This window comes from Oncorhynchus tshawytscha, linkage group LG17, assembly GCF_018296145.1.
Source record: "Oncorhynchus tshawytscha isolate Ot180627B linkage group LG17, Otsh_v2.0, whole genome shotgun sequence".
Taxonomy (NCBI): domain Eukaryota; kingdom Metazoa; phylum Chordata; class Actinopteri; order Salmoniformes; family Salmonidae; genus Oncorhynchus; species Oncorhynchus tshawytscha.
This window is the reverse complement of record NC_056445.1, coordinates 18,415,693-18,487,018: the sequence shown is the minus strand read 5'-3', so window position 1 is coordinate 18,487,018 and position 71,326 is coordinate 18,415,693. Positions and strand designations below refer to the sequence as shown.

General features: G+C 42.6%; 4 protein-coding genes and 1 pseudogene across 6 annotated transcripts in view; 3 read left to right on the top strand and 2 right to left on the bottom strand.

Annotated features, from left to right (window-relative positions):
• Positions 1-9,065, bottom strand: part of LOC112216987 (dual specificity tyrosine-phosphorylation-regulated kinase 4) — an 11,793-nt gene extending 2,728 nt beyond the window's left edge. Inside the window, exons 1-11 of one of the 3 annotated variants that reach the window (XM_042300337.1) lie at positions 8,653-9,065; positions 7,852-7,898; positions 7,528-7,596; positions 7,073-7,215; positions 2,651-2,740; positions 1,582-1,755; positions 1,304-1,418; positions 945-1,108; positions 683-819; positions 418-558; positions 79-217 (exon numbers count right to left, since the gene is read on the bottom strand). In XM_042300337.1, coding sequence (XP_042156271.1) covers positions 79-217; positions 418-558; positions 683-819; positions 945-1,108; positions 1,304-1,418; positions 1,582-1,755; positions 2,651-2,740; positions 7,073-7,075 — 963 coding nt within the window. In that variant the 5' untranslated portion in view covers positions 7,076-7,215; positions 7,528-7,596; positions 7,852-7,898; positions 8,653-9,065. Of the gene's footprint in view, positions 1-78; positions 218-417; positions 559-682; positions 820-944; positions 1,109-1,303; positions 1,419-1,581; positions 1,756-2,650; positions 2,741-3,487; positions 7,009-7,072; positions 7,216-7,527; positions 7,597-7,851; positions 7,899-8,652 lie in introns of those variants that run through there. The other 2 variants (XM_042300338.1, XM_024377172.2) reach the window with 2 other exon arrangements.
• Positions 9,066-9,200: 135 nt separating this feature from the next.
• On the bottom strand, positions 9,201-12,438 carry LOC112216988 (RAD51-associated protein 1). The gene is made up of 9 exons (XM_042300339.1): positions 12,152-12,438; positions 11,811-11,857; positions 11,541-11,685; positions 10,693-10,799; positions 10,403-10,495; positions 10,118-10,255; positions 9,846-10,010; positions 9,588-9,740; positions 9,201-9,442 (listed from the first exon to the last, which is right to left on the bottom strand). The coding sequence occupies exons 1-9, from the start codon at positions 12,247-12,249 to the stop codon at positions 9,315-9,317; spliced, it is 1,074 nt and encodes a 357-aa protein (XP_042156273.1). The 5' UTR covers positions 12,250-12,438; the 3' UTR covers positions 9,201-9,314.
• Positions 12,439-40,899: 28,461 nt separating this feature from the next.
• LOC112216986 (fibroblast growth factor 4B-like) lies at positions 40,900-49,659 on the top strand. The gene is made up of 3 exons (XM_024377170.2): positions 40,900-41,658; positions 42,166-42,269; positions 44,862-49,659. The coding sequence occupies exons 1-3, from the start codon at positions 41,319-41,321 to the stop codon at positions 45,039-45,041; spliced, it is 624 nt and encodes a 207-aa protein (XP_024232938.2). The 5' UTR covers positions 40,900-41,318; the 3' UTR covers positions 45,042-49,659.
• Positions 49,660-51,115: 1,456 nt separating this feature from the next.
• Positions 51,116-54,971, top strand: LOC112216985 (fibroblast growth factor 23-like). The gene is made up of 3 exons (XM_024377169.2): positions 51,116-51,406; positions 51,512-51,615; positions 51,933-54,971. Exons 1-3 carry the CDS (start codon positions 51,172-51,174, stop codon positions 52,377-52,379), a joined length of 786 nt encoding a protein of 261 aa, XP_024232937.1. The 5' UTR covers positions 51,116-51,171; the 3' UTR covers positions 52,380-54,971.
• A 10,491-nt stretch (positions 54,972-65,462) lies between these two features.
• On the top strand, positions 65,463-70,044 carry LOC112217191 (annotated as a pseudogene).
• The last annotated feature ends 1,282 nt before the right edge of the window (positions 70,045-71,326 follow it).

The window sequence follows — 71,326 nt, the reverse complement described above, 5'->3', positions numbered from 1 at the left end:
TGTTTGCAAATATGCTTCACTTTTCATTATGTAATGTTAAGGTGGTTAGGGGTTAAAGGTCATGGCTAGGGGTCATACCGGTTTTAGGTCACAGTGGATGATCTTCTCTTTGTGCAGCATCTGCAGGCACTTGAGGAGGGAGTAGGCAAAGCGGCGCACCAGGATCTGGCTGAAGCCCTGGAAGTTGTTCTTCTTAAGGAGTTCGTACAGGTTCACTCTGCACGGTCAAAGATAAGCTAACATCCTTTAGATTTAAATGACCAAATAATCTTAATACTACATGTTTACCTCCTGTGTATGAAATATAGCAGAAGTATTCTCTCCTGAACTAAATCAACAAATAACAAAAGGGTATTATTGTATTTCTGAATATGATCTTATCTTTGGCCCTACAGTGTCAGTGTCCATCAATCCTACCCCAGGAGCTCGAAGGAGATGCAGAGATGGTTCCGGAAGTAGAAGTGCTCCTTCATGTGAATGACGTTGTGTTGGTTGTCTCTGTCCTTCCTTCTCAACGCATCCAGGATCTTCAACTCCACCATGGCCTGGTGGTGGAACCTGCAGCCAATCATAACAGAAAAGCAGTGTTATAACATGTGTCATAGCATGTTATTAGTGAAAGGTTGGTATTGGACAACCCAGCTGTACTACGATATGCTAGCTAGCTGGTGGCGTTAGTCACCTTTTCTTGTTGCGAATGACCTTGATGGCGACAAGTTCAGTGGTCTTGTGATCCAGGCACTTCAGGACCTGTCCGAAGGATCCTTTCCCGATCACCTCCAGCACCTCAAACCGGAAGCCTATGTGGTCATGCGCGACCTGCAGAGAAAAGGGCATAATTTACTTTAAGGCAATACTTTTAAAAGTTCACTCTATATGGCACTAAAACTGGTTCTGAAATTCACAGTTTCTTTACTGCCATCTTTGTGCCCATTTTATGTTACCTTCAGATACCCTCCGCTCTCATCGTCGTAGCCAGAGTTGTGTGGCAGGCTGGGGGAACCCTTCATCTTCTTGGCATCCAGGCCCAGGTACCAGACCTCAGAGTAGTCCATGATCTCCTCCTGCTCATGCTCCGTCAGACGATCTTTGAACGCCTTCAGGACCTCTGTATAGGAGGGAAAGGAAATTCCTGTCAGCAAATCCCAGTTTGCATTTGTTTCTTCCTGATAAAATAAGATCAAGGGACAGAAAACTCTTTCTCCTTTAGAATTGCCAATACTAAACGCCAACACCAGCAACTTCCATCAACGCTTCCCCACTCTCCAACGCAGGCCTAGTCCTACCCTTAGCCCACACACACCTGCAGGAGACATGGGCAGATTGTGTCCCTCAATATTCCTCTCCTGCTCCTGATTGTTCTTCCTGTTGATGGACTCTGGCAGACTCTCCACTGTGGAGCTCTGTAATCTGTCTTCCTGTCAATTACAAAACATACAGGAAATTAACTAGTTGCAGAGGTTTTGCATGAAAACAATTTAACACTGTTATAATTTCTCAGTGGAATGTTTCATTGCTTCACTATACTAGGCTCTAAGTACATAATACCAAGAGATTAGCCTAATTGTAACAAGGACTCACCTGGAAGCTTTCCTGGTGCCTGGTTCCTGAAAGCTGCCTATCACAAGTGTTTTGCAGCCCCTTGCTGGTGATGTGGGGCAGGATGCTTTCGGACTGGTGATGGTACTTGGCATTGTTTACAACCAAGGGCTTAGCATCCAGCTTAGGCAGAGTGCCTTTGCCCGAGCCACAGTTCTACAGCCAGAACAAGAGAGAGAGGGAGGCAGAGAGAGAAGGACCCATATTTAGAGGGTCATCTAGGTTAAATCAAACAGACAATACAGGTGTTGTTACATAACGAGGTTTGAGGCACTGGGTGTTTCTAGTATTCCTGCCGATTCAGTAATGAGGCAAGTGGCCTGTGGTGCCCAGAAAGGGCATAGAGTTACGTGCCAGGGCGAGAGTGAAGCAGGGTCTAAAGCCTTGGAGGTCTGCTTTTCGACAGAAGCTTTCACTGCAGCCCGACTCGGAGTCTCTCTCTCTCCATGTATTTTTCCTTCACTCTCTCTTGTTTATAGGCTGCTAGTCTTTCTCGGTACTCTATGCAACACATCCTCTCGAAAGCTGCCCAAAAGGCTAAGCTATACGAGGGCATCACCTCTGACTGAATAGAGCTGTGCTGCAGTTACAGTAGTATGGCTCTCGTGGCCTTATTGATTTGAACTGAAACAGCGCTGCCAAATCGAGAGGAGAATTTCTATTTATAGAATGCACTGTTTAATCTCCAGGGCTTTACTGCAGTATCTGCAAGATAAATTATTCATAAAAAGCTATATATAGCAACATGGTACCGAAGACAGTTACCTCTGCACGTTTTCACACTCTGTTATTATGAACATTGAATTGTTTGGGATAAGGAAAATTACTGTTAATCTTAAAACTCAGGATCCACAATTCACAACTGGTGATAACTACCTTGCTCCATCTTTTCATAGGTGCTGGCTGGGCAGTTGCATCATACAGTATTCCCCCACAGCTCACACTAGTCACAGTACTCCCACACAACGACCAGATCATGACACAGTCATCGTATTCCCCCGCACACCCACAAACAAGAGCAAAATACTGGAGGACCAGGGAGTAGGTTTACCTGCTGCTGCTGGTAGGCCCGGCTGGACCCAAGGCGTGTGCATTCAGGCTGGAGTTTGTGTTGCTGGGAGTAGGTGTCGGGCCTCCCTGCCTGTGGGGATTGGACGAAAAAAGGATGTCATATAATATGAGCTAGCTGAAGATGAACACACTCGTGCACACACCTACACATAGGCACACATTATTTTGCTTGGCCCCAGCACTCACACGTGCACACATGCACACACACACCAACTGCATATAGAAAATCTATGAAGGCCAACGTTGTAATTAAATTACAATGTATTTTTAGAACTAGCGATGATTCTCACATGTGGTTCATATGCAGCTGTAGTCAATACTGCATAAATGCATGGGGGGGGGGGTATTCCACTATGGCTACAGTAGACACATTAAGCCCGTTTTTGAATACTGCAATATAAAAATGTGCAGTAGCCCAAATATATTGTGAATCCAGTGCTGACACCAGCTAGGTGTCAGCCATGACGAACAGATCATATTAACCCAGTAGACCCCAGGAAGCTAATGATCCATTCCTGAGCACACCAAGCTGTAGATCATGGGGATTAAAGTGGGTTAGTCCATCTGAAGGTCAGTGGAACCATGAGACCATGGGAGTAATTATGTCAACACATTGACATCTGATTCTGAAATCCGCTGGAAAGTGTTTTCAGACCTAATTACTGTCTGTCCAGTACAGTCTGTACAGTACACTTAAAGAGTGCAGAGAGGTTCCAAATACAGTACTGTGAAATAAAACCAAATGCAAAAAAGCTAATGTTGAATTTGTATCCAATAAGCTACACAAAACAAAGCAATAGCATTCTTTATACCTCACCTTGATATGAATTTCTGGAAACATTGCTTTATAACCCGGGTGAATTCCAATTATCATCGATAAATCACTCCTACTTGGTCCAGGTGAGCGCACAGCTTGAAAACATTCCCAGGCTCAATTTTATTCCCGAGTAAACGCAGAAACCAATATTCCGCTTCGCATCAAAACGACGTTGGGGCCCGGTGGAAATTGCAGAGTAGTGCTGCTGAATAGTAATGAACGGACTGTAATATTGGAAAAAGCTTTGTCAGCCGAAGATTATGGCGAGTGTGCACGCTGTTGTTAGCCTGACGCGCATATCGTCGGAGAGCCACCTGTTAGGGTATTCTACGGTCACAGTTTATTTCACATCGACAAGCGACACCGTGGACTCCCGATATAGATTACTTGTCAATTCATTCAACTGTCCAACTCCGCAGACTCCTCAGTCATAACTTTCCAAGCATGAGAATCAACATTGCGCGTAAACCCGTTATGTTGCTGGTAGCCTATAGAACCATGTACAGTATTTGCCAAATCCTCCAGCAAAACAAAATCCATCGATAGTTTGTGACCAAGCTCAAACAACAACAAATCGCCTCTCTCTAGCCCCTGTATGACACCACTTTTTCTTAAGTCCCCAAATCCTTGGGTTCAGTCTTCGCGGTATTTTATCTCATCGTGCAGGCCTACTGTAGAGAATGGGATGCACCCACACTGGTTCAATGCTCACGTGTCAGACTCACTGTCCGGGAACTGAAAGTCAGAGAAACACTGCTGAGTAGCAACCACACATCTGAGGTTATTGATTACTACTTCACTTTAGTCTCCCACGAAGGTACCATCGAAATAACCACATTAAACATCGAATATTTAATGATTCACAACAACTTTACATTTGTAAAGATATTTAGTTCAACAAATGCAATTGTCAAAAACAGTACTAAATCATCAAATGCTTAATCATTGGATCAGTTTTTAAATCACACACACAGCTATGTCTTACTATACTTGTAAGGACTTTTTTGGGGACCAACAATTGATTGCCATTTAAAATCATATTTTTCCTAACCCTAAACCTTAGCCTAAAACAGCCTTTTTATAAGTGAGGACCGGCATGCCCTCACTTCTCAAAATTGTACTGTAAAAAACGAATGCACACACACACACACACACACACACACACACACACACACACACACACCTTATAATTGAAAGGAAATTACACATCAAGGCAAACCGTGTGCTAGCTCATCCAGAGTGGAGAATCCTTTGAGATGTGGAGGAGAGCCATCTCCACCTTCATATGATTCATCCTACATACCCCAAGCGTGAAGTGGGTGGTACAGTATGTTCTACTGAAGCCTACGTCGGCACGGTCAGCCATCTCGGGGTAGACACGACTACATAACTGGTCGTTTCATAACACGTTTTTATCAGTGCTGACAGAAAATACCTGTTTTCTTTTCATTGCTACCCAGTGTATTTCTCTCACCTTTGATATACCATCCATATATGTTTTTTTTTGCCATTACACAAGCTGCAGTCTCCATGGTGATATGATTTCCAGCTTCAGTCCATAATATTGAAGATGCGCATACAGTCACAACCAGTCCTCACTAGTAAGCCTCCAGCCTTTATCTGTTCATGGCTATAGGCTAAAGTGTTTTCTTAATGCAGTGTAGCAGTTATACCCAATAGTACAGTTGAGGTAATTGGGCAAAGGGTCATTGTCCACACTATTTTTTGGCTTATAACACTAGATCAACTGGGAAAAATTGCACAAAGGTAAAACATAGCCCTTTTTATTTTCTAATGGAAACAAAGGTGTGTTTTTCCTGCAGCATGATGGAGTGCACCAGTAGACCTGTGTTGTTGTAGGTGGGTGTTTATTCTCTAACTTTAGTAGTAGGAGGTATCTAAGGCTAAGGAGTATGGAGGGACCACCCACTGGTCTAATCCAGATCAGGCTAAATGCCATTAGTAGCCTGCCCTAGACTGACTGCCACAGAGGAAAACCACTCTGGAAGGAGCCGAGCTAGGAGCATAAGCACTGTGGTGGACATCAATAGCAACACAACTCTGAGAGCACACAAGGCAGTGTTAACTATAGCAATATAACTAAAACACAGTGGCCAAGCCTACATCTTTATTGTTAAGACCTCCACACACACACAAACCAAATGCCCTTCATGCAGTATGAATTTCTATGATCGAATCCAAGGTAAATCCAACAATAACAAATAGCATTCAATAACAACCACCTCTTCACTGCTGATCCAAATAAAGACAAAACAGGCATTAGTAATCAGCCCTGTTTAGAGTCTTACCTTGTCATCTTCATGTCCCAGAACAGGCCGGGGACAGACAGGCTTGGCCTGTGTAGCTGGCCTTTCCCAAGGACTCATACTATAACACAGATTGTATCTGCTTCTATCTGCATACAGAGTCAGATAGACAAAATATTGTCTTGAGTAGACTAATATGGTGCTGCTGGCTTTACCCTAAACAGTGCTGTCTGTCAGGGGTCAGAACCAGTCTAACCTTGCTGGTCAGAGTGAACTCTATCCTTTTGACTGAGCAGTGGTGGTGACACAACTGTCCCAGACAGGCAGGCAGGCAGACAGACACCTCAGGCAGGCGGTGGCTGAGGAACGGGAAGTGAATGACAGAGTGGGCTACCTTTCAGGTTCTTTCCTCTGGGAATGTGTGGGTTATTTGACTTAGCTACAAGGGGTCAGAGAATGCACATACTTGCTTTTCTTTGTGCTGCAAGAGAGATTTAACTCCACAACATACAATGGGGGGGGGGGGCACTTTAAAGAATAAAATGTAGCCTTCAGGATTAGAAGATGCTTCATTTCCAATTTCCAACTAAATACTTAGACCAGGAAAACACCGGACACACACCACAGACAAGTCAACAGAAATGTCCATCGTCATGTATAAAATGACTGCTCAGTGGACTGTCTATATAGCATGTATAACATGTTGTAGAGCACCCAACGCCTTTGGCTTATCACTCCCCATAAACCCTGAACACGGTGTAAGCGACCTGTCTGCATTGTCTGCCACTCTGAACCATCTGTCGGCACATCCGCCATGTGGTGGGGTGGGGTGAGCTGCACTGTCTGTTCCCCTGTCCGCTGTCCATGGTGCTGGAGATGAGACAGGCAGTCTGGCTCAATGTCAGCCAGGTAAGCCAAGACAGGTTTACGTCACCTCCTCCACCCCCTGCCGAGGGCAATGGGCTAGTGCTCTAACAGGCCATTTTCAGCTGCCACTGTTTGCAACCACATATGGGAACAATGTACAGTCATGAGCATTTTACCTGAAACAAAATGTATAATGTGGTGTTTATTTTGAGTCCAATAGGAACCAATGAAAGCAAGCTTTAAATCAAGCAATGCTCATGTTTTTTTCTTCACTTTCATCATCAGCCCCAGTTGAGTTCTGATAGTATGTTCCAGAGTTTGTGGCAGATCGTGCTGCAGCCAGCAGTCCTAAATAGACATTTGATCAGAGAAGTCTGTATAACAACATATCTAGTAGCATGGAGATGTTTCCTTAGTGCATGGCGTGTAGAGGGAATTCATAATCTCTCACCATTTCATATTCCTGGCTTTGATTCCACCACTGGATCAGGGAGTCTCCCACTCTTCTTTTCTTGGTGGCTTTTTTTCATTCCACACTTCCTATCCTGTCCTCCAGTGGTCCAGCTATTTGTATCCCAAATCCCAGGTAGCCTACTGCAGATCACAGTCACAGAGGATACTGACTACTGTTTCAATTATTTGGAACTGCAGCATTGCATAGAATTCAGCCTGTGCAGAGACTGTGCTACTCAGATATCAATATATGGTCTTTTTTTAATTGCCAGAGGATTGAAATGTAACTAGGGTAAGCTTACCTTCTTCCTGTGGTAGGCCTAGTTGGATCCAAGGCTGAAGTTTTGTTAGGCAAATCTGACTGTTGGATTGTGGGCTGATCTCAGGTGGTCAAGACATAATCTAAGTGTCTGCTAAATGTCTATATTATACATATCAAGTGGAATACAGTACCTTTTCAACAATGGGAGAAGTTGGTTCCTGTTTTCGATAAGTCTCTTCAATTTATATTTAATTTCTTTCCTATTGAAACAGAAAGGTCATCAACTTGAGAGGTTTAAAGAGTCTGAAGATTTTTGACATCCAGGGCTTTTTTTTTGTAAAAATAGTGGAATTGTCTTTTGTGAGCAAGTTTTTAAAATCATATTTGTCTGTTATCCCTGACTGAAATGAAAAAAATAGAAAATGCACTCGAAAATTAGGCAAATTCACAGTTATTTTTTAATTTTTATTGTTAAACAAAATCGTAAATGGAAGTCATACAACTAATTCACTTACTTTCGCTCATTGGATGGATTTACTTCGCTCATGTTCGGTGTTTGCTGCTGCAAGGTAACATAGTAAACGAAATATTGAACTCAGTCAAACGCAATGGTCAAACTGACTATGCATACATACGCGTCATGTCATTATGATTTCGTAATGGAGATACATTCGGACTGACGGCGGCGCGCTGTTGACTGATCAGCGCTAAAAGTGAAATTAACACGTAAAACAACGCATTATGTAACGCTAAAAATCATGATAATGTTTAGTGATTCACTTTCCATTTCTGGTTTTGGGAGAAATGAGCATTATCATTCACTCAAAAAACAACTGTCCACAATGTTCCATACCACAGGGGAGATGTTGCACAAACTCATTTGGGCCTATACAGGCGATACTGGAAACATGCTCACTACATAAAAACGTATAGTTTATATTGAATCTTTAATGTTTTATATTTACACATTATACAAAGCTTTCGCTGAACAAAATCCACAAAACTTTAAACACAAATAGAATACATACGTTGCCTATTCTACTGGATGTTAGTAAAATCAGGGTAAAACGTTATATAAAGGGCCATTCTGTAGTTGCTACATCCATTAGTTTACTTTTAAAATAAGCTGTTTTACTCCAATGTTTGTGACAGAAACAATAAATCAACTAAATGCAAACAAACACTACCGACTGGGCAGCCTTCAGTTCAACTTCTCGTTTTTATTTACATTTGCGCGAATTTAACATAAAATTAACAACAAATGTCATGTCGTTTTAGGTTAAAAGTTGGGTGAAGAAAATATATAATGCCCTTACCTTGACTTTTTGTAAATCCTATCCGTTTTCACGTTGATTCAACTTCATCACATATTTTTTGGGTTGAAATGGCGTGGAAACAAAGTTGATTCAACCAGTTTTTGCCCATTGGGTATATAGCCTCAAAACATGGTTAAAACTAGTTTTGATATCACGGGTGGTCAGTCCTTACATCCACAGCTTTGTCTATGAATTTCAGAGTTGTTACATTTCTCCAGCCTCATCCCTCAGCTTTTTACCAAAACGGGGGCGGGGTCTCCGCTTTGTTGTTGATTCAACTGATTGCCACTTTAACAATGATAATTTTGCATTTTAAGATAATTATATCCAGCAGAGTGCCATTTAATTGACATGTTGGAGTGAAAACTAAAAACAGACAGAAGACAAACTCTCTTTGAAATAATAAAACACACAAAAGGGTTTGAAATCTGAAGGCTTTGTTGTAGGCCAAAAAACAGTATAAGTTGGGAATTGTCCTTTGTTAAGTCAAATGGTCCAAAAGATGAGCTGTTATAAAAAGGAGAGCATGTACGACCCCAGACTAATAGTAATTTACAGTACAATTTTAATGCCTCTTATAAAATAGACAGATCTAGAGGATTACAAAAGAAATCCTGAAAGTGAATTGTCAATTACAGAGCCCCTCTAATAGATAGGTGGGGTCAGTGACTAGCAACACTGGGGTGAAGGGGTTTGACCCGCACCATGCGAGACAGTCCAAGTCTTAGACCCTGCCCTGGAGACTTCACTGGGGCACTCTGTGATGAGCCGGGACTTCTTCCAACGTGACCTGATGACAAGTTGTATGATAAAAATAATGGGTGAACTGGGTCTTAAAATGCCTGAATACAAGGCACAACCTTGTTAACAAACATGCAGTCCTACACCTGCTTATGAGATTACGATGACCTCCTTGACCTTTCAGTCAGTCTTACCTGGAGGATTCCACTTGGGTATTCTGCCCCCCACTGGACTGCCAGAGACTGCAGGTCTGGAGACAGGAGAAGTGCCAGGAGACCTCTTGGGCACGGAGGCTGGCTTGGCAGTTGGACTTCTACCTAAGGTGGGAGTTTTTAGACTGGGAGTCCCTGTAAGGAACAGAAGGACAATTTGATTGAAACTCTGCAGGCTGGGAGCATAAAAAGATTGAGTTATTAGAATGGCAGTTCATAGTTCCTAAAGCTATTAAGTACCTGTCAAATGTGGTTTGGTTTTTGATGGTTTTGAAGGCTGTTTAGCTTTTGGTTGCTCCTTCTTGGCTGTCTTCTCTTCTGTCTTCTTTTTCTTTGGTTTCTTTACTGTGAACTCATCATCATCACTTTCAGCTGGATCACTGAAATCAACATCACTCTCTGAATCTGAATAGAAAGGAATATTCAGTATACAGTACGCAACAAATGTGTGTCATGAAATACCTGGAATGTAGAAAAACAAAGAGCCTATGCTTTTGGGTTGCTATGACAACCTGGTGTCCCTTTGGGATTGTAGTCCTCATCGTCATCCTTCAGCATGCTCCTTTGCTGCTCTGTAGCCTTGGAAGCTGCCTTCCTCTGTCTGGAGGGGGTGCAAGGGGATCCCCGATCATTCGTGATCTGGTCAAGGCCTAAGGGAGGAGAGGATCTAATCACAAAGGGATCACTAGTGACTGTGAGATGCAAAGGCATTTGATTGAATAATATTAAATAGATTTGGCAGTGGTGGGCATGTGTAGCATCACCACCCATGCATTTGAGATATCAAAAATAAATACCTAAAAGGTTGATGTCCACACTGGAGTTGGAAAGGCGTAATGATGGATCCAGATTTTCACCATCTCTTTGTGGTTGATTCTTGACATATTTTTCTAAAAATACATAGAATAAAACAAAATTCAATTGCAAATCATTTTTGGCAGTGAGTGAGAAATGTGAGTCATCCATTCTCTACTGTATGTATGTGCATATTGTGATAAAACTACCATGGAGCCAAACCACTCCAAATTGCTGTTGAACAGCAATGTTTCAAACACCAGTTGTTAAGAATCAACAATCAAATGCAAACCTGGATTATAAGAACATTTTTCCTCATTTATCTCGGTGGTTTTAAGCAACGACAGAGTAAGAGCTGCTTCCAAATCTCTGTCATACAGCTTCTCATCCAATGGTTTCCTGAAAAACACAGGTACAATTCTGATGTTAGCATATTTTACATTAAAGGCCTTCTCAAAGGGACATGTGACAAAAGTGTGACAAAGCTAACATGTAACACGTGATATGTGTAGTGTAGTTGAATTCTGGTCATCCTGACCTGCAGTGCTGAAGTCTCACCGACAATACTGATCAACATAGAGCAGATTGATCACAAGGTTACATTCAGAGAGACTTTGACTCTATCACCATGACACATCAAAACACCCCTACTGCCACTGGCCTCAGAGACCTTGCCAATGATTCACCACACCTTGTGACTTTTTGTGATTTGATGCATGGCAGATCACAAGCAACGCATCTGGCTAAAAGACTCATTTGAGTTTGAGCACTGATTTATGGAGTTCTTCTCTGGGCCAGTGGTCAGCATGATGTCATTACATACACCATCTAGACACAGTGTCCCTAATACTGCCTGCAACTGGCTATTTGTTATTGTTTATCTCTCACTATGCAGAATAAGGTGAAGGGGCACTGACTGAGGGCAACAAAGACATTCAGAGTGGCTGTGTTCTGAATGCATGCTTCTGTTTGCATAGCTGCTGTCACACACTACAAAACTGTTAAGAATGTTTCATACCTTTTGTCTCCACAACATATATATTGAGGAACAAAGAAACAACAAGTAATTCTATTGAATATATGTGTTGTTTTATAAACGTTTAAGGGTTCTTTCTGCTTGTTTCTGATTCCACTTCCTACCTGTTCTTGTGGCCTATGGGTTGTGAGCTAGTCTCTTGACTGGAGGCCTTGTTTGAAGATTTCTTGCTCTTCTCCTGCGCTGGCTCTTTCACACTCTCCTTGGCTTTTTTGCTGGGTGGTGCTTTCACAGAGGCAAAATCATCATCTGTTTCACATGATCAGAAACAGTGGGACACATGATTACATACAAACCATAAAAGGAGAAGGGAATTGCAACACCAACTGGCTATTTACACCATAAATTAATGAAATACATTGGATTTAACATACCATCAGCCAAGTCCTGGAAATCTGAATAATTTACAAGCTTTGTCTTCCTGTCAACAAACACAACACACACACACACACACACACACACACACACACACACACACACACACACACACACACACACACACACACACACACACACACACACACACACACACACACACACACACCTTATAAGTGACGAGATTTGCAAGATCAAGTAACGTTAGTCTCTCTAGACAGACGGGTTGCCTCCCACAATGTACCAATGTCGGTCTGGGATTCGTACTAACGTTACGTTAGCAAGTTACTGTAGCTAATTAAGCTTAGCTAATAAAAAAAGGTAAGCTTTGGTTACAAACCTCGATGGTCGCTCCATATCAGTTTTCTTTTCTTTAGCGATGGTTAAAATTATATTATTGCTCAAATGTTTTAATGATCGTATCATAAAAGTAGCCATAAAACATACTATGCAGATTTATTTCAACAGTGGTCTCTGGCCCACGAAAACAAACTTTCAATCATCCCGCCCGAAAATGTGATTACAAATCTCACGATTTAGATTCGTTGATTCGTCGTTTCTTGTTTTTCACGTGTGTGTGAGACAAAGGGACATTTTCAAATTCTATAGTATCGTTGCGTCCTCTCTCCTCTCTTCGTCTCCTTCTCAAAATCCAATGGAGAAGAATGTCAGAGGGGTGGGACCTCTGGCTTTCTCCTCCAATGTGTTGTGAGAAGGAGACGAGATCTTCCCAAAGATATTTATAACTAACCCTCCTTGTTCCATCTGTGTGATGGTGAGAAGAGGCGAATCTACTGAGAAGAAATACAACTTTCACCAATCTATAAACACAGGTCTAGGATCAGATTATACCAAAGTATAGTTTTTATTTTACCTTTAGTCAACTAGGCAAGTCATTAAGAACAAATTCTTATTTTCAATGACGGCCTCGGAACAGTGGGTTAACTGCCTTGTTCAAGGGCAGAACGACATATTTTTTTCCCCTTGTCAACTCGGAATTTAATCCTGCAACCTTTCGGTTACTAGTCCAACGCTCTAACCACTAGGCTACCTGCTGCCAATAAAAGTTTAATCAACAATCAGTAATCAATTAACAATTCGAGGGTTTTTGTTTTGTACAGAAATCGTTTTCTGCTTTACTTTTATTGATTTGTAAATTATGTCATTGAAGTTGTAGAAGTAGCAAGTGTTATGTGTGGCCTCTATTTCAGGGCTAAAAATCGCTGAAATTAGATTAGCTCATTTAGATTTTGTTGTGTGAATTAACAATATCAACTTCATTAATTTAATTAGAGTTGTACAGGTTTAGCTACATAAATTGACATTTTAAGCAAGTGCAATATAAAAGCAATAGTGTAAAGTACTTAAGTAAAAATATTTTAAAGTACTACTTAAGTATTTTTTTTTAGGGTATCTTTACTTAACTTTAGATTTTTTTTGACAACTTCTACTTCACTTACATTCCTAAAGAAAATACTGTACTTTTTACTCCATACATTTTCCCTGACACCCAAAAGTACTCGTTACATGTTGAATGCTTAGCAGGACACGAAAATTGTCGAATTCATGCACTTATCAAGAGAAAATCCCTGGTCATCCCTACTGCCTCTGACCTGGCGGACTCACTAAACGGGAATGCTTTTGCTTTTTTTTGTAATTATTATTCATTTAATTTATTTTTAAGGGGTGCTTTGTTTGAAAATTATGTCAGTGCTTAAACCATGTACATTTTAAAAAAAATAAACATTGTGCCATCTGGTTTTATTAATACGAAATGATTTATACTTTCACTTTTGATACTTAAATATATTTTAGCAATTGCATTTACTTTCGATACTTAAGTATATTTAAACCAAATACTTGTAGACTTTTACTCAAGTAGTATTTTACTGGGTGACTTTCACTTATAATTGATTTATTTTTTATAAAGTTATCTTTCCTTTTACTCAAGTACGACAATTTACATTGGCTGATGTAAAAAGGGCTTCATAAATACATTTGATTGATTGATTGATTGATTGATTGGGTACTTTCTCCACCACGGTATAAAAGGTTAGTGCTGGCTGTGCTGGCGGAAATATTTGAGGGGGTGATTGGTAAAGTTGCCATACCGACCGGCAGATGGCACTATTTATTTATTTTATGTCGTTTATCATGTGTGTCCAACTGGAATGTCCATTCAGGATGCAAGAGTGTCGATGTCCTTCTTAACTAGCTTTAATGGCGAGCCGCCAGAAAATAACAGGAAAAAATATGCGTATTGTGGTAATAAAAAATACACGCCATTCCGTTTAGCCAAGGGTAAACAACAGACTGCTGCAACAGGATTGGCTGAACATCAGGAAGTACAGTAGCATTAGCCACTCTAGCATGGTGGTGGAACATTGTTGTATTATCAAGACATTAAGCATATTTTTCCTGCTTTTTCCTGGCAGCTTTCCATTCAAGCTCTGTGTCAATCTAAGTGACATAAAAAATAAAAATAAATCCCAGTCAAAATTAGTCAGTTTAAACTAGAGATTTACATTTTTTTGCATGGTCTGCGTCTCATGACGGCTTTCCGCAATTGCGGTGGAAGGAGGCCGACCATGAGTGTTAGACCATGAGACATCATGAAAATCGTTCTTCTCACAAAAACGTTAGTATTGTTCGAACGGTTTGGGCTACAAACTAATGTCACCACTTTATGGAAAGATGAGACTCACTCACACTGCCCTTTCCCACCCGGACAAAAGGAAAACCTACAGTGTATTCGGAAAGTATTCAGACCCCTTGACTTTTTCCACATTTTGTTACGTTACAGCCGTAACTTTAAGCGTCAGCTGTCAGAGCAGTTTACCGACCTCTGCAGCTGTATACAGTCCATCTGTAAATAGCCCATTCAACCAACTACCTACCTCAGCCCCATATTTGTTTTTGTTTTTCTGCTCTTTTGCACAGCAGTATTTCTACTTGCACATCCTCGTCTGCACATATATCACTGCAGTGTAAATTGCTAAATTGTAATTACCTCGCCACTATTGGATTATTTATTGCCTTACCTCCTTACATCATTTGCACACACTGTATACAGGTTTTTCTATTATGTTATTGACTGTACGTTTGTTTATCCCATGTGTAACTCTGTTGCTTTTGTCTCACTGCTATGCTTTATCTTGGACAGATCATAGTTGTGAATGAGAACTTGTTCTCAACTGGCCTACCTGGTTAAATAAAGGTGAAATAAAAAATATTTTTTTTAAATATTCTAAAATTGAAAAAAATAATAATAATGTCCTCATCAATCTACACACAATTCCCCATAATGACAAAGTGAAAACTGGTTTTTAGACATTTAAAATTTAAAAAAAAATCTTATTTACAAAGTGTAACGGTCAAAAGTTTGGACACACCTACTCATTCCAGGGTTTTCATTTATTTTGACTATTTTCTACATTGTAGAATAATGGTGAAGACATCAAAACGATGAAATAACACATATGGAAACATATAGTAACCAAAAAAGTTTTAAACAAATCTAAATCTAATTTATATATGAGATTGTTCAAAGTAGCTTCCCTTTGCCTTTGTCACGCCCTGACCTTAGTTATCTTTGTTTTCTTTATTATTTTGGTTGTCTAGTTTTTTTTTTGTATATCTATGGGGTTTTGGTATTGTCTAGGTAAATGTAGGTCTATGGTGGCCTGAATTCCCAATCAGCTGGTTCTCAATCAGAGACAGCTGTTCATCGTTGTCTCTGATTGGGGATCCTATTTAGGTTGCCATTTTCGTTTTGTGTGTTATTGTCTATGTGTAGTTGTATGTCAGCACTCGTGTTATTAGCTTCATGTTCGTGTTGTTATTTTGTTAGTATGTTTAGTGTTCTTCATTTTAATAAAGAAGAATGTATTCATCTCACACTGTGCCTTGGTCTCATCATTATGACGAACGTGACAGTCTTGATGACAGCTTTGCACGCTCTTGGCATTCTCTCAACCAGCTTCACCTGGAATACTTTTCCAACAGTCTTGAAGGAGTTCCCACACATGCTGAGCACTTGTTGGCTGCTTTTCCCTGGGGTTCAACTCATCCCAAACCATCTCAATTGGGTTTAGGTCAAGTGATTGGGTTTGTATAGAGAAGATTGCCAGATTTGGTAAGCTAAGGACACTGGGACTAAACACCTCCCTCTGCAACTGGATCCTGGATTTCCTGATGGGCCACCCCCAGGTGTTATGGGTAGGCAACAACACATCTGTCACGCTGATCCTCAACACAAGGGCCCCTCAGGGTTGTGTGCTTAGTCCCCTCTTGTACTCCGTGTTCACTCACGACTGTGTGGCCTAGCACGACTCCAGCACCATCACTAAGTTTGCTGACGGCGCAACAGTGGTAGGCCTGATATCCTACAACGATGAGACAGCCTATAGGGAGGAGGTCAGAGACCTGGCAGTGTTGTGCCAGGACAACAACCTCTCCCTCAACGTGAGCAAGACAACGCAGCTGATCATGGACTACAGGAAAAGGAGGGCAGAATACGCCCCCATTCACATCGACTGGGCTGTAGTGGAGCAGGTCGAGAGTTTCAAGTTCCTTGGTGTCCATATCACCAACAAACTATCATGGTCCAAACACATCAAGACAGTCGTGAAGAGGGCATGACAATTGCCTTTTCCCCCTCAGGAGACTGAACAGATTTGGCATTGGTCCCCAGATCTTCAAAAAGTCCTACAGTTGCACCATTGAGAGCATCCTAACCGGTTACATCACCGCCTGGTGAGCATCCCCCCCTGTTTTTACACTGCTGCTACTCGCTGTTTATTATCTATGCATAGTCACTTTACCCCTACCTACATGTACAATATACCTTGACTAACCTGTACCCCCGCACATTGACTCCGTACTTCTACCCCCGTATATAGTCTTGTTATTTTATTATGTTACTTTCTATTTTATTTTTTACTTTAGTTTATTTAGTAAATATTTTCTTGACTCTTGAACTGTACTGTTGGTTAAGGGCTTGTAAGTAAGCATTTCACAGTAAGGTCTATAACTGTTGTATTCAGCGCACGTGACAAATACAATTTGATTTGATTGGATTTTAACCCATACAAATGAATGGAAGTATCGATGTGGTAAATGTGTCCAAAAAAACTGAAATATTTCCTCAGCTTTCTTATATCTCCTAGATATAGGACAGGCACTTCAAAAAATATTATTCCTGAATTATTTTACTGTCTATATATATATATATATATATATATATATATCCAAAGGGGTCCTAAAATGTAAAAAATAAAACAGCAAAATGCTCCATGGTAGGACCATCTTAAAAAATGTAATACGTTAGCTTACTTACTACCCCTCCATGTTTGAACTGTTGTGAAATAATTTGAATTTGTACAATTTATTTTGCATATGTTGAAGGACTGACACTAGAGGGAGATCCTGCATCATGATCATCATTCATAACATGCACATCATAGGAGGCTGGTGGGAGGAGCTATAGGAGAACGGGCTCATTGTAATTGCTGGAATGTAAGAAATGGAACTGTATCAAAAACATCAAACATATGGAAATCCCATGTTGGACTCTGTTCCTTTTATTCCATTCCAGACATTACAATTAGCCTGTTCTCCCATAGCTCATCCCACCAGCCCCCACTAATGCACACCAGGGTCTAGTGTGAGAAGACATAGGTATTTTCTTTACATTTAGAGTTACATTTGTCACATGACCAGAGCAGTACGTTGTGTACTGATACCTTCGATCACTGTTGCTGGCTGGCCCAGACTTAAGTGACCTCCACAATTCCACAGAAGCCAATGATCCAGCAGGTGGCACTATGTGACTTGTCTTACTGGATAAGTTTCAGATGGCCTGGTGACCTGGTGAGTGACATGAACGTGACACGTCCCCAGCCCGCCCACACGCCGGCTGGAAGCAATCACAACTCACTCATTTTCTCTTATAACGAGACTTCTGAACAAGCACCACTTTGGAGGGTTGTCATTTTCTAGTTTGTGGGTGGGTGGCAGACAGTCGGGTGTGGTTTGTCACGCAGTGGACCTTTCTAGTGATGGTCCATATCCCTGGACCTAGACTTAGGACTGAATGCTTTTACAGCCAGGCTAAAGGGCTTGCGGTCACATTCCTCTACTCCTACAACACTGCCTACATTTCAGACTAAAATAGGTAAAGGTGTTTCAATAGCATACAGAATATAAAACATTGATAGTTGGTGTCATATGCCACAGACCAGACAGTCTGAGGCTAGAGAGACAAGACTATACTAAACTGATCTAGGACATACGCATCAGAAATTTGCATTGGCACTTATCCATATAGACTTCTAGCTCTTTTTAACTCGGTACAGGAAAGGGGAAATAGCACACTCCCTGACCACTATATGTACCCAAACAAAGTCAATCATAATATTTTGGGCAGTAAGAGTAAACATCACTGTTGTTTCTGCTAAGGCAGACAGCTAATGGGTTTTACAAATAAATACACTATATTGCACTACATTTACCATTTAATCAATAACTGGAGGTTATGGGTATTAAACACAATGAATTACAGTTTAATTAAAGAGGGAATGTCTAATGAATAGATTTCCAGTGTAATTACCCATTCAGAACATTCTGTGACAATGTAATTACGTGCTAAGTGCTGGAGCAACCACCATGTAAATCATCTACTAGGGGTAGGGGATTTGCTGACAAATTCAACAAATAATTCACTCATTCAGTCTTAGGACTGAACGTTTATCCTACTTGGCACGGCAGCAGTGCGGTCATCTGTATGCTACTTACTGTGAACATGTACTATAAAAGATTGGAATTTGACCATTTTTCTCTCTTTAAACCACTACCATAACTCCTATCATTATGCATAAGTCTAATGACTGACAGTTTTAGTGGATCTCCTAGTATAGACAGGCTGTCCTTATATGGATGTTTCGCAGCATTTGTTGTTGTTATTTACGTTCTTTACATTGGAGTACATTTTATAAAATCACCTAAAAAACATATATTTAAATATATAGGTCTGTTGCTAGATATTGATGCTGTTACTGGTCACAGTCTCATTGAACCCTACATTACATTGGTTTGGTTTGGCCACACAGATTTTCATTGTTTGACTTGTCTCCTTTAATAGAGGCTCAGACAACAGGAAGATGCTTTCACAGGGACACTACCTGCGGTTATCTTCCGCATGCATCCAGTGCTTGTATTTTTTTGTATTCACATTATGAATATTCTTGGAAATCACAAGTTTAAGGCATTTCAACTTTTTTAAAGTTAAGTTTTGCTAAATCATTTGCAAAAGGATGCTTGTCCAAAAGGATGCTTGTTTTTTTACGGAGGCACAACCCTGATGATGGCACAGCAATCACACCAATATATTGGATTGAATATTGAAATTGTTGAATTTATTTGATTGTTTACCAATTAATTCAGTACTACTAGACCAGATAGTGTAATTTGTACTCTATAGGTGGCGCTGTATATATGCACACTCAACCCTCTGCTAAATATGGATTGTCTGGCTCATAAGTGTTTCGGATATCCGCCGGTACTGAGGTTGTGTCAGCGTGGTGTTGTTGTAACTCAGAAATGGCCTTAGGTCTGATGTCTTTGGGCACCAAACAGTTCTGACCACAGCAGCCACCGCTCCAGCCCTCAGGCGGACCAAAGTGGGCCAGACCAGTCACTCGATCAGTGTGTTCCGGAGTTTGTTGTCTAAGACTCCTCTTCATAAGTGTACGCTTTCAGTTACTTTATTTATGCACTCACCAGGCAGCCACAATGCTAATTGCTGGGGGGATGTGAGGCGGTAGAAAAACAATCACAAAGGGACTCACCACAGACTCAATTTCATCAGTGCTTCTCTGAGTGAGGTAGGCATATTCCGGTCCCAGAACTGAGCTGGCCTTGTGTGTAAATATCTGTGATATAGCCTAGCCAACACGGTGAAACATTGTATCCAAATTGTAAATGTTTTGTACAGGAAGTATATTGAAAATATTAAAATTCAGTTGCAGCTGTTTAGTACATCATCAATGGCATATTATTCTGTAACCTTTGTGCAGAACTCAGTCCTCAAATACTCCAGAAATAGAATATAACAAAAATATAGAGTTTTATATTTGATGATGGAGCACTATCAGAATAGTGCATATGAATAAATAGAAATTATGTTGTATCATTCATATGCTGAATCATTTTTGGGGAGGAATGTAGGAACTTGAGTTCTGGGGAAGGGGATGTGGGGTGTTGTTGCCAGTGTCAGCCCCTGGGTCAGGCATCTGCAGTATGATTACAAGTGCTGACAGACTCAGGGGATATAAACAGCATCTGAAGGGCCTCGCAGCATTCAGTGCTGCCAGTCTTACACTCTGACACCATTCAAAATAGCATCTTTAAAACAGCATAGTTTTCTACACTCCGGCGTGGCACTTGAAGGGCACCCGGGATCAGCCTCATTAGGACGACTTCTCCCCCAGAGGAAGTGTCTGGCTGAAAGACATTAGGACTACCTCGCCCCCAAGGGAAGTGTCTGGCTGAAAGACACAAGCACTAACAATCCCATCGCAATAACCAGTGTTCCTATGTAGGAGTCAACTGTATGTAACTATGTAACTGGCCGTATGACAAATGCTTATGAACATTTAACTAGAGAAAATTACATACAAGTCCTATTGTATTACTTTCTAAATAACCTTGTCCCCACCCAGGCTAATTCTTACTGTAGAGAGAGCCGGCTGGCGGACGAGACAACTTGCAAACTGATTTCATATTCTTTGTACAATATGTGTGTTTTGTTTCTCGTTAAAATCTGTAAATGACTCTATAAACACAGTTTTTCTGTGATTCATGTAGCGATAGGTGTATTGCGTGCGTGTTCACTGTGCAGCTGTCTGTATCAGACCTCCCTGTCATCCTTACCCTCACACCCTCCTTCTCTGTGCTGACGTAGAGAGACAAGCCCAGCTTTCAGACCAATCAGAGTCCCCACAAACCCACATACACAGCACTCGTCGCTTCCGGTGTAATCAAGGCATTTGGTCGCTGCACATGGGATGACTCCAGTCCCACCCTTCTCAATTAATTATTCACAATCCATTTCATTTGTAAAATTTCTACAACTTCTCCATGTAATAGCAAATGGAAGAGATAAATTAACACAAATTAGTTATCTTTAGGGAGGGAACAACAGTTACAGCAATAAAACTGCCGTATTAAAAAGATTTAGGGCTAATGTAGCTCCCTCTTGTAGATGCTCCTGGGCAGTTATTTCCTGTTTGCTATTCCACTGAGACTCACTGCCTGCAATGCAGGGGCTGACACATTGTCCTATCACTAAAACAATGCATGATGCATTGGCTTGATAAAGTTAATCTGCTTATGTTCATGCTCCAATTAAGGAAAGGTTGTCTGTGAAAACAATGCAGATGTACAATTCTTAAACAATTATTTTTTATGTCCTTTAAAAATAAAAAAGACAGTTGATGCTGAGTCAAGCCATGTGCTGGTGGTGGCCCAATGAATGCTGCAATGCAGTGAATTATTATCTGTTGGACAGGGTGTGTTGTCTTTCCACCTGTTCCACACCAGATGGCGATGTTCACAACAGTGACTCACGCAGCCCAGAATGGAAACTAATTTCATAGTGCTACGCCAAGCCTTTTTCATCAATGTCAAGCATTGCCCTTTGACTGTGATCCAACAGTGCTTCCTAACAAATATGCTTACTACCATTTAAAAAAACAAAAATCCAATGAGTTCTATCTGGACAACAAGGTGGAGAATGAATTTGACTACTTGTTGTAATATGGGGACTTTCAAGAGCTTGAACTGAAGTTTAAGAATGTCACCAAAAGAAACACAGATTTTTATCCAATAAATTAGCTTTCCGAACTAAAACTAAAATGGTAAAACACTGTTAGATTTAGATAAAGACCAAGGCCCGTATCCACAATGCCTCTCAGCGTAGGAGTGCGGAGAGCTTCAAGTTCCTTGGTGTACACATCACCAATAAACTAACATGGTCTATGCACACCAAGACAGTCATGAAGAGGGCACAACAAAACCTATTCCCACTCAGGAGACTGAAAAGATTTGGCATGGGTCCTCAGATCCTCAAAAGGTTCTACAGCTGCACCATCGAGAGCATGACTGGTTGCATCACTGCCTGGTTTGGCAACTGCTCAGCCTCCGACCGCAAGGCTCTACAGAGGGTAGTGCGTACGGCCCAGTACATCACTGGGGCCAAGCTTCCTGCCATCCAGGACCTCTATACCAGGCGGTGTCAGAGGAAGGCCTTAAAAATGATCAAAGACTCCAGCCACCCTAGTCATAGACTGTTCTCTCTGCTACCGCACGAAAAGCGGTACCGGAGCACCAAGTCTAGGTCCAAGAGGCTTCTGAACAGCTTCTACCCCCAATCCATAAGACTCCTGAACAGGTAATCAAATGGCTACCCAGACTATCTACATTAACCCCCCCCCCTCTTTTACACCACTGCTACATAGTTGTTGTCATCTATGCATAGTCACTTTAATAACTCTACCTACATGTACATACTACCTCAACTATCTGGTGCCTCCGCACATTGACTCTGTACCGGTACTCCACTGTATATAGTCTCGCTATTGTTATTTTACTGCTGCTCTTTAATTATTTGTTACTTTTATTTCTTATTCTTATTCATATTATTATTTTTTTAACTGCATTGTTGGTTAGGGGCTCGTAAGTAAGCATTTCACTGTAAGGTCTACCTGTTGTATTCGGCGCATGTGACTAATACAATTTGATTTGATCTAGGAATAATTTAGCCTTTTAGATCACAATAAATACAATTGCAAAGACAGGTGAGGACTTGATCCTAGATCAGCACTCTTACTCTAAGACGCTTTGTGGATGTGGGCCTTGATTAGCATTATTGAACATTTGAGACGTTTTCCTTGATTACAGTCAACTTTAATTCAGTTCATTACAGTTATCCCCTCAGTTTTGTTTGATAAGTTCAGTGAATGCGGACATCCTGTCTGTTCTGTAAAGACCGTGATAGACAGAGATTATATCAACTTTGGTCTGCTGGCACAATGACAGAATCGGTGTATCGATGACTCACAACTACAGGGTGTGCCATCCCTGAGCGTCTCCATCAGCAGGATCACCTTTATGGATGCCTATTACATCACAAATCACTCTGCGGAGGCTAGGTGGTCACACCCTCACACCGCGCTCAAAGCCGGTGGCACAGTTTACGTTGTGTGAGGGTGAGAATGTGCGAAGCGGTGAGTGAATATGTCACAGAATTCCGTACATTCCCGGGATAGGTCTGGGGGAGTCTGGCTCGGTGTTGGGTTCCTGGGGGTAAGGAAAGAGGAGCCAGGGGAATAGGGTGCTGACTCAGCAGCTGACACCTCTGATCTCTCTCTCTCTCTCCCTCTCTCCGTCCTCCACCCTTAACTAAATACTAAGCCACACTTTTAAAAAATGATCTAGCTGTTTCAACTAAATATTATTAAGTAACTGGGTTCCACAGCCTTTTTTTTTGTTTACCCAACTTTTCGGGCAAAATATTACCTGAACTTAACATTTTAGTTGGCTCAAACTTAGCTCCAACATGAGAAAAACAAAGGCAAAAAAATGAACAAAACATCCAATGGTGTGTTAGCTCAAATTGTCTCATAATATGAAAATCACACAGTGCTTTTAACATATAATTTTTATCAACTTTCATATTTAAACACTGTGACATGATTACATTGGGTATGTTAACTCATACAGTAAGGAGGCTGAAGAAATTCGGCTTGTCACCAAAAGCACTCACAAACTTCTACAGATGCACAATCGAGAGCATCCTGGCGGGCTGTATCACCGCCTGGTACGGCAACTGCTCCGCCCACAACCATAAGGCTCTCCAGAGGGTAGTGAGGTCTGCACAACACATCACCGGGGGCAAACTACCTGCCCTCCAGGACACCTACACCACCCGATGTTACAGGAAGGCCATAAAGATCATCAAGGACATCAACCACCCGAGTCACTGCCTGTTCACCCCGCTATCATCCAGAAGGCGAGGTCAGTACAGGTGCATCAAAGCTGGGACCGAGAGACTGAAAAACAGCTTCTATCTCAAGGCCATCAGACTGTTAAACAGCCACCACTAACATTGAGTGGCTGCTGCCAACACACTGACACTGACACTGACTCAACTCCAGCCACTTTAATAATGGGAATTGATGGGAAATGATGTAAATATATCACTAGCCACTTTAAACAATGCTACCTTATATAATGTTACTTACCCTACATTATTCATCTCATATGCATACGTATATACTGTACTCCATGTCATCGACTGCATCCTTATGTAATACATGTATCACTAGCCACTTTAACTATGCCACTTTGTTTACATACTCATCTCATATGTATATACTGTACTCGATACCATCTACTGTATCTTGCCTATGCTGCTCTGTACCATCACTCATTCATATATCCTTATGTACATATTCTTTATCCCCTTACACTGTGTATAAGACAGTAGTTTTGAAATTGTTAGTTAGATTACTTGTTGGTTATTACTGCATTGTTGGAACTAGAAGCACAAGCATTTCGCTACACTCGCATTAACATCTGCTAACCATGTGTATGTGACAAATAAAATTTGATTTGATTTGATTTGGATTTGATTTAATTCATATTCAACATTATCTCACCTAGGATTTTAGCTCACAACCTCTTGGTAATCGTTCTGCTACTCCACCATGTCTATGTCAATAACTGGTTTCACCTGTATTTCTACACGTTGCACTTTAAAGTACATTTCAGCTATGTTAAAAGTACACTCAAGAAAAACAATTTTATTTATCTTAGAGATTAAGGAGTAACAGTAAAACAGAGTAATATGCCCCACCAACATTAGACGAAAAAAAAAACTTTTAGCATGCTTATAGGGAAGGCCACTCAACATGCTCGGCACTGATTGATGATTGGCTGAAATACATTTATAATAAGAAGATTATGTGAGCTGTTTCGGAGGGACTTCAGTATTGGAGGGACTTTGGAGTTTCGGAGGGACTTTGGTATCATTGAGCATAACATATTGCTGAAATAACTTAGGTGTTATGGATTAACATATTCTGCCTTATCATAGATGGGCAGATACCTATCCAATAGAACACAGAGGATTTTCTTTAATGGAAGACTCTCTAATGCAGATTCGGTTGAGTGTGATGTACCACAGGGCAGCCAGCTTGGACCTTATTGTTTTTTGTGTTTACTAATGACCTTCCACTGACCTTGAATAAAGCCTGTATGTCCCTGTACACTGACAACTCAACACTATACACATCGTCTGCAACAGTAAAAATAAATACCTGACACCCTTAGCATAGAGCTACAGTCAGTTTTTGAATGGGTACTAGCAATAGGCTGGTATTAAATATCTCAAAAACCAAGTGATGCAGCGGTATTGTGGCATCACTACAGATCCGGGACAAGACTGTAACTACCAATTGGGGAGAAAAAGGGGTAAAAAGTCAAAAAATATATTTTAAAATAACTGAAAGCATAATTTTTGGGACAAATCACTCGCTCAACCCTAGATAGCAAGCTATCATGGTCAAAACATATAGGCACAATGGTTGCTAAAATGGGAAGAGGTCTGTCCATGATAAGGCATTGCTCTGCTTTCTTGATATCTCAGTCAACCAGACAGGTCTTACAGGCCCTAGTTTCATCACACCTGGACTACTGTCCAGTTGTGTGGTCAGGAAGGACATAGCCAAATTGCAGTTGGTACAAAACAGAGCAGCAAGTACTGCACTTAGTTGTACAGAGGGTGAATGTCAATGACATGCATGTCAATCTCTCCTGGCTCAAAGTGGGGGAGAGATTGACTGCATCACTATTGGCCTTTGTGTGAGGTGTGATGGGTTGAAGGCACCGAACTGTCTGTTCAAGCAGTTGGCACACATTTCAGACACTCATTGGTACAACACAAGACATGCAACCAGAGGTGTCTTCACTGTCTCCAGGTCCAGAACATAGGCTGGGAAACACACAGTACTAAATAGAGCCATGACTACATGGAACTCTCTGCCACCCCAGGTAACTCAAGCTGGCAAAAACACATATAAAAGAATACCTTACAGTACGGCAGGGACAGTGAAGAGACACTGACATTTGTATGCATTTTGTATTGTATTTGCATTGTATTGTGTATTCTATTGTAGTATGCTTGTGATATGTGTTTGCGATACAGCTGTGATATGTGGTTGTCTCACCTGGCTATCTTAAGATGAATGCAATAGCTGTGGGTCGCTCTGGATGAGAGTGTCTACTGAATGGCTAAATTATAATGTAAATGTATGTATATTTATGTATATTATGTATTTTATTTGTTGTGTTGTTTCCTGTTTGGAACCCAGGAAGATGCTAACTGGGGATCCTAATAATGACTAAAAATGAATTGATGAGGGAATAGTAAGATTAACTGAAAATTGACACAGACGTAGTGGTGTAGCAGGAAGATTGGAATGCCATGAACATTTTGCCATGTAAGACCTACCAGTGAGTTTGATCACATCTCATTGAAGAGGCATTGCTGTTCCCCTCACCTCTCATGGGGTGAATCAATGTCCATGTTGTGAAGCATCCTCTTGTCATTTGGAGTGAAAGCCAATCTATTAGTTAGCCTATGAGTGATGTGGCTCGACAGGAATTGCTTTTCACCACTCAAGCCAGATGAGGAGAAAATGTTCCCGTGGTCAACATTTTCCAATTCATTTTGTCCATTGAATTTGCAACCGTGTGATCAAAATAAATACAGTATCTAAAGACCTCACATCAGATTCTGCTTAAAGTGTATTGAATGGACTTAAACGCACAATTGAGTTTGGCTGACAATTTATCGGCATTGGGTTACATTGTTGTCATACATGGTGTATTGTATTTATAGACTGAGAAACCTCTTAGGAGATACTGGAGAAGTATCATATCCTTCCGACTGCAGCCCTCTTCTAAGACAGTCCAGAACATTTTGCTGGAGGTATGCTAGGAGTTCCTGTTTTAAATAGTATTTTTGACTCAAGTAAAATGGCAATGATTTCTGCTGTGTCATCGATTTAATGTGGACCTGCAGAAAGGTCACCTCTGCCTTGGTACATTTCCCTTTAAACACTTATGCACATTTGAGAATTTCTGTGACACTTGTGTACCAGATGCACTTTTCCTTTCTCTGCAGAGGCTGTATCCTTGAAAACTGCTTTCCACTCTGAACACTCCCGCCTGCCAAGCTGCACTTACCCAACTCAATGCCGCCAAAAGGTCGGGCTGAGCATGCCATTTGAACCAGGGTTTATTATTGATTACGTTCCGTGGGCCCTCTGTGGCAGCCTGTCTGTTTAGTGGTGTATTTTGTTTTTTTTGTTAGGCTAGTGAATGTAGGCTACTGTGTTGTGTGTTGTGCTCATTGCTGTTCAGTAGCTTACTCCCAATCTCTCCCATACACCTCTGACTCTTTCACGTGTTTATTCCTATCAGAATGTTATGTATGCACATGTTATCCACCAGTACATACAGTGCCTTGCGAAAGTATTCGCCCCCCTTGAACTTTGCGACCTTTTGCCACATTTCAGGCTTCAAACATAAAGATATAAAACTGTATTTTTTGTGAAGAATCAACAACAAGTGGGACACAATCATGAAGTGGAACGACATTTATTGGATATTTCAAACTTTTTTAACAAGTCAAAAACTGAAAAATTGGGCGTGCAAAATTATTCAGCCCCCTTAAGTTAATACTTTGTAGCGCCACCTTTTGCTGCGATTACAGCTGTAAGTCGCTTGGGGTATGTCTCTATCAGTTTTGCACATCGAGAGACTGAAATTCTTTCCCATTCCTCCTTGCAAAACAGCTCGAGCTCAGTGAGGTTGGATGGAGAGCATTTGTGAACAGCAGTTTTCAGTTCTTTCCACAGATTCTCGATTGGATTCAGGTCTGGACTTTGACTTGGCCATTCTAACACCTGGATATGTTTATTTTTGAACCATTCCATTGTAGATTTTGCTTTATGTTTTGGATCATCTGGGACAAATCTCTGTCCCAGTCTCAGGTCTTTTGCAGACTCCATCAGGTTTTCTTCCAGAATGGTCCTGTATTTGGCTCCATCCATCTTCCCATCAATTTTAACCATCTTCTCTGTCCCTGCTGAAGAAAAGCAGGCCCAAACCATGATGCTGCCACCACCATGTTTGACAGTGGGGATAGGGTGTGTTCAGGGTGATGGGCTGTGTTGCTTTTACGCCAAACATAACGTTTTGCATTGTTGCCAAAAAGTTCAATTTTGGTTTCATCTGACCAGAGCACCTTCTTCCACATGTTTGGTGTGTCTCCCAGGTGGCTTGTGGCAAACTTTAAACGACACTTTTTATGGATATCTTTAAGAAATGGCTTTCTTCTTGCCACTCTTCCATAAAGGCCAGATTTGTGCAATATACGACTGATTGTTGTCCTATGGACAGAGTCTCCCACCTCAGCTGTAGATCTCTGCAGTTCATCCAGAGTGATCATGGGCCTCTTGGCTGCATCTCTGATCAGTCTTCTCCTTGTATGAGCTGAAAGTTTAGAGGGACGGCCAGGTCTTGGTAGATTTGCAGTGGTCTGATACTCCTTCCATTTCAATATTATCGCTTGCACAGTGCTCCTTGGGATGTTTAAAGCTTGGGAAATATTTTTGTATCCAAATCCGGCTTTAAACTTCTTCACAACAGTATCTCGGACCTGCCTGGTGTGTTCCTTGTTCTTCATGATGCTCTCTGCACTTTTAACGGACCTCTGAGACTATCACAGTGCAGGTGCATTTATACGGAGACTTGATTACACACAGGTGGATTGTATTTATCATCATTAGTCATTTAGGTCAACATTGGATCATTCAGAGATCCTCACTGAACTTCTGGAGAGAGTTTGCTGCACTGAAAGTAAAGGGGCTGAATAATTTTGCACGCCCAATTTTTCAGTTTTTCGTTTGTTAAAAAAGTTTGAAATATCCAATAAATGTCGTTCCACTTCATGATTGTGTCCCACTTGTTGTTGATTCTTCACAAAAAAATACAGTTTTATATCTTTATGTTTGAAGCCTGAAATGTGGCAAAAAGTCGCAAAGTTCAAGGGGGCCGAATACTTTCGCAAGGCACTGTAACTTAGGCTATCAGTTACGTTTCTAAGTGAGCGGCGTGCATAAGTAGGTGAGCATAGTATCATGCATGTTTTATTTACTTATTTACTTTTTTATTTCACCTTTATTAAACCAGGTAGGCCAGTTGAGAACAAATTCTCATTTACAAATACGACCTGGCCAAGATAAAGCAAAGCAGTGTGACAAAACAACACAGAGTTACACATAAACAAACGTACAGTCAACAACACAATAGAAAAATCTATGTACAGTGTGTGCAAATGTAGAAGATTAGGGAGGTAAGGCAATACATAGACCATAGAGGCAAAGTAACTTCAATTTAGCATTAACACTGGAGTGATAGATGTGCAGATGATGATGTGCAATTATAGATACTGGGGTGCAAAAGAGCAAGAAGAGAAATAACAATATGGGGAGGAGGTAGTTGGCTGTGCTATTTACAGATTGGCTGTGTACAGGTACAGTGATCGGTAAACTGCTGTGACAGCTGATGCTTAAAGTTAGAGGGAGATATAAGTCTCCAGCTTCAGTGATTTTGCAATTCGTTCCAATCGTTGGCAGCAGAGAACTGGAAGGAAAAGCGGTCAAAAGAAGTGTTGGCTTTGGGGACGACCAGTGAAATATACCTGCTGGAGCGTGTGCTACGGGTGGGTGTTGCTATGGTGACCAGTGAGCTGAGATAAGGCGGGGCTTTACCGAGCAAAGACTAATAGATGACCTGGGGCCAGTAGGTTTGGCGACGAATATGTAGCAAGGGCCAGCCAACGAGAGCATACAGGTCGCAGTGGTGGGTAGTATATGGGGCTTTGGTGACGAAACGGATGGCACTGTGATAGACTATATCCAGTTTGCTGAGAAGAGTGTTGGAAGCTATTTTGTAAATGACATCGCCAAAGTCAAGGATCGGTAGGATAGTCAGTTTTACAAGGGTATGTTTGGCAGCATGAGTGAAGGAGGCTTTGTTGCGAAATAGGAAGCCGATTCTAAATTTAATTTTGGATTGGAGATGCTTAATGTGAGTCTGGAAGGAGAGTTTACAGTCTAACCAGACACCTAGGTATTTGTAGTTGTTCACATATTCTAAGTCAGAACCGTCCAGAGTAGTGATGCTAGTCGGGCGGACGGGTGCGGGCAGTGATCGGTTGAATAGCATGCATTTAGTTTTACTAGCATTTAAAAGCAGTTGGAGGCCACGGAAGGAGTGTTGTAATGGCATTGAAGCTCGTTAGGAGGTTTGTTAACACAGTGTCCAAAGAAGGGCCAGATCATTACAGAATGGTGTCGTCTGCGTAGAGGTGGATCAGAGAATCACCAGCAGCAAGAGTGACATCATTGATATATACAGAGAAAAGAGTCAGCCGAGAACTGAACCCTGTGGCACCCCCATAGAGACTGCCAGAGTTACGGACACCAGGCCCTCCGATTTGACACACTGAACTCTATCTGAGAAGTAGTTGGTGAACCAGGCGAGGCAGTCATTTGAGACATCAAGGCTATTGAGTCTGCGATAAGAATGTGGTGATTGACAGAGTTGAAAGCCTTGGCCAGGTCGATGAAGATGCCTGCACAGTACTGTCTTTTATCAATGGCGGTTATGATATCATTTAGGACCTTGAGCGTGGCTGAGGTGCACCCATGACCAGCTCGGAAACCAGATTGCATAATGGAGAAGGTACGGTGGGATTTGAAGTGGTCTGTGATCTGTTTGTTAACTTGGCTTTCGAAGATTTTAGAAAGGCAGGGCAGGATGGATATAGCTCTATAACAGTTTGGGTCTAGAGTGTCTCCCCCTTTGAAGAGGGGGGTGACTGCGGCAGCTTTCCAATCTTTGGGGGTCTCAGGCGATACGAAAGAGAGGTTCAACAGGCAAGTAATAGGGGTTGCAACAATTTCTGCGGGTAATTTTAGAAATCTAGCCCGGCTGATTTGTAGGGGTCCAGGTTTTGCAGCTCTTTCAGAACATCAGCTGTCTGTATTTGGGTAAAGGAAAACAAGGGGTGGGGGTTGTAACTTGTTGGTGTCACTTGCTGGTGACAGTGTTTCCTAGCCTCAGTGCAGTGGGCAGCTGGGAGGGGGTGCTCTTATTCTCCATGGACTTTACAGTGTCCCAAACCTTTTGGAATTAGTGCTACAAACATTTCTGTTTGAAAAAGCTAGCCTTTGCTTTCGTAACTGCCTGTGTTTATTGGTACCTGACTTCCCTGAAAAGTTGCATATCGCGGGGGCTATTCGATGCAAAAGCAGAACGCCACAGGATGTTTTTGTGCTGGCCAAGGGCAGTCATGTCTTTTGAATGGGGCATGCTTATTTAAGATGGTGAGGAAAGCACTTTTAAAGAACAACCAGGCATCCTCTACTAACGGGATGAGGTCAATATCCTTCCAGAATACCCAGGTCGATTAGAAAGGCCTGCTCGCTGAAGTGTAAAAGCACATGCTCCATCAAACAGAATTAATAAATAAATACAACACTGCCAGTTCCTGCTATCGTAGAAAACGCCAAACGGCAAAGTCATACTGCTTATTTTTCTGCTGATGAATTATGGATCAGCTGCATCGGCAAGAAAATAGTCCCCAGACACCACATTGTATCCAGTCCCCACGTTGTATCCAGTCCCCTTTGACTTGACTGGCCTATATTCCTTCAAACTGAAATCCAATGCTTTTCAATATGCTATCCCATATTGATTACTGGGTTTCTTAATTGTCACCATATCACTGAAGTGAATGCTTGTCCACTTTGTTTTTGTGAATTTTATTGCTCACTTTTAGTGAGATGGAAATTCAGCTTTATGATCTGAATGAGCTCGTGCAGCAGAGTTACTGCTAGTTTTGGGTTCAAGTTCAAATGTGAATTTCTCATCCCACTGGACAAAAACAGGTTGAATCAACATTGTTACCAAGTAATTTCAACAATAAAAAAATCTACATTATGACATTGAATCAATGTGGGAAACAGATTGGATTTGCAAAAAATCATCAACGTAAGGGAATGTTGTCTTTTTTTCAACCAACTTTTAACCTAAATCTAACGACATGGTCACATTTTTGTTCATTTCACGTTGAACTCTCATTAGTTGACAACATAACCAAATCAAAACTAGATGCTGAAATTACATCTGTGACCAGTGGGATGTCAATTCCTGAAGTGTAATGGTCAGGAATGTTAGTACTGAAAGGGATAATTGATAGATGAGCAGTCATGCAATCGTGCAACAATTTTTAAGTACTGTATTGACTTTCAACAGAATGTTTCTCATAGTATCCTATGTTTAAAGAATGCTATATCATTTAGGCTACACTAACAGTGCTGATTGGGCTAGTTGCTTGAAGATAGCTGTGCTGAATACACTGCTGGGGGTATGCTAGTAGTTCTGATGTCATCCTTGAACAATTCTCTTCCAATGCATACTGGGTCTCCCCAGCTGTTGTTTCAGTATCATCTAACCCAACGTTAATAAAAGCCTAATTGAAGGAGCTTGATATCCCAGTATATCCAGTTACTTGTACTTGTACACAGAGCCTGTATGAATGGCTATACCCTTCGGCCCTGTGTGTGTGTGTGTGTGTGTCTGTGTCTGTGTCTGTGTCTGTGTCTGTGTTGAATAGAGGACCCTATAATTAGTATGGAGGCAGCTGACCTGCCAATAACAAAAGAAACCTCTCTGGCACATTTCCCTCTGAGTAACTGCCTGTATCTTTGTTCCGTATATAATCATTCCACACACACACACACACATGCACACACGCACACACTATTCATGTTTGAGGTCAAGGCAAGTCAATTAATGCATTTTGATCTAGCTGTTAACCTTACAAGGCTAAATCACATCTTGATATTATGTGCCGTTGTGCCAGATTAGTAGTAGGCCTAGGCTCAGTTTGCTTATCAATCATTTATAGTACTGTAAATCTCTCTTTCACCCTCAGTATTGAATAATCCTGCCGACTCTACATTTCTACATATCAAACAAACTATAAGGTCTTAGAAATGTGATGGGGAGGGAGGAAGAGAAATGATGATATGAACTCCATAGAGGGGACTTCTTCTTAGAGTAGAGAATTTCTCTTTTCGATGGTATCCTTAATTTTTCTGAAATTGGTTGTATATTATTATTATAAATTAAAGCAAACACACATTTGAGACCCAGTTTGTTAGACAACGGCAGTTGCTGTTGACCTGTTTCTGTTTCCTTCTTGTGCTGCAGGCAGCTGTGTTTACTTGTATCTTTCTAGTCAGATTGCTGTGGATAGTAACCCAGCTGTTAATGGGCCAAGTGCAGTTGTCTCTGTCAAGGATTCATGCATCTAGACGTGTTGTCTTTTAATCTCGCTGTGTGATATAATCCATTCTAAATGCTAATGGAAAGTATGTCAGAACATGCTCTGGGAAATTGCAATGTTCTTGGCTGATGCCCATTAGTTTTCCTCCCATACCATCATCTCCTAATGGTCTGTATTGATGCTTTGAAAGTATTGTCACGCTTCAAAATGTAGAGGTGTCGAGGGGTCGTTCATAAGATTAATAAGATTAACGTGGCCATTGGGCAACCCCCCTAAGCATTTTAAATATTAACTTTGCTCCAGAACATTATTTTTAGGATGTCCCAATACCATTAAACACTTCAAATTTGCCAATGGATCTCTTAGATTTCTGCTAAAGAAACCCCTACATTTTGTCAGTACAGATGCACTTGATATGGAAGTTCTGGACAAAAGCAGATAATCCTATTTTTTTGCCATGATTTTTTTGTACAGAGGATACAGATATGATGGCCAATATTAGGTATATACATTATCATCAAGTATCCCTGCAGTAATGTCAGGACTGGACATATGGTGGTAAGCTGATGATGATGGTGGTGGTATAGCAAGGTCTTCTCTAAAATCACTATCTGTTAGGCTATGTCATTACACACAGCAGTTTGAGCTGCACTTTAATCAGACTATTGAAAGCTCTCTGTGGTCCATGTCTGTGTCTGAGAGCTCAGCAGCGTCAGTGTCAGGGCTTCAGCATGGTTCTCATTAACATAGCTTTCCCAAAATTGATTTAAGGTTTACTTTGTCAATGACATCTTCCTTTTGCCTATTCAGATGCTGTCTGCAGGACTTTCAACTTGCCCAGCAAGTTAAATGCTGTAGGCATACAATAAATGTGCTTTTCAGCAGGGTTTACTGATGTTGTAACTTAAATTGTAGAAGCAGCAGGTACAATGAAGACATCTAAGATATCTATTCCATCTGGCCGTGCTGCTGCTCCAGTTTCAACTGTTCTGCCTGCGGCTATGGAACCCTGACCTGTTCACCGGACGTGCTACCTGTCCGAGACCTGCTGTTTTCAATTCTCTAGAGACAGCAGGAGCGGTAGAGATACTCTTAATGATCGGCCATGAAAAGCCAATTGACATTTAATCCTGAGGTGCTGACTTGCTGCACCCTCGACAACTACTGTGATTATTATTATTTGACCATGCTGGTCATTTATGAACATTTGAACATCTTGGCCATGTTCTGTTATAATCTCCACCCGGCACAGCCAGAAGAGGACTGGCCACCCCTCATAGCCTGGTTCCTCTCTAGGTTTCTTCCTAGGTTTTGGCCTTTCTAGGGAGTTTTTCCTAGCCCCTGTGCTTCTACACCTGCATTGCTTGCTGTTTGGGGTTTTAGGCTGGGTTTCTGTACAGCACTTTGATATATCAGCTGATGTAAGAAGGGCTATATACATACATTTGATTTGATTTGATTTGCTCTAACTAGCTTGCAGGAATCCATTGTTGTGGGTTCCCACTATGGCCAAGCTGCAAAGTCAAAACATCGTCAAAATGTATGTGTAAAGAATTTGCTTAGGGTTAGGTTCAAAATCAGACTTTAAGAAACCAGGGCTTCTTGGCCAGATAGTGACGACCATTGTTGTGCACTAACGGCCTGTGTTAAATGAAGACGGTGGGGTGATGAAACAACGTAATTCATTCCTTTTCAATGGAAGAAAAGTGATGAGAAGCAAAGTGGGCGAGGGAGCGTGACCAAGACAGGACTTAAGTTGGGGAAAATTGAACTTTATGCAAGTACTCAGCAATATTGCAGGGCTATTGACCAATCGAAGCTCACTATAGCTTAAAGCCCCTACTGGATTGGCTGTTGATACCGAGCACTACCTAGCATGTTGTCTGCTTGCTAGAAACCACATGACGAGCCACTCTGGACAAAGCTAGCATGGCTAGGCGATGCATCAATGCATATTAATACCCCCTAATACCGCGGCGCGCAAACATTCAGCACCATGGACAGTATCCCAATCAGCATGAAGTAAACAGAACAGTGCACACTCAAACATTCAGCACCACAGACAGGACCCCAATCAACACGAAGTAAACAGAACAGCGCACGCTCAAACATTCAGCACCATGGACAGTAGGCCTACCCCGATCAGCATGAACTAAACAGAACAGTACCGGTCAAACATTCAGCACCATGGACAGTACCTCGATCAGAACGAACTAAACGGAACCATGCAGCCAAACATTCGGAACCATGGACAACACAGCAATCAGCGGAAAGAAAACAGAAAATCGCTGATTCAGCACCGCGGTCACTGAACAGCGCTGTGCGCAGGCAGCTCATATAGATTAATGAGTGAAGATTGCAAAGCGCCTATGTAACTGTTTTTTTTGTGTTGTTGAATTTTCAAACATACAATCTACCTGTAGTGAAGCCATTCAAAATGTACATTACATTCCAATCATCTAGCAGACACCCCCATCCAGAGCGACCCACGGAGGCACCCAGGGCCAAGCGCCCTCCCCAAGGGCACATCAACAGCAACTGTTTGTTGGCCTCTGTAACTGTTTGTTGACCTCTGTAACTGTTTGTTGACCTCTGTAACTGTTTGTTGACCTCTGTAACTGTTTGTTGACCTCTGTAACTGTTTGTTGACCCCTGTAACTGTTTGCTGACCTCTGTACCTGTTTGTTGACCTCTGTAACTGTTTGTTGACCTCTGTAACTGTTTGCTGACCTCTGTAACTGTTTGTTGACCTCTAACTGTTTGCTGACCTCTGTAACTGTTTGTTGGCCTCTGGAATGGTTTGTTGGCCTCCCTAACTGTTTGTTGGCCTCTGTGACGGTTTGTTAGCCTCTGTACCTGTTTGTTGGTCTCTGTAACTGTTTGTTGACCTCTGTAACTGTTTGTTGGCCTCTGTAATGGTTTGTTGACCTCTGTAACTGTTTGTTGGCCTCTGTAACTGTTTGTTGGCCTCTGTAACTGTTTGTTGGCCTCTGTAACTGTTTGTTGGCCTCTGTAATGGTTTGTTGGCCTCTGTAACTGTTTGTTGACCTCTGTAACTGTTTGTTGGCCTCTGTAACTGTTTGTTGACCTCTGTAACTGTTTGTTGACCTCTGTAACTGTTTGTTGACCTCTGTACCTGTTTGTCGGCCTCTGTAACTGTTTGTTGGCCTCTGTAATGGTTTGTTGACCTCTGTAACTATTTGTTGGCCTCTGTAACTGTTTGTTGGCCTCTGTAACTGTTTGTTGGCCTCTGTAACTGTTTGTTGGCCTCTGTAATGGTTTGTTGGCCTCTGTAACTGTTTGTTGACCTCTGTAACTGTTTGTTGGCCTCTGTAACTGTTTGTTGGCCTCTGTAACTGTTTGTTGGCCTCTGTAATGGTTTGTTGGCCTCTGTAACTGTTTGTTGGCCTCTGTAACTGGTTGGCCTCTGTAACTGTTTGCTGGCCTCTGTAACTGTTTGTTGGCCTCTGTAACTGTTTGTTGGCCTCTGTAACTGTTTGTTGGCCTCTGTAACTGTTTGCTGACCTCTGTAACTGTTTGTTGGCCTCTGTAACTGGTTTGTCGGCCTCTGTAACTGTTTGTTGGCCTCTGTAACTGGTTTGTTGGCCTCTGTAACTGTTTGTTGACCTCTGTAACTGTTTGTTGGCCTCTGTAACTGGTTTGTTGGCCTCTGTAACTGTTTGTTGACCTCTGTAACTGTTTGTTGGCCTCTGTAACTGTTTGTTGGCCTCTGTAACTGTTTGTTGGCCTCTGTAACTGTTTGTCGGCCTCTGTAACTGTTTGTTGACCTCTAACTGTTTGTTGGCCTCTGTAATGGTTTGTTGGCCTCTGTAACTGTTTGTTGACCTCTGTAACTGGTTTGTTGGCCTCTGTAACTGTTTGTTGGCCTCTGTAACTGTTTGTTGGCCTCTGTAATGGTTTGTTGGCCTCTGTAACTGTTTGTTGGCCTCTGTAATGGTTTGTTGGCCTCTGTAACTGTTTGTTGACCTCTGTAACTGTTTGTTGGCCTCTGTAACTGTTTGTCGGCCTCTGTAACTGTTTGTTGGCCTCTGTAACTGTTTGTTGGCCTCTGTAACTGTTTGTTGACCTCTGTAACTGTTTGTTGGCCTCTGTAACTGTTTGTTGGCCTCTGTAACTGTTTGTTGGCCTCTGTAACTGTTTGTCGGCCTCTGTAACTGTTTGTTGATCTCTAACTGTTTGTTGGCCTCTGTAATGGTTTGTTGGCCTCTGTAACTGTTTGTTGACCTCTGTAACTGTTTGTTGGCCTCTGTAACTGTTTGTTGGCCTCTGTAATGGTTTGTTGGCCTCTGTAACTGTTTGTTGACCTCTAACTGTTTGTTGGCCTCTGTAACTGTTTGTCGGCCTCTGTAACTGTTTGTTGACCTCTGTAACTGTTTGTTGGCCTCTGTAACTGTTTGTTGATCTGTAACTGTTTGTTGGCCTCTGTAACTGGTTTGTTGGCCTCTGTAACTGTTTGTTGACCTCTGTAACTGTTTGTTGAACTCTGTAACTGTTTGTTGACCTCTGTACCTGTTTGTTGGCCTCTGTAACTGTTTGTTGGCCTCTGTAACTGTTTGTTGGCCTCTGTAACTGTTTGTTGGCCTCTGTAATGGTTTGTTGGCCTCTGTAACTGTTTGTTGACCTCTGTAACTGTTTGTTGGCCTCTGTAACTGTTTGTTGGCCTCTGTAACTGTTTGTTGGCCTCTGTAATGGTTTGTTGGCCTCTGTAACTGTTTGTTGACCTCTGTAACTGTTTGTTGGCCTCTGTAACTGTTTGTCGGCCTCTGTAACTGTTTGTTGGCCTCTGTAATGGGCCTCTTAACTGTTTGGACCTCTGTAACTGTTTGTTGACCTCTGTAAACTGTTTGTTGGCCTCTGTAACTGTTTGTTGGCCTCTGTAACTGTTTGTTGGCCTCTGTAATGGTTTGTTGGCCTCTGTAACTGTTTGTTGGCCTCTGTAACTGTTTGTTGGCCTCTGTAACTGTTTGTTGGCCTCTGTAACTGTTTGTTGGCCTCTGTAATGGTTTGTTGGCCTCTGTAACTGTTTGTTGACCTCTGTAACTGTTTGTTGGCCTCTGTAACTGTTTGTCGGCCTCTGTAACTGTTTGTTGGCCTCTGTAATGTTTGTTGGCCTCTGTAACTGTTTGTTGACCTCTGTAACTGTTTGTTGGCCTCTGTAACTGTTTGTTGGCCTCTGTAACTGGTTTGTTGGCCTCTGTAACTGTTTGTTGACCTCTGTAACTGTTTGTTGGCCTCTGTAACTGTTTGTTGGCCTCTGTAACTGTTTGTTGGCCTCTGTAACTGTTTGTTGGCCTCTGTAACTGTTTGTTGGCCTCTGTAACTGTTTGTTGGCCTCTGTAACTGTTTGTTGACCTCTGTAACTGTTTGTGGCCTCTGTAACTGTTTGTTGGCCTCTGTAATGGTTTGTTGGCCTCTGTAACTGTTTGTTGGCCTCTGTAACTGTTTGTTGGCCTCTGTAACTGTTTGTTGGCCTCTGTAATGGTTTGTTGGCCTCTGTAACTGTTTAACTGTTTGACCTCTGTAACTGTTTGTTGGCCTCTGTAACTGTTTGTTGGCCTCTGTAACTGTTTGTTGGCCTCTGTAATGGTTTGTTGGCCTCTGTAACTGTTTGTTGACCTCTGTAACTGTTTGTTGGCCTCTGTAACTGTTTGGCCTCGGCCTCTGTAACTGTTTGTTGGCCTCTGTAATGGTTTGTTGGCCTCTGTAACTGTTTGTTGGCCTCTGTAACTGTTTGTTGGCCTCTGTAACTGTTTGTTGGCCTCTGTAACTGTTTGTTGGCCTCTGTAATGGTTTGTTGGCCTCTGTAACTGTTTGTTGGCCTCTGTAATGGTTTGTTGGCCTCTGTAACTGTTTGTTGGCCTCTGTAACTGTTTGTTGACCTCTGTAACTGTTTGTTGGCCTCTGTAACTGTTTGCTGGCCTCTGTAACTGTTTGTTGGCCTCTGTAATGGTTTGTTGGCCTCTGTAACTGTTTGTTGACCTCTGTAACTGTTTGTTGGCCTCTGTAACTGTTTGTCGGCCTCTGTAACTGTTTGTTGGCCTCTGTAATGTTTGTTGGCCTCTGTAACTGTTTGTTGACCTCTGTAACTGTTTGTTGGCCTCTGTAACTGTTTGTTGGCCTCTGTAACTGTTTGTTGGCCTCTGTAATGGTTTGTTGGCCTCTGTAACTGTTTGTTGACCTCTGTAACTGTTTGTTGGCCTCTGTAACTGTTTGTTGGCCTCTGTAACTGTTTGTTGACCTCTAACTGTTTGTTGGCCTCTGTAATGGTTTGTTGGCCTCTGTAACTGTTTGTTGACCTCTGTAACTGTTTGCTGACCTCTGTAACTGTTTGTTGGCCTCTGTAATGGTTTGTTGGCCTCTGTAACTGTTTGTTGGCCTTTGTAACTGTTTGTTGGCCTCTGTAACGGTTTGTTGGCCTCTGTAACTGTTTGTTGGGCTCTGTACCTGTTTGTTGGCCTCTGTGCAGACTGAGGGCCTGCTGAATAAACTCTCTGCCATGCTTGCCTATTCTACTGTTCCCCTTTCACTTGAACTGTAGATCACTTAAACTGTATAATTGTGAAAAATATTGGAATGCTCTGACTCGTTGGTACCCCACTTCAACTGTCCCATTTAGAATTTTTATAGCAATCATTTTTGGAAGTTACAACATTAACAACAGTCATTGCTTATTGTATAGTAATGGACTGTTTTATGTTATTTCACAAATAGAATAACAGTCCATATCCACTTCTGGAATTACAAAAATCAGGCTACTCAACTCCATTCCTGTAAACCTATACAAATACAATGCAATATGTGCTAATAACATGTTAATACAATGTTACAGGCTAAAATCTTATTTCTCATGGAAACCAGTCTACATTCTGATTTTAAGAAATGTATAGATATGAATTATGTAGCAGACAAAATGCTTTGTCTTTTCAAATTGAAAATGTTGCCAAAGCAAAGCAATGATTTCATATAACTGTTGTTTGTGTATCAGCAACAGCGCCCCTCTTAGTGGTTGCCAAGGTATGACTTGACTTGTGCTCCTTGGCACCCAGAGCACTTGGGGAACCACGTAGCATGGCACTCTCTGACGTATGGGCATTCCCCGCGGCATATGTATTATGTAGTCTGTTCAAGGCTGACAATAACACCGCGTTTTCCAGTATCCCGAAGTTTGAGGGGGAGAGGGTGAGGGAACCCGGAGACAGAAAAATCACTCACATTCCTGTGACATGTTAATATGGGTTTTCCTTTTTTAATCGGTGACAAGTGCATTCTCTATATAATAAACTTTCCAGACATTCCGAAATAATAATAAGAAATATGTCCAAGCATTCCGAAATGTGTTGTTGTGTAAACTTCCTGAGCAAACAGCGAAGGAAGTGGCGGACAGGATTGCCATTGCTCTCCGGTGACTACTGGACTGTTTTTACACCTTCATTCTAAATAAGGAAGCAGCCTGTCAGACATATGACCAGCGTCCCAATTTGGGCTCGGTCGAAGTACCCCATCGCATCCCATGATTGCTCAACTCTACCCAATGAAACTCCTCTCCCCCTGCCCCATCTCACATGTGAGGTGACAGCGGCTGCACATACTCTCATCAGACTTGCAGCTCAGCGCTTGCTGCATACACTTGCTGGGTTGCAACTTTTTCTTCCTCTCTCCCCTCCCTCACTTCGACGGGCAGCAATGAAGTCAGAGTGATGTCATATAAGGATGCGAGTGCCTGGCAAGGTGACATAGGTTTTTGGTGAGTGGTATTCTCCACAGCCAGCGTTGCCTATCGAGAGAGGCGCGGAGCTGCAAAAGATGATCATCACCACCACCTCAAGCTCTGTCACACTCTCTCCTTTCTCTACTCCTCTTTCGGGCTGTCATTTCATGCCAGAAGACCTGACCTGCCTTCCAAAAATAAGCCTTTACCGCCATGCCGAAGGAAGAAAAACAAGAAGAGAGGTATTTTTAGGGCCATTAACTTTGACCACGTGCCCCGAAGGTAAACTGGATGGCCATTGCGCAAAGGTTCTTCATCGGTATGTGCAACGAGGCAAGCACGCACTGGACGTTGACTGCAATTGTTCTCTTGGGGTCTCTATTGGGGATTGTGTCATCATATCCGATTCCAAGCAGGACTAATGCAACTTTATTGGAGCAAAGGTGGGAGACCCTCTTTTCCCGCTCTGTTCTGGGAATCTCTGGGTCGAAATCGGACATGAACTGGGAGAGTGACTATTTGCTGGGCATCAAGAGAGTGCGGCGACTTTACTGCAATGTGGGCATTGGATTTCACCTGCAGATCCTCCCTGACGGCAGGATAAACGGTGTACATAATGAGAACCAGTACAGTGAGTCGCATCCTGAAATGTAATTCAATAGAGAACATATAATATGAGCGGTCCCAAGTAAAGGCGACTTGAGAGCTCCTTGTCGGTCTTGCATGATATTTAATCATTGGGGTCGACAACATTGAATGTCTCTCAAAGCAAAGACAAATCTATTAAAAAACCTTGTATCAGTCAGTGCTAAATATCTTCCCAGGCCAAAACATGACATGAATGCTTGGACCAATATAGACGCCAACTTATTTTTACACTGGCTCCTTCTGTGGCCCAGAAAAGGATTGCCTTGCACGTCAGAAAGTGCAGTTATGATATATATTTATTTGGGCAATAGGAAATGAACAGCATTGCTCCACAAATGATAGAACAAAGACGATGCATGCAGAGTAGCCACCTACAAGGTTACACCCACCGCTGCATCATGCACGTCTTTGTTCCACCGTAATCAAACGCATTGATACAATGTCAATTTGACAAGGTTCCTCTGTATAACACCATGCTTTGTTTGACTAGGTCTAATAGAGATCTCTACGGTGGAGATAGGAGTGCTAAGTATGTATGGGGTGAGAAGTGAGCTGTTTGTCGCAATGAACAGCAGAGGAAGGTTGTATGGAACGGTAGGTGTGCGCAATTGTATTTCCCTCTATTGCTGGGCATGCTGTTTCTAAGAGAGATGGAGAAAAACGCAATGTGTTTGAGATTAGCTAAATTATTTGTTAATATGTTATTACAAATGATATTTTATGAATAATTTGTTTCGTTAAGTAGAGCCTCTGCATTATTTTGTTCTCTGTGAATCAAATATTACCTCACTGATGGGAGCGTTCATGAAGCACGGAATGAATCCATTATAAATTATTCATAATTCCCAATTGCCCAGGGTATAACTTGTTTCAGTATGGTCTTTCTGTAGCCCGTGTAGAATAATGGAAAGGGGTTTTGTAAACGATAACAAACATATCATTCTTATTGAAATATGATCTGTTGAATAAGACGATATAACCGATGCTTATTGAACTCGTTAGTTAACATTAGCCAAATAGTCCATCAATCATCTAATTGCTTTTCTGGCAGTTGAATGTCTAAAGTTATTTATTGAAGGAATCAATCAACTTTCATGGTAGGACTACTAATCTAAAGTGAAGGAGTTTTAGCATTGATTATATCAAGATTGATTTTATGGCCCATTGTTGAATGAAAATATTGCACCACAGTGTTTGCCTACTGCTGTAAATTGGTGTGAATTGGCAAACATTAGGGTCTGACATTTTAGCCTATAAAACTGCACCCAGCTTTTGTCCTGCAGTCAAAGATGGTTAAGTATGAAGATACCATAAAACTTAAATTAAATGCAGTCACAAATAGCTGCCTGTTCCTTTTAATAGCCGGGCATGTTTCAAATAAACGATGGATCTAAATACATTGTTTACAAGTGAACTTCAGTGCAAATGGTAAAGATTGCGCAATAGAAGATACAGGAGAGCAACAGTATTGCTATGGATGAGACTGCAGTGTGGGTTGACATGGTCGCCTCAATTACAGTGGATACAAAGAGTGAGAGAATGATGCTGAAGCTGAAATTGCAAGTCTGATCTGCAATGGATGTGTTATTATAATGTTTATACTGGTCATACTGGTCACAATAAAGTGTGGTAGTCTTTTCAACATGTTATTGAGCAATAGATTCCTTGCTCAAATGGAAGCCTCCAATTCAAACTCCCATTAGACAGATCTGCAAGTGTTATAATGTATGCGCCAGTTGTGTTCGGTGATTGAAGCAAATAAACCGCTCTGGCTATTAATTTAAGTTTTTACAGTATGTAGAAACTGCATCTCCAATAGAAATCCCCTATCATGCTTGTAGGTGATGTCATGGCAACGTTGGCTAGCTAAACTCATGCGCAGAAACACATAATCGGTACTAATGGTCGTTCGGTGTCGAACTGCGCATGTGCAGGCCACCAATCAAAGGCACTCCTTTGATATAAACTTGTTTTTGACAAAAATTACAACATGTAAGTGTCAGATTTCGAGAAAATTAAAAACTAAGGAATACTTTTTTTCACTTCTCTCATTGACCTCGCAAGGGTTTCCGGAAGTCTCGCTATGTTGGGCTTCTGGGTTGAGAAACTGACTGAACTGAGTAGTGTTTAGCTGCAGGAAACATCCAAATCTATTGCCGTGGAGGAGATCTACAACTTTCTGAAATGTATTTTAATATGTTCAGTTTGACAAGACACTGTAAATCAGCAGGAAATGATTCGTCATGAAGTTGATGAACAAGGAGTGTCTGAACTCTTTTTAACCACATTTAGTCCAGTCCTCTGTTTCCTCTGTATTTTGAAAACTCTTGAAATAGTTTATTGTCTGTATGTTTATGTTAGATTGGCAGAAAACCCAATACTTGAATCATGAAAAATGAAAAATTGTCAAAAAAATGATTACTATACAACTTGTAAATGATTGAATATGAATGACTGCGTTACAACAGACATTTAGAGCATATGGTTTAGAAGTTTGAAGTGGTTATTTAAAGCCAGCATGCAGTCTTTTTAATTAAGATGTTTAATTATCACTGTATGTCTATTTCTTGGAAAATAACTCCAAATATGTTTTTTATAATTTACTTCACTTTTGCCATTGAAATTATGTCTGATCATGTAGGTGGGTTGATACAAATTGAAATATATTTACATAAACAACCATGATTGGTGGATAGGATCATTTAGACTATAGAGCCTGACCCGTTTACCCCTTCACAGTAGGAGGATACATATGCAAAAAAAAAATGGTCAGAATAACCAGATCAGATTATGATGTCATGCTGTGGGCCAAAACTCCATCCCACCTTAACAGGCTGAAATTCTAGGCGTTTTTTTCCAAAAGCTCTTACACTAAAAGGACATTATCATAATTTTCACAATTTCAGAGCGTTATTTCAACCTCATAGTTTGGAAATATCATTACAAAAACTGGAAATCAGGTTTTTGAATGCACTGCCCCTTTAATAATGAGCAAAATATAATCCATCTCAAATGTTCCCCAACAATATTTGTCTACTGAACTGTGTCATGTGGTCTGGTGCAGCAAGAGAAACTATGCCATCCATCTAAGCTTTTGCCAAAGCACGCTTGTAGTGTAATGTTCATCCTGTGGTCCTCCTAACTTGAGATTTTTGTTGACCTTGTCTCTCCATTTGCCATTTTTAGAAATTCTTCCGGGACGAGTGCAAGTTCAAGGAGACCTTGCTGCCAAACAACTATAATGCCTATGAGTCTTCGGTTTACAAGGGCTCCTACATCGCCCTCAGCAAACATGGCCGCGCAAAGAGAGGCAACAAGGCAACCACCGCCATGACTGTCACACACTTCCTCCCACGATTATTATGATCAAAGTTGGCAATAACTCACTAATTTGCACATGTGGATGTTCTCCCAGGTAATATAGAATTACACAGTATACATATACACCATTACAAAAGGACTGCAAAAACTACACAAGTATTTATTATCTTTATATATGTATATTTGGATAGCTACCTTTGTATTAGAACTTATGTATGTGTCGTTATTTGCTGCTTATCACATATCATTATCGATTGAGGAGCCTTTGCCAGTCTTCGCTTTACTTTGATGCGTGCCATAATGGAAGTACGCTTCACCCTGCCCCAGTATCTGTGCGTTAGAGATGTCGATGATGAGTATGACGTGTCTTCTTTCTAACTCCCAGGAAGCTCCAAATCCAACTCCCATTAGACAGACCTGCAAGTGTTATAATGTCAAAATACTTTCAGCTGACAAACTATCGTCATTTAATCCCGTTACAGCCGGTATGGACTTCCAAAAAAGGACAAACAAAACATTTACAAGCAACTAACATTTTTTTCTTATTTCGCACCTCCAATGTATTGAGATGTTGTAAACTTCGGACCTGTGCGTGGCATTAATGAGTGATTGGATGTGCTGAATAGGCATTTTTTCTGTTGCTTCTCAATTTTTATTGACACCTTTTCTGGAAATACATACTGGTCGTAACTTGAGTAAATTAAGATAGTTGCTCAGCCAAACTACATATTTGCTCAGTCAAACTTCATAACAAACATATTTTGACATTATAATGCTTGCATAGCTGTCTAATGGAAGTTTGAATCGGAGCTTCCTGGGCGTTAAAGACATCTCTAACTCACAGATACTGGGGCTGCTTCACCCCGTCTTCGGGGTGGATGACTAATATCCTTAGCTTTTAGGAGTGAAATGGATACTTTTTATTACCTCAAAAAACCACTTGACTGGATAAAGAGATGCATGGAGTTACTGTATGCTCAAGGAAATACCTGTTTAGTTTATCCTTTTTCTGAGACCTTTGAGCACTTGCTGGTTTGCTATTTTCTTAAAGAGACTTCTTAAATGCACTTCCCTTGCTGCACGATGTGAAGGTGCCTTGGTGTTCCCACTTGTGCCCCCCTTAAACTTGCATGTAAGAGACACCCACTGTAGTCAGAAATAGGGCTGACACTCCAAGGAGGGCGTGGGGGGGGGCAGGTCTATCTCTGGTTTATTTTCTTTTTCTGTTATTAGATCGATTAAGTAATATACACTCTGGTACACAGAGAGAAGACTAGAGGAGAACTTCCATGAGTGTGGGGAGGAACTCAGTTGCCCACCCACAGTAGAAGTTTAACCGCCATGTGAGACTAGTCTCTCCACAAGGTCATTTAAACACGGTGGGGCAGTTATGTGTTACAGACTGGACTTAAACCTCCTTTGTCTCAGAGCTCCTTTGCGTCATGGCTTGAAATGAACTGAAAAAGGGACTAGCATAAGAACGCACAATAGAACATGTATCTGCTCACAAACTGGGACACTGCTGACATACCCAAAACCTTTAGTGTTTGGCTTTGGGTGAGTGTGTGAAATGTAAAATTGCAAGCTTTTGTGCATCGCCATACATAAACACGTCTATTAAGCCAATGAAAAATGATGTAAATATTGACAAATGTGAAACAGAAAAAAATAACCAGGAACAAGTTGCGTAGTTCAGGTTGCACAGTGACCATCCATGATGGTGCCTGATGTCTTTTATGTTAGTGAGAATCGTTCCCATACATGATTATTTATTTAGTTGTTTGTTAATGTGTTTGGTGAAATCCCAGATCAGTGTGCTCTGCAACACCATTGCAGTGGCAGAAAGTTGTTGGAAGCTGTAGTTGGATGGTTTTAAATGTAATTACAGGAGGCTCAGTTCCTGGAGTCAATGTGCAGCACTGGACTGAAGGACAGTGCAGTGCCTCATAGTTGATAGTGTTCTTTCCTCTGCTGCTGCTTACTTGAAAACTGAGGCTTCTCATTCTACCCGACCCCAAGTCACCCTCTGGGAATGTTCTCTTTGGTGGAGCCGAGGAGGAGCAGGACTATTTTAACCTAGGAAAGACTTATGGGATGTGGCCTGCTGTCTCTGTTTGTTGAATCGCCTGCAAGAATGTGTCTCATCCAGGATGACTGGCTGCTCCCCACATACTCCCCTTTAAAAAGTACCACCCCGGTCTTCAGATACCCCTGTGAAACCCCATGGGGCTGGAGGGACCTTGGGATTCCAGCAGTAACCCAGGAGATTCCTCTTCTGCTTTAGTCCTTTTTAAGTTCACGGTCAGAGTCATGGACCAGTGTTGACCCTGACTCTGTGTCCAGGGTGGTCTGCTATTTGGGTCACCTCCCATCAAATCAATGTTTGTCTCTATTTGATAGTGTTATCTCTCTATTTGATTAATTTGATGTAAAGCTAGTTGATTGGTTTTAAAGGGACATACAGGGCTGTGCTGGGTTGATTATTTATTTATGGAATTCTTTATGCACTGTTTGAATGGTCTCCAAAGAAAGACCATCAGTAGTCTCCAAGATTCCATCTTGTCCTTAATTGCCCTTATAAACGTGGCTTTAAAGCTACAGTCTGTGATTGGTGCATCCATTTTTGGACATTAAATGTAATGTAATGAGCCTTTATAGCCATTTATTCTTAAGGAATATAACATAGAAATGCCTCATGACCTTAGTTAAACAGTCTTACCCCATCAGAACCCAAAATATAAGCTTGGTCTATTCCACTGTTTGTGAGCAATGTAATTGTAAAAATAGGTTAAAACTATAAAAACTAGTGGCTAGGCAGTGTTTTGTTTTTCGAATCATAGACTGTAGCTTTAAAAAAAATATATACAACTGTCATTGTCACTTTTCATATCTGATTGCCTGGCTGAGAATACATGTGTCTGAGATCTACAGTTGTTTGAGTTATGTCTTTAATTTCTCTTGCCGAAGTTCAAACACTTGGTTTGATGAGTCTACCCTGCATTAATGTGAATGTAGATGTAATTTTTGCTCCTCTCACACCCCTTCCCTCACACACTTGTGCGTAGCCTACATCCAAATACTTCCAGGGAGGGGACCTCTGCAGACTTGATGCAGTACTTGAGACAAAGAGCAAAGTCACTGCAAGTCTCTATCCTCCCACTTCTCTGTGTCTCTACAGCAGGCCTTGTGGGCCACTGTGACGTCAACCAACCAACTGCTCTTCAGGAATCACCTGGCTCTGCCTGAGAACCAAGGCTCTGATATCAAAAGACTGTGGACAAGAGCTTCCAATCCTATCTAAAACAACCCTTCCCTTACACTTTCACAGTCTTTACAGAGAGGTCTTGGAGCGGTTATTTAAAGATTTTAGTGGCACATTGGAGTATTGCAAGGGAGTTTCATATTGCAGAGTAACTGTTAAACAATTTCCACAGTTTACAAGAGTCCGTTGAGGTTATTTTCAGGATTGATGGAAGCTTTCTCTAAAGGGCAGCACCTACCTACCTGTACACTTACTAGTGGTGTGCAACAGGAACTTACTTTTTTAGGATGGATTATTATGGACATGCAATGAATCTGTCACACGGTATTGTGGCCTGGATCAAATCTCCTTTTCCTAACATGTTGTAATGAGAATCTATGTCCTGGAAGTAAATCCTGTTGTTTGTCTATTGGTTAAAGAGTGTTCTCAGAGATCAGACTAAAGACTTATTGCCGCTTTGACTGCATGTGGTATTACATGAAAACATTCTGGGATAGTTTTTGACATGGGTAAAAGTTAAAACGAAAAAAAAAATAATCAGATACATTGTTCTGATAAAAGTGAGGCAAATATGTATTTAATAAGTTCAATGTGAGTTCATTTAACAGCTAAATCCTCATGTCAACATACCAGGGTGTGAAGTGTGTGTGCGTGTGTGTGTGTGTGTGTCTGTGTGTGTGTCTGTGTGTGTGTCTGTGTGTGTGTGTGAGTCTTGCACACCCTCCCTCAAAGTCAACAAGATGTCAAAGGTGCACCTTATCAGAGATCTTGAAAATATTGAAAGTAGTGCTGCTTGTGAAAAGTGAAAGTTTGCTATCTTAAAGTAGCTTATAAAATGGTGTCTTTCCTATGTCTGAGCATGGTAACGGGATAGTGAGGCAACTAAAAGCTGGAAGCCTAAAGATTACCGGTTGATATTCTGTTCCCTATCAGACTTGACCAAAACATACGACCGCAATAAATTCTAGTTCTTTTTGAAAATGATTTGTGAAATGCGTCAATTAACTTCAGCAGAGAAGGCATCCTGTTATCATGCTCCGCTAACTCTTAAAGCTGTCTGAAGCCCACCAAGCTTGATTGGGAGTGTGTCTGCATGTGTTTCCCTTGTGAGTTTCGGCAAAACTTTCGTTCTCTTGGTTTTGTACCCCTGCACTAAGGGGAGTGAGCTTCCACCTATGCCCCTTCTCTCTGTTAACATATACCTCACCTTCTGCCTTAGTTTTAATTTGTTATGACGATTGTAAAATAGTAGACTTCTGCAATCATTTATTTCTGAAAAACTGATGAGGGTACGTAAGAATACTAATATATTGAAAATGTTTTTCCTTTTATTTTTGTACGTATGTGCTGTGCACAGCATTCTACTGTATTCCTGAGATACCAATAAACGTTTGTTTTATACTTGTTGTTCTCTTGGTTTCTTATTGAGCCCGGGGCTGGATGGCTTTGTTAAAGGTGACAGAGAATAATGTACATGTCACCTAGGAGAGATCAACTTGATCTCTTCCTAGCACCTCCCACACAAAGATGAGTGACTTACCAAACATATAGTGTGTAATGCACACTGACCAGTGCACTGTGCCCTCTACAGCCTATTGCAATACTTAAGGTGATCTACTATTTTAAGGTTCAGGGGCACTGCTCTGCAAAATGTTACCCCTGAACCCCCTTATAGAATGTTAACACTTCTTATGTTGAAGCACCAACAACAAAGGCAAATCTGCAGCAGTTCATGCTTGGAAAAGTGTCTAACATGAAATCATCATGTCTGAAGATTAGATTTGATCAACTTTATTGTCCCACCTGGAGGAAATGAATTTAGTCAGGTGCTTAAAAAGACCAAGTACATAAAACATAGAAACAGAATAATTAAATGAATGTGTAAGTGCTATAGTCTACATATATGAAATAAGATAGTTATGGCTGGTCATTTTATTTTTATTTGGTCCGACACTAGGACCCCCTGTGCCGTCCACATTGTGGCATAGATTACCTTGTGGTTCCCTCTGCTGGTCAAACTCTGTAATGGTGGAATTGTTTGTGATGGGAAGTTGGCACCAGACCATAAATTATTTAAGGGGGCAGCTCATCGTCACATATACACACAGTGTAATGTTAATTTGGAGCTTAATTAGTATTATTCAGGCATGGATTTATGTTTTTATAATTAAATAGAAAATACTAGATAGAAATACAGCACTACATTAGATCTGTGTTTTTAAATGGTCAAATATGTATCTGAGTCTAAGATGTTGTCTTATCATTTAATTCAAACAGATTGTACCATAATGTTCAATTACTATCATAAAATTACGTTTTCAAAACATTAGAATGGTGTTGGGAATATGTTGTATAGATTAGGGGCAGGAAACCTTGGGAATTGGTTGTATAGATTATCTTTAGCCTTACAAAATGGGTAAAACTAGACCCAATAAAGGGCTTAACCTTGACTCATTGTTTTTTTTCTATACCTCCAAAAAAGATGGTTAATAGGTAATTATAATAGGCTTACTGGACAGAGGGGTATATTTCGCACACTGAAATGACAGAGGGTACATGAGTCCAAGGATCCTGATTGTGAACGTTTTAATGCGTGAAAAAAAGACGTCACTTTTGTACAGACATTGCTCAAGGATACTACTACGTTATTTGGTGACCAATACCTATTGACAAACATTCAGGTGGAGATGCACCCCCTTCCTTCCGCCGAGAGAAAGACCCACATCTGCGTTGGGGGCGAGCGCTGCGTAGGCTAAAGGATGTGAGCAGGAGTGGCATTTGGGTCCCTTTAAATAGAGCCGTTCTCAAACTTTGGACCATCAGATCAGCTGAAGTTTGCAAACAGTTTGCGGCAGAACTCACAGCTACATCCGAAATCTCTGTGATACATTTTCAGTGTTATTTGGGGAAAATATGGAAATAACCAAGACATCTGGGATGAGGGACGCGGTCCTTGTACTCTTACTGTCTGTTCTTCAGGGATTTCGACTTGTGGATGCCGTTCCAAACCCATCACCTCTCCTGGGATCCAACTGGGGGAATCCGAGAAGATACGTACACCTGCAGACGTCTTCAGACGTGAACAATTTCTACCTTGAGATCCGTTTAAATGGCCACGTGCGCAAAACTACACTTCGAAGCTCATACAGTAAGTTCTTATTACATTTTTGCCGTTTCTTTTTGATTGAAATTTGGTTTTAAGTCATTGTCTTAATCTGCTTCTATAGACTAACACAATTAATTTTGTCAACAGGTGTGATTGTATTGAAGGCGGAAACAAGAGAGCGCGTGGCGATACTTGGAGTCAAAAGTAACCGCTACCTTTGCATGGATGCCCTGGGAAACCCCTTCAGCTCTGTAAGTAAATGCCCATTTTCATTATCCATTGAACTGAAATACATGTTTTCTTAACATTTAGAATAAGACTCGTGAGATAATTGAATGGCACTTTTTCCTCATTTGAACTTTTCATGACATTAACCAAAAATGCGCTTTTACGCACGGATTTCAGACCACTTTTAACCAAACACACAGCCTATATCTTATCCTTTTTTGTTTTGTTTTACACTGGTCGAATCGTTCTTGTGTTTAGCACTCAAGCAACACTTAAACAATTAAGTTAATGGATATACGTTTCTAAATTGCAGTTTTTACGTAAATGTATCTGTTTACAGACTGTTTGCCACAAGGAAGACTGTCTTTTTAACCACAAGTTATTGGAAAACCACCGCGACGTGTACTACTCTTGCAGAACTGGTATTCTGCTCAACTTGGAAGGGATAAAGCAAGTGTTCACGGTGGGTCAGAATCTACCGCAAACCTCCCTCTTCCTATCGGAGAAGAACACGGTGCCACTGGAGCGCCTCTTGCACCGGGAGAAGAGAAACCGGGTGGTTGACCCTTCTGATCCGTACAACATGCTGGGGCAGACGGAGGAGGACGAGGACTCCCGGGCTATGCCGGAGCTGGATGACACCTTGGAGATGGACCAGGAGGCTGAACTCCCCGAGGGACGCAACATCTCCAGGGAGACCCCCCAATCTCCCTCCGACGACCCGTGGAACGTGCATTCCCTAAACCCCCCTCCCAGCCCCCGTATAATGAATGCAATGGTGGGATAAGAGGACAGGACACTTGCCGTTGTACACCTGGTTTTAAGAATATAAATTGTGTGCGCGTTCACGTTGGATCTTTTCCAGCTGGTCTGGAAACAAACCCCAACTATTACACCTGTGAAAGTCTGACCGTGACAGGCTTATTATAGCATATTAGTCATTTGTATATAGTCATAAGACGGAATATTGTATTTTGTTCATTTTTCACTATAGCACAGTAGCTAGTGGGTATATAACTATTGGTTTCCGTGCTTTTTAATTCTAGGACGCAAATTCTGCACGAGTGCGCTCTGTTTACGGGATGGATTCTTATGAGAATCATGCTGAAACCCGAAATATTTGTGCGTCTTCTTCGAAGAAAAAAAGTAAGTTGAGCTGAAGTCACTTTATTAAATGTTTTACAATGTAAGAAGCCTACAAGAAAATACTCGGGTTATCAAATCAAATCAAGCTTTATTTATACAGCACATTTCAGACATGGAACGCAACACAATGTGCTTTACAGGAAAAAACATTGTAAAAAAAAACTATGAAAATAGAAGCTGAAATATTTACTAAACAACAAACATGAGATAAAAAACAAAAGATGACACAAACTGAACAACAAAAAAAGGACCCCAATGAAAAGCAAAGCTAAAATATGTGTTTTAAGATATCTTTTATATATGTCCACAGTTGATCTCTTTTAAATATGTCCACAGTTCCGGCCCCTCTCAGGTTGTCTGGCACGCCTCTCCATGCTTCTTAGTCCTAGGCTTTGGGATAGTTAAAATGCCAGTGCCATTGGACCTGAGGGCCTTAACATAAAAGTATGTCTAACATGAATTGAGGTGCACAATCGTGGATAGATTTAAAAACCAATAGAAGAATCTTAAAATGAATTCTAAAACTCACAGACAGCCAGTGCAGAGACCTTTAAAATTGGTGTAATGTGTACTCTCCGTCTGGTCTTGGTCAGTAGCCGTGATGCAGCATTCTGTATGTTTTGCAGTTGACCATTACAGTTGTAGCATTACAGTAGTCAAGCCTGCTTGAAATAAAAGCATGGATGAGTCTCTCTATCAGTCTGAGTGAGAAACGGGCGCACCTTGGCAATAATCATCACATGGTAAAAAAGCTATTTTAGTCACATTCCTAATGTGTGATTTGAAATTTAGTTCAGAATCTGAAAGAACATCGTTTTTTTTACCTGGTTGTTTTATCTTTATTGCCCGTGAATTAAAATGTGTGGCTAGATTCTCTCTCTGGGCTTTGGCTCCAACAATAAGTACCTCATTCTTCTCTTGATTTAGCTGGAGGAAGTTGTGAGCCAACCAAGTATTTAAATAATAATTTATACGTGTAGCTAAAATCCTCTGGTGACACAGAAATGTAAAGTTGTGTATCGTCTGCGTAGCAGTGAAAATCAATTCTGTGCTTTCTGACGGTGCCAAGGGGTAGCATATATAAACTGAACAGTACCAGACCCAAAATCAAACGTTGTGGAACCACATGATATGTATTTTCTCAGAGTTTTGTTCACCTAGGGTGACAAAGAACTCTTGACCAGTTAAATAGGTCCTAAACCAATATAGAACTGGACCTGAGAGGCCAACCCACCTCTCCAGTCTGTCCAGAAAGACATCATGGTCAACAGTGTCAAACGCAGCACTTAAATCTAAGAGTACAAGGACAGATTATGATGATGAAACTTAAACATATTCCATATAGAATTAGGTCTACTACAATGTTTAATATGCCAGTACGCCTACATGTTATAGGCCATTTAATTTAAAACGTCAATGAATGGTAGGCCTACAACCTACAGGGTATCAGAACACATAGAAAGTATAGGTTGGGGATAGGTGCTAGCCAGCAAAAGCAAGCAACAAAGCCAATCCCAAGAAAGTTGAAAGTATTTATTTATTTAAATCTATTCATTTATTGTTATTTCTAGTATTTATATGGATGCTTAACTGTTAAAGAGGAATTCTGAGTTGGCCTTTGATGGGATATAGCTTCCATTTCCCCAGAAAACCGGATATGGGGACTCAGCTCAGGCGTTTATTTTATAGCTGCTACATTAGGTTAGTTGTGAGTAAGCAGTGTATGAGTATTGGTGACATTTATCTTGATAAAATTCATTATTACGAACAAAATATTACTATTTTCAATGTATTTATTTTTGGGGATTATATTTTAGATAAATATTTTAGTACTTATGGTTGAACAACTGCATACCTGAGATCCCCATGATGTCACAATAGCAAGCAAATGCAGTTCTGGATGGAGAAAAGGCATACTCTGTTTTGTTTCTGAATCGTCTGAATAGACTTGATATTGACAGTAATCTACAACGTTAGGGACTTTGTAATTATATAAATTACAATAAATCCCATATTCAGCAATATAATATTTTTCATGTGTTATTATGCTTATGTTTAGAGCTTGCAAGAAATGTATTTCACTGTACTTGTGTATTTGACATTAAAACTTAACTTGCTGTGTGTTGCTGTTTATAAGGTTAGCAATCGCACCAGTGGGCATAAAGTTGGCTACAGTCAAACAAGCTGATGGCTATCGAGAATTCAAACAAAAAATAAATTAGACATCAATTCACCATGTTCCCTTTCATTGACTACTTCGATGTCTAACTTGCTTGCTTATAGGACTTTGCATGCAATGTCCTGATATATTTAGTGCTCAAATCTCTGTGTTTTTGTAATAGGCTGTTTTTAAGGACATGTAAATGTGGTTTATTTGGCCAACATCCCTCATTTATTGATGGTGCTGGCTACGCAGGTTGGATCTGAATGCATATGGATGTCCATTATATTCATCAAATGTTCAGTAAATTAAAATCTCCCCTGTCATGTTGTCCGGCGCCAAATTCTCCTAAAGGAAACTAAGTTATTTTTGAAAATTCACATGAAAATCTGTTACCAACTGGATGGAAACCTAGCTATGAACACCACAAAGTCTCTGGCAAGTGGGCTAGTCATGTGCCACTTTGATTATGCCTGCACATCATGGTTCACCAGCAGCCCCAAACATCTAAAGAATAAGCTACCAGCCTAACAAGCTTGTAATAATTGTACTTAAACTCCCCACTCATACTCATCCGGAGGTTGATTATTTTGCATCTCTATTTCTGTAATGTGTCTGGATCTATGTACACTGAACAAACAAATACATGCAACATGTAAAGTGTTTGAGGTGAATAAAAGATCCCAGACATTTTCCATACTCACAAAAAGCTTATTTCTCTCAAATGTTGTGCACAAATGTCAGCGTATGCGCTACTGGTGTTGAAGTCAGGTGCAGGAGAGCAGAGTTGTGATCAGGCGCACACTTTATTCGGCAGAAGTAAACAACAGACGGACGCAACAGCGTCCAACAAACCTCCAGCCAAAGGCAAAATGTTACGACTTCTAGGAGTAGTGGGTGCGGAGTCAGGCACAGAGAGCAGAGGGTTTAGGACAACCATATTTATTCCGGTGACAGAAAAGGTCACGCCAAAACACCAGGCGCATACAATGACCGGCCCAAAAACAGGACCCAAACAGTCCGGAGAAAATAAGAAAATAGCACATCCACAAAACGAACAGAGAAACAAGCCCGCACAACAGCAGGCGGGCATAACCGGCCAAAACCCAAACAAGAAACAATAACCAATAAGACAAAACCAACAGAGAAGGGGATCGGTGGCAGCTAGTAGACCGGTGACAACGACCGCCCGAGCGCCGCCCGAACAGGAAGAGGAGCCACCTGTGGTGGGAGTCGTGACACAAATGTGCAAAGCGCAACAAAGTCACAAATAAGCAAAAATGTTTAACAATCAAACATCCTCCGGGTTGAAACATAGTACCCGGGAAAAAAACAGCTAGGCGAGTCAATACAAAACACGTAACAAAACAATCCCACACAAAGACATGGGGGAAACAGAGCCGCCCGAACAAGGAGGGGAGCCGACTTCGGTAGAAGTCTTGACAGTACCCCCGACACCGGCCTCGGTGCGAGCCGCCAGGCTATCCGCCGGAGACGGTGGAACTCCCGCAACATTTCAGGGTCCAACACGGCCGCCACCGGGACCCAGCACCTCTCCTCTGAACCGTACCCCTCCCACTCCACGAGGTACTGAAGGCCCCTCGCCTGACGTCTCGAATCCAGGATGGAACGGACAGAGTACGCTGGGGCCCCCTCGATGTCCAGAGGAGGTGGAGGAACCTCCCACACCTCAGACTCCTGGAGCGGACCAACCACCACCGGCTTGAGGAGAGACACATGGAACGAGGGGTTAATGCGGTAATAGGGGGGAAGCTGTAACCTGTAACACACCTCGTTCACTCTCTTCAGGACTTTGAATGGCCCCACAAACTGCAGACCTAGCTTCCGGCAGGGCAGGCAGAGGGGCAAGTTTCGGGTCGAGAGCCAGACCCAGACCCAGTGCGAACACCGGGGCCTCACTGCGGTGATGGTCTTCGCTGTTTTTTTGGCGCAGCGCGGCCTGCTGGAGATGAACATGGGCAGCTTCCCATGTCTCCTCCGCGAGCCGGAACCAGTCTTCCACTGCAGGAGCCTCGGTCTGACTCTAATGCCATGGCGCCAGAACCGGCTGGTACCCCAATACGCACTGAAAGGGGGCGAGGTTAGTGGAGGAGTTGCGGAGCGAGTTCGGCGCCATCTCGGTCCAGGGAACGAACGCCGCCCACTCCCCCAGCCGGTCCTGGCAATAAGACCGCAGAAACCTGCCCACATCCTGGTTCACTCTCTCCACCTGCCCATTACTCTCGGAGTGAAAACCTGAGGTGAGGCTGATCGAGACCCCTAGACGTTCCATGAACGCCTTCCAGACTATCGAAGTGAACTGGGGAAGACCGGGCAGAGGGAGGAAGATCGGTTAGAAAATCCACCGACAGGTGTGACCAAGGACGTTGTGGAACGGGTAAGGGATGTAGCTTACCTCTGGGCAGGTGTCTAGGAGCTTTACACTGGGCTCACACTGAGCAGGAGGAAACATAAACCCTCACAACCTTTGCCAACATAGGCCACCAGTACTTCCTGCTCAGACAGCGCACCGTCCGGCCGATCCCCGGATGGTCAGAGGATGGTGACGTGTGGGCCCAATAGATCAACTGGTCACGGACAGCAGATGGAACGTACATACGCCCGACGGGACACTGGGAGGGGAGTGGGCTCTGTACGTAACGCCTGCTCAATGTCCGCGTCCAGGTCCCACACAACCGGCGCTACCAGGCAGGAGGACGGAGTATGGGAGTCTGATCCATGGGCCGCTCCTCTGTGTCATACAGCCGGGATAGTGCGTCTGCCTTAACATTTTGGGAACCTGGTCTGTAGGACAGGGTAAACACAAAACGGGTAAAGAACATGGCCCAACTTGCCTGACGAGGATTCAGTCTCCTCGCTGCCCGGATGTACTCCAGGTTGTGGTGGTCAGTCCAGATGAGGAAAGGGTATTTAGCCCCCTCAAGCCAATATCTCCACGCCTTCAAACCTTTAACCACAGCCAACAGCTCCCGGCCCCCACATCATAGTTCCGCTCCGCGGGCTGAGCTTCTTCGAGAAGAAGGCACAGGGGCGGAGCTTCGGTGGTGTGCCCGAGCGCTGAGAGAGCATGGCTCCTATCCCAGCCTCGGACTCGTCCACCTCCACTATGAAGGCCAAAGAGGGATCCAGATGGACCAGCATGGGAGCCGAGGAAAACAGAGCCATTAAGTGCCCAAAAGCCTTGTCTGCCTCAGCCGAACACTGCAAACGTACAGGACCCCCTTCAGCAAACTAGGTAATTGGAGCAGCCACCTGGCCAAAACCCCATAAATCTCCGGTTGTAATTGGCAAACGCTAAAAAACGCTGCACCTCCTTTACCGTGGTTGGATTCGGCCAATTACGCACGGCTGAAATGCGGTCACTCTCCATCTCCACCCCTGATGTGGAAATGTGATACCCCAGGAAGGTGACGGCCTGCTGGAAGAACAGGCATTTCTCAGCCTTGACGTACAGGTCATACTCCAACAGTCGTCCAAGTACCCTGCGCACCAAGGACCCATGCTCGGCGTGTGTAGCGGAGTATATCAGAATGTCATCGATATACACCACTACACCCTCCCTGTGCAGGTCCCTGAAAATCTTGTCTACAAAGGATTGGAAGACTGATGGAGCATTCATCAACCCATACGGCATGACGAGGTACTCATAATGCCCGGAGGTGGTACTGAACGCCGTCTTCCACTCGTCCCCCTCCCGGATACGCACCAGGTTGTAAGTGCTCCTGAGATCCAGTTCAGTGAAGAAGCGTGCATTGACTCAATCGCTGGGGCGATGAGAGGTAGTGGGTAACTGTACCTCACCGTGATTTGATTGAGACCTCGATAGTCAATGCATGGGCGCAGACGTCCCTCCTTCTTCTTCACGAAAAAGAAACTCGGAGGCGAGTGAAATGGAGAGCTGAATGTACCCCTGACGCAGGGATTCAGAGACATACAGTATATCACAAAAGTGAGTACACCTCTCACATTTTTGTAAATATTTGAGTATATTTGAGTATTTTCATGTGTCAACACTGAAGAAATGACGCTTTGCTACAATGTAAAGTAGTGAGTGTACAGCTTGTATAACAGTGTAAATTTGCTGTCCCCTCAAAATAACTCAACACACAGCCATTAATGTCTAAACCGCTGGCAACAAAAGTGAGTACACCCTTAGTTATGCATTAGGGGGCGCTATTAACATTTTGGGATGAAAAACGTTCCCGTTTTAAACAAGATATTTTGTTACGAAAAGATGCTCGACTATGCATATAATTGACAACTTTGGAAAGAAAACTCTGACGTTTCCAAAACTGCAAAGATATTGTCTGTGAGTGCCACAGAACTGATACAGGTGAAACCCAGATAAAAATCCAACCAGGAAGTGCCGCATTTTTTGAAACCGCCTCATGCCAATGACTCCTTATATGGCTGTGAATGAGCTACGAATGAGCTTACATTCTCCACGTATTCCCCAAGGTGTCTACAGCATTGTGACGTCTTTTTACGCATTTCCATTGAAGAATAGCCGTAAGGGACCATATATAGCAAGTGGTCACATGGTGTCTCCCGCAGAAAATCTTGCGTAAAATACTTAGGTAGCCATTTTTCCAATCGCTTCTTATGAGAAACCAATTGCCTCGACGGATATATTATCGAATAGATATGTTAAAAACACCTTGAGGATGGATCCTAAACAACATTTGCCGTGTTTCTGTCGATATTATAGAGTTAATTTTGAAAAAAGTTTGGCGTTGTAGTGGTAGCATTTTCCGTTCGATTTCTCAGCCAAGCATGATGAACAAACGGGAGCTATTTCGCCTACAAAAATAATATTTTTGGAAAAAAGGAACATTTGCTATCTAACTGGGAGTCTCCTGAGTGAAAGCATCTGAAGTTCTTCAAAGGTAAATGATTTAATTTGGTTGCTTTTCTTATTTTCGTGAAAATGTTGCCTGCTGCCAGCAGAGCTAACATAGCATTATGCCATGATAAACTTACGCAAATGCTTGTCTAGCGTTGGCTGTAACGCATATTTTGAAAATCTGAGATGACAGTGTTGTTAACAAAAGGCTGAGCTTGTGTTTGAATATATTTATTTCATTTCATTTGCGATTTTCATGAATAGGAAAAGTTACTAGGGGTATTTATGTCCGCTGCGTTATGCTAATTCATTTGAGGCTATGATTACGATCCCGGATCCGGGATTGCTCGTCGCAAGAGGCTAAGTGAAAATGTCCAAATTGGGCCCAAAGTGTCAATATTTTGTGTGGCCACCATCATTTTCCAGCACTGCCTTAACCCTCTTGGGCATGGAGTTCACCAGAGCTTCACAGGTTGCCACTGGAGTCCTCTTCCACTCCTCCATGACGACATCACGGAGCTGGTGGATGTTAGAGACCTTGCACTCCTCCACCTTCCATTTGAGGATGCCTCACAGATGCACAATAGGGTTTAGGTCTGGAGACATGCTTGGCCAGTCCATCACCTTTACCCTCAGCTTCTTTAGCAAGGCAGTGGTTGTCTTAGAGGTGTGTTTGGGGTCGTTATCATGTTGGAATACTGCCCTGCGGACCAGTCTCTGAAGGGAAGGGATTATGCTCCGCTTCAGTATGTCACAGTACATGTTGGCATTCATGGTTCCCTCAATGAACTGTAGCTCCCCAGCGCCGGCAGCACTCATGCAGCCCCAGACCATGACACTCCCACCACCATGCTTGACTGTAGGCAAGACACACTTGTCTTTGTACTCCTCACCTGGTTGCCGCCACACACGCTTGACAACATCTGAACCAAATAAGTTTATCTTGGTCTCATCAGACCACAGGACATGGTTCCAGTAATCCATGTCCTTAGTCTGCTTGTCTTCAGCAAACTGTTTGCGGGCTTTCTTGTGCATCATCTTTAGAGGCTTCCTTCTGGGACAACAGCCATGCAGACCAATTTGATGCAGTGTACGGCGTATGGTCTGAGCACTGACAGACTGACCCCTCACCCCTTCAACCTCTGCAGCAATGCTGGCAGCATTCATACGTCTATTTCCCCAAAGACAACCTCTTGTTATGACGCTGAGCATGTGCACTCAACTTCTTTGGTTGACCATGGTCGAGGCCTGTTCTGAGTGGAACCTGTCCAGTTAAACCACTGTATGGTCTTGGCCACCGTGCTGCAGCTCATTTTCAGGGTCTTGGCAATCTTCTTATAGCCCAGGCCATCTTTATGTAGAGAAACAATTCTTTTTTTCAGATTCTCAGATAGTTCTTTGCCATGAGGTGCCATGTTGAACTTCCAGTGACCAGTCAGTATGAGGGAGTGTGAGAGCGATGACACCAAATTTAACACATCTGCTCCCTATTCACACCTGAGACCTTGTAACACTAACGAGTCACATGACACCGGGGAGGGAAATGGCTAATTGGGCCCAATTTGGACATTTTCACTTAGGGGTGTACTCACTTTTGTTGCCAGCGGTTTAGACATTAATGGCTGTGTGTTGAGTTATTTTGAGGGGACAGCAAATTTACACTGTTATACAAGCTGTACACTCACTACTTTACATTGTAGCAAAGTGTCATTTCTTCAGTGTTGTCACATGAAAAGATATACTCAAATATTTACAAAAATGTGAGGGGTGTACTCACTTTTGTGAAATACTGTATGTCCCCATAGCCGCCGTCTCCGCTTGCGACAGGGGATACACGTGACTCCTGGGAAGTGGAGCATCTACCAGGAGATTTATCGCACAATCCCCCCCGTTGATAGGGTGGTAATTGAGTCGCCTTCTTTTTGGAGAAGACGAGAGCCAAATTGGCATATTCTGGGGGGGATGCGCACAGTGGAGACCTGGTCTGGACTTTCCACCGTGGTAGCACCAATGGAAACTCCTACACACCTCCTCGAGCACTCTCACAACCACCCCGTTAGAGCCCTCTGTTGCCATGAAATGGTGGGGTCATGACTAGCCAACTAGGGAAGGCCTAGCACCACGAGAAACGCAGGAGAGTCCATGAGGAAGAGACTGATTCTCTTCTTGTGACTCCCCTGCGTCACCATAGCCAGGGAGATGGTGGCTTCCCTAATTAACCCGGACCCTAATGGTCGACTATCTAGAGCGTGTACCGGGAAAGGTCTAACCACAGAAACAATTGGAATCCCTAAACTAAGGGCGAACGCTCTGTCGATAAAATTCCCAACCGTACCTGAATCGACGAGCGCCTTATGCTGGGAATGCGGGGAAAACTCAGGAAAACAAACAAGCACAAACAGGTGGTCAACAGAGGGCTCTGGATGAGAGTGGTGCAGACGCCAGAGAGCCTCGATCTGGCTCGGATGCCACAGTACCAGGCACCCCGTAGTGCCGGAAGACGTGTGTAAACAGGGCCTCCGCAGTCTGTAGGGCCGTAGGGAGACCGGGCAAAATGAGGAGACGACAGGACTTAGAAAACCGATCCACCACGACCAGGATCGTGGTGTTGCCCTGAGACGGAGGAAGATCGGTCAGGAAGTCCACCGACAGGTGTGACCAAGGCCGCTGTGGAACGGGGAGGGGTTGTAACTTCCCTCTGGGCAGGTGCCTAGGAGCCTTGCACAACCCTCACGTCCTTAGCTAAAATGGCCCACCAGTACTTCCCCCTAAGGCATCGCACCGTCCTATCGATACCAGAATGACCAGAGGAGGGTAACGTGTGAGCCCACCGAATCAACCTGTCGCGACCACCAAGCGGGACGTACTTCCATCTGGCTGGACACTGAGGTGGAGTAGGCTCTGACCGAGATGCCCGCTCGATGTCCGCGTCCACCTCCCATACCACCGGTGCCACCAGACAAGAGACCGGAAATATGGGGGTGGGATCGATGGACCACTCCTCTGTATCATAAAGACGGGACAGTGCGTCTGCCTTAGCGTTCTGGAGACCTTGGTCTATACGATATTGTAAATCTGAATCGGGTGAAAAACATGGCCCACCTTGCCTGGCGAGGGTTCAGTCTCCTCGCCACCCGGATGTACTCCAGATTACGGTGGTCAGTCCAGATGAGGAAATGGTGTTGAGCCCCCTCAAGCAAATGTCTCCACACCTTCAGAGCTTTTACGACAGCCAGCATCTCCCGGTCCCCCACGTCATAGTTTCGCTCCGCCAGGCTGAGCTTCCTCGAAAAGAAAGCGCAGGGGCGGAGCTTCAGTGGCGGAGCTTCTGTGGCGCGCCCGAGCGCTGTGAGAGCACGGCTCCAATCCCAGCCTCGGATGCGTTAACCTCCACTATAAATGCCAAAGAGGGATCCGGATGAGCCAACACGGGAGCCTCGGTAAACAGAGTCCTCAAGCGACAAAACACTTGAGCCGACCACCGCAGACGCACTGGTCCCCCCTTCAGCAGTGAGGTAATGGGAGCAGCCACCTTCCCAAAACCCCGGATAAACCTCCAGTAGTAATTGGCAAATCCTAAAAACCGCTGCACCTCCTTTACCGTGGTGGGAGTCGGCCAATTATGCATGGCTGCAATGCGGTCACACTCCATCACCAACCCTGATGTGGAAATGCGATATCCCAGGAAGGAGACGGCTTGTTGGGAGAACACGCATTTCTCAGCCTTGACGTATAGGTCATGCTCCAACAGCCGCCCAAGTACTCTGCGCACCAGAGGCACATACGCGGTGTGTGTGGCAGAATATATCAGAATGTCATCGATATAAGCCACCACACCCTGCCCGTGGAGGTCCCTGAGAATCTTGTCTACAAAGGATTGGAAGACTACTGGGGAATTCTTCAACCCATACGGCATGACGAGGTACTCGGATGTGGTACTAAACGCTGTCTTCCACTCATCTCCCTCCCGGATACGCACCAAGTTATGCGAGCTCCTGAGATCCAGTTTTGTGAAGAAGCGTGCTCCGTGAAATGAGTCAATCACCATAGCAATGAGAGGTAACGGGTAACTGTACCCCACCGTAATAGAATTTAGACCTCTATAGTCAATGCACGGACGCAGACCTCCCACCTTCTTCTTCACAAAAAAGAAACTCGAGGAGGCGGTTGACGTGGAGGGCAGAATGTACCCCTGCCTCAAAGATACAGAGATATATGTTTCCATAGCCACCTTAGCCACCCTGTGTCAGGGGGTACATGTGACTCCTGGGAAGTGCGGCGTTTACCTGGAGGCTTATCGCACAATCCCCTCGTCGATGGGGTGGTAATTGGGCCGCCCTATTTTTACAGAAGGCGAGAGCCAAATTGGCATATTCTGGGGGGAATGCGCACAGTGGAGATTTGGTCTGGACTCACCACCGTCATTGCACCGATGGAAACTCCCACACACCAACCTGAGCACTCCTCTGACCACCCTTTTAGAGCCCTCTGTTGCCACAAAATAGTGGGGTTATGATAGGCCAACCAGTGAATCCCCAGCCACACCGGAAACGCGGGGGAATCAATGAGGAAGAGACTAATTCTCTCCTCATGACCCCCCTGCGTAACCATGTCCAGTGGAGCCGTGGTCTCCCTGACCATCCCTGACCCTAATGGTCGACTATCTAGGGAGGGCACGGGGAAGGGTTTGTCCATCTGAAACAGGGGAATCCCTAACCTATGTGCGAAACCGCGGTCCATAAACTTCCCTGCTGCACCTGAATCTACTAGCGCCTTATGCTGGGAATGGGGGGGGGGAAACTCAGCGAAAGAAATCAACACATACATGTGACCAACAGGGGGCTCTGGGTGAGCCTGCTGCTGACTCACCTGGGGTGTCCGAACAGTGCTCGGCCTGCCGTCTCGACTCCCAGATGAGTCCCTCCAGCACCGGTCCGCAGTGTGCCCTCTCCGACCACACCTAGTGCAGGAAGGAGCTCCTCCTCCAATCGCCCTCGCTGCAGCACCCCCTAACTCCATTGGGGTTGGCGCGGATGCGCTGGGGGGGTGAAACCAACAGAACCCGATCCGGACGCCCGCGTGTAGCAAGCAAGTTGTCCAACCTTATGGACATGCCCACTAGCTGGTCCAGGGTGAGGGTGGCGTCTCTGCATGCTAGATCCCTGCGGACGTCCTCCCGTAAGCTGCACCGATAGTGGTCAATTAGGGCCCTGTCGTTCCACCCTGCACCGGCGGCCAAGGTCCTGAACTCCAGAGCGAAGTCTTGTGCGCTCCTCGTCTCCTGCCGTAAATGGAACAGACGTTCACCCGCCACCCGACCCTCAGGTGGATGGCCGAACACAGCCCGGAAGCGGCGGGTGAACTCTGGGTAGGGGTCCCTTGCGGAGTCTGGTCCATTCCAGACCGCGTTGGCCCACTCCGCGTTGGCCCACTCCTTTGCCTGACAGGCAGGAGACGAGGGCGTTCACTCTCTCACTTCCCGAGGGAGCCAGGTGAACGGTTCCCAGGTAAAGCTCCAGTTGGAGCAGGAACCCCTTGCACCTGGCGGCCGTCCCATCGTACTCCCTCGGGAGCGCGAGCCGGATACCGCTGGTGCCGGACGACGTCAGAGAAGGTGGTGGTGCTGGTTGGAGTGTGGCTGGTGGAAGGGCAACCCCTCTCCCATCTCTCCATCACTTGATCATGGCGGTCCCGAGACGATGGAGAACTGTGGTGTGGTGTTGCACAGGCTCCTCCATGTAAGTGGAGAGCGCGTCAGCTCCTACTGACTCCATTTAATAATGGTGCGGGATTCTGTTAGGTGCCTCCTAAGAAGAGGTAGGTGCAGGAGTCAGGAGCAGGAGAAAAAGGAATTCCAGTTTGCACAGTAGTTTACACAGTAGTTTGTAGTAGCAGTAGTAGCACAGTAGTTTGCACAGTAGGGAAAATCATGAAACACGCGGAGGAGAAATCTCTACTCCTAAATATACTACCCACGGTACAAAGACTGTGAGGAAAAAGACTAGCAGGCAGCGGAGGTTAATAAACCCACCGCAATTAACTAATCAGACACAGGTGATTACAATAAAAGACACAAACGAAAAGGAAAAATGGACCGGTGGCAGCTAGTAGGTCGACGACGACGACCGCCCGGCACCGCCTGAACAACGAGAGGAGCCACCTTCGGTGGAAGTCGTGACAGGGGAACAATGGAATATATATATGCAGTTGATTAGGGAATATAAACCAGGTGTGCGGGGAACAAGACAAAACAAATGGAACAATGAAAAATGGAGCGGCGATGGCTTGAAGGCCGGTGACGTCGACCGCCGAACACAGCCCGAACAAGGAGGGGAGCCGACTTCAGCGGAAGTCGTGACAACAAATTTGTTTACATCCCTGTTAGTGAGCATTTCTCTTTTGCCAAGATAATTAATCAACCTGACATATCCATCCACCTGTGGCGTATCAAGAAGCTGATTAAACAGCATGATCATTACACAGGTGCACCTTGTGCTGGGGACAATAAAAAGACCATGCTAAAATATGCAGTTTTGTCACACAACACAATGCTACAGATGTCATAAGTTTTTAGGGATCGTGCAATTGGCATGCTGACTGTAGGAATGTCCACCAGAATTACATTTTAATTTCTCTACCATAAGCCGCCTCCAACTTCATTTTAAAAGAATTTGGCAGTATGTCCACCGGCCTACCAACTGCAGACCACGTGTATGGTGTCGTGTGGGCGAGCGGTTTTCTGATGTCAATGTTGTGAACAGAGGGCCCCATGGTGATGGTGGGATTATGGTATGGGCAGGCATAAACTGCAGACAACGAATACAATTCCATTTAATCGATGGCAATTTGAATGCACAAAAATGCCAAGAGTGTACAAAGCTGTTATCAAGGTGAAGGGTGGCTACTTTGAGGAATCTAAAATCTATTTTGATTTGTTTAACACTTTTTTGATTACTACATGATTCCATATGTGTTATTTCATAGTTTTGATGTATTCACTATTATTCTACAATGTAGAAAAAACATTTTAAAGAAAAAAAAACTCTTGAATGAGTAGGTGTGTCCAAACTTTTGAATGGTACTGTAGTTCAAATGGAGGATCCTGCATTTAGCCTGGAAACCAATTGGTTGAAGAGAACACACCAGTACTTAACTCAAGTTCAAACACAACTGCTTGTCACAGGATGTCAACAGGGTAACTTTGTTGTCTGGACACAGCAAGGCATTTCTGTCATCAATCTACCCCGGGATGAGGCATCCATTCAAGACCTGTTGATCAGAACCCAAGCCTTTGTTGAACATCACCTGATTCCAGAGTTGCAGAAAAGGAAGTTGCAAATGGTATTGAATGAATAGGAGGAGGGATCAGCAGGATTCTGTTCCTGCAATAGACATCTGTTCAGCAAGATAATCTGCTGCACAAACTAAGACTGCATGGTGAAGTGGTTCCGTTACAGATGTGTAGGAATCAAAAGGAAGACAAGACAATGGTTGTGCAATTCATGTAGGAAGTAACCTTAACAAGAAGCGGCAGTGTTGTTTCTACACAAGGGGTAATATTGGACTATAGACTGGGGTAAGTCTAGCTCCCCCAGTCATCATCAACTATACACACAGTGTAATGTTAATTTGGAGCTTAATTAGTGTTATTCAGGCATGGATTTATGTTTTTATAATTAAATAGAAAATACTAGATAGAAATACAGCACTACATTAGATCTGTGTTTTTAAATGGTCAAATATGTATCTGAGTCTAAGATGTTGTCTATCATTTAATTTGAACAGATTGTACCATAATGCTCAATTACTATCATAAAATTACATTTTCAAAACATTGGAAAGGTGTTGGGAATAGGTTGTATAGATTAGGGACAGGAAACCTTGGGAATTGGTTGTATATATTATCTATAGACTTATCTATAGTCAGTTTTTCAACGTGAAATGATTCATATGTTTCTATATCTATAGAAAATATATAGGTATATTATAATGTGCTTACTGAACAGAGGGTTATATTGCACACACTGTGATGACATGTGCGATTTAAAGATTAGTGCAAGGATCATGATTATGAAAGTGCTGATGTTTGGGAAAAAAATACGACGTCACTTTTGTACAGACATTGCTCAATGAGACTACTACGTTATTTGGTGACCAATACCTTTAGACAAACAGTCAGGTGGAGATGCACCCCCTTCCTTCCGCCGAGAGAAAGACCCACATCTGCGAGTGCTGCGTAGGCTAAAGGATGCGAGCAGGAGTGGCACTTGGGTCCCTTTAAATTGAGCCGTCCTCAAACGTTGGACCATCAGATCAGCTGAAGTTTGCCAACAGCTTGCTGCAGAATTCAAAGCTACATCCGAAATCTCTGAGATACAATTCTCTGTATTTTAGGGGTAAAATATACTGGCTATTCTTCAGGGAATTCGACTAGGTAGACGCTCTTCCAAACCCATCACCGCTCATGGGATCCAACTGGGGGAATCCGAGAAGATACGTACACATGCAGACGTCTTCAGACGTGAATAATTTCTACATTGAGATTTTAAATGGCCACTTGCGCAAAACTACACTTCGAAGCTCATACAGTAAGTTCTAATTACATTTTTGCCGTTTGGTTTTGATTTAAATTTTTGTCTTTAATCTGCTTCTATAGACTAACACTTCATTTTGTCAACAGGTGTGATTTAATTGAAGGCGGAAACAAGAGAGCGCGTGGCGATACTTGGAGTCAAAAGTAGTCGCTACCTTTGTATAGATGCCCTGGGAAACCACTTCAGCTCTGTAAGTAAATGCCCATTTTCATTATCCATTGAACTGAAATACATGTTTTCTTAAAATGTAGAATAAAACACGTGAGAGAAGTTTCCTAATTTTAGCTCTTTCTGTCATGCCAACCAAACCACTTTTAACCAAACACATAGCCAGTATAATATCACATTTTTACATTGGTCGAAGTGTTCTTGTGTTTAGCACTCAAGTACCACTTTGAAAATGAAGTTAATTTATGTACGTTTCTAAATGGTCTGTTTGCGTAAATTAATCTATTAATCTGTTTACAGACTGTTTGCCACAAGGAAGACTGTCTTTTTAACCACAAGTTATTGGAAAACCACCGTGACGTGTACTACTCTTGCAGAACTGGTATTCTGCTCAACTTGGAAGGGATAAAGCAAGTGTTCACGGTGGGTCCGAATCTACCGCAAACCTCCCTCTTCCTATCGGAGAAGAACACGGTGCCACTGGAGCGCCTCTTGCACCGGGGAGAAGAGGAACCGGGTGGTTGATTCTTCTGATCCTTACAACATGCTGGGGCAGACGGAGGAGGATGAGGACTCCCGGGCAATGACGGAGCTGGATGACACCTTGGAGATGGACCAGGAGGCTGAACTCCCCTAGGGACGCATCATCTACCGGGAGACCCCTCAGTCTCCCTACGCCGACCTGTGGAACGTGCATTCCCTAAACCCTCCTCCCAGCCCCCGTATTATTAATGGAATGATGGGATAAGAGGACAGGACACTCGCAGTTGTACACTTGGGTTTATCAATGTAAGATATGCATGTGTTCACGTTGGGTCTTTTCCACCAGTTCTGCAATCAACCCTCAATGTTTTAAACAGATGTTATACGTGTGAAAGTCGGACCGTGGCACCATTATTAGGGCATATTAGTAATTGATATGTTGTCATAAGATGAAATATGTATCCAAAAAAGTACCACATTAGAACGTTTTATTTCGGCCATTCTTCACTATAGCACAGTGAGTAACTCTCGGACGCACATTCTGTATTTGATTGCGCTTTGTTTACGGGGAGGTTCCTATGAAAATCATGCTGAAAGCCGAAATAATGTTGCGTCTTTTTTTTATAGAAAAAAGGCAGTTGAGCTGAGGTCACTTTATTAAATGTTATACAATGCAAGAAGACTACTAGAAATATTATTGATATGAAACTTATACATATTTCATCCAAAATTAGCCCTACTAAAATGTTGAATATGCCAGTAGGTCTGCATATTATAATGCATGTTCTTCTAGTGAGACGTTTCATTTTAAAAGGAAATGAATGGTCCTCTCTACAGGGTATCAGAACAAATACGACAGGTTATCGATGCTGGACACCAAAAGCAAGCAACAAAGCCAATTCCAAGAAAGTATTGATTTAAATCAATTCACTTATTGTAATTGATAGTATACTATTTATATGGATGCTTAGCTGTTAAAGAGAAATTCTGAAAACCTGTAAGTTATGAGGCTGTGTGTGTAAGGGCCAGTGACATTTATCTTGAAAAAATGTATTATGTTGGTGAAGACAGTGACTTAATTTATATTGTATTTTAGAACTTCAGGATGAAGAACGCACTCACAGCCACTTCATCCTAGAATTCTATGTATGATCCAATCATATAAGTACAGGCTAAATGTGTGAGGAAGCTCTGTCACATTAAGTGCATAAGCAGGTTGACCATTGACTCATTCACTTCGAGCTTCCAGTCATTAAGTTTGCGTGTCTCACGCTTCCGCATCTCATTATGGAGAAAATTGGCATCTTAGTTTCTGCCAAACCATCATTTCCACATTCTATTTTTGTTTCACCCTCACTAAGTAACATGTTTGAGGTATTTTAGTCAAAGGAACACATTAGTGACCACTAATCTTTGTCCTGTTTCACTGAGGTTAAACCACATTGACCTGGCTGTCACATCTGAGAGGAGCCTTAACAATCTCAGTGGCGGTCATGAGTGAAGGCACATTTATTAGATTGATATGATAGTGTAGATATTTTTCAATATTTTTTAGGCAGTTTATTCACACATTGCAATATTCTTTCAAAAGAAGAGCTGTAATAAGTTAAGCAAACCCACCCATTCATGTTGAAGGATCAGATTTAGTACAGATGTTTATGCTGCCACTGGTGCCTTCGAAACATTACTCATGGTTGTCTCTAGAACAATCTAGACGCAGGTCGGTAGCTGTCGCATAATTTTCAATTGCCCCAGTTCTTTGACCGGTCATGCTCAGAAATCACTGTTTCAGTGCTCAGGCTATCAGGTTTTAAACGTGAGAAAGCCTGTAACTCGGAGGTGGCCCCTCGGGTGATTAAACCTGATATTTCCCAACCTGCAAACGTCCATGGGTTCAAATCCTGCTTTGCATAAAGAAACTACAAGACTTGCACATGCTATTGCCTCTTATGCAACCTTTAGTGACAATTACATTTGAGCAAGATCAGAGGAACCTTGTGACCACTTTGGACACTTGAAATACATAGCCATTGAACATGTTAGACACCAATATTGAAGCCTTTTTTGGGTTGTGATTAATCAATACAATAACGCTGTACTTTTTGCAGTGTATAATTTCTCATAATGGACAAGGACCACAATAAGTGATAACTCCATGAATTGTAAAGGCTTTAAAAGATAATGACATTCCTCACACTTTTCTGCCTTCGGTATAATATGACAACTAAATCTTCAACATGATCAACTTAGTAGTGGAAACAAACCATTACATTATCCATACTAAAACATTCCAAACAAGTCCTCATTTCATTGGACTA

Bases quoted from the DNA above. Each gene is read 5' to 3' on its own strand.
- LOC112216988 (XM_042300339.1), bottom strand. From the start codon at position 12,249: ATGGCTACTTTTATGATACGATCATTAAAACATTTGAGCAATAATATA. The intron at 10,256-10,402 runs GTATTTATTTTT...CTCCTCCCTTAG, and splicing joins TGTGGACATCAACCTTTTAG to GCCTTGACCAGATCACGAAT. The intron at 9,741-9,845 runs GTACTTAATAGC...TGTTCCTTACAG, and splicing joins AACCAAACCACATTTGACAG to GGACTCCCAGTCTAAAAACT.
- LOC112216986 (XM_024377170.2), top strand. From the start codon at position 41,319: ATGGCCATTGCGCAAAGGTTCTTCATCGGTATGTGCAACGAGGCAAGC. The intron at 41,659-42,165 runs GTGAGTCGCATC...TTGTTTGACTAG, and splicing joins ACATAATGAGAACCAGTACA to GTCTAATAGAGATCTCTACG. The intron at 42,270-44,861 runs GTAGGTGTGCGC...TGCCATTTTTAG, and splicing joins GAGGAAGGTTGTATGGAACG to AAATTCTTCCGGGACGAGTG.
- LOC112216985 (XM_024377169.2), top strand. From the start codon at position 51,172: ATGGAAATAACCAAGACATCTGGGATGAGGGACGCGGTCCTTGTACTC. The intron at 51,407-51,511 runs GTAAGTTCTTAT...TTTTGTCAACAG, and splicing joins TACACTTCGAAGCTCATACA to GTGTGATTGTATTGAAGGCG. The intron at 51,616-51,932 runs GTAAGTAAATGC...ATCTGTTTACAG, and splicing joins TGGGAAACCCCTTCAGCTCT to ACTGTTTGCCACAAGGAAGA.